Source organism: Microcebus murinus, unplaced genomic scaffold (genome assembly GCF_040939455.1).
Source record: "Microcebus murinus isolate Inina unplaced genomic scaffold, M.murinus_Inina_mat1.0 scaf025_hap2_Mmur4.0, whole genome shotgun sequence".
NCBI classification, from domain to species: domain Eukaryota; kingdom Metazoa; phylum Chordata; class Mammalia; order Primates; family Cheirogaleidae; genus Microcebus; species Microcebus murinus.
In genome coordinates this window covers 145199-205558 of record NW_027438971.1, presented here as the reverse complement: position 1 = coordinate 205558, position 60360 = coordinate 145199, and the positions used below count along the sequence as shown (strand labels likewise).

Below are 60360 nucleotides of genomic sequence, written 5' to 3'. Positions count from 1 at the left end.
GAGAGATGCAACCTCCCAGCTCTGGGTCCCTGCAGGAAGTGTTGGCAAGCACAGGGCCAGTCCTCCAAAGGCCCAGGTGCAGGGAGCCCAGGCCAAGCAGCCTGTGGAAGAAGCCACATGCTGTGCCACCCCGGGGAACACGACTGCAGGCCACGGCCCTTCCCACCTCCTCCTCCTCCTCCTCCTCCTCCTCCTCCTCCTCCCACCCCGCCCCCGCCCCCGCCCCCACATGGCACAGGGCCCAGAGACACCTCAGACACTTGCTACCCAAAGTGCAAAGGGCATCAGTTGCTCCTCCAAAGCCCCCGCCCAGCAGACCGCGTTGTCCAGCCAGCCCCCGGGCCTCCCTGGGGTGCCCAGCACAAAAGTGCAGACACCCACCGGACCCTCAATCTCAGTTTTCGGATGTTTTTGCCACTCTAAGGACCCGCAGGCCAGCTGGGCCTTCTGGCAGGACAGAGAGCCCCGGAATCCGACGTGGAGAGCTGAGTGTACGTCCCCATGAGGAGGCGGTCCCCACCTCCGCGGCTATCCCCTTGCGGGGAGCGGCAGCCGCGGGGCCTCAGAGAAGACACCAGGCTGGGCCCCCACGGCACAGCGGGAGCACGTCCCCCGCAGGCCACTTAGCGACGGCGGCCAGCCGGCGGACGGTTGGGTTGCGCGAGACGCTGCGGCCGCCCTGCTACCGGGTTCCTGGGAGGGCGTCCTGGAACCAGCGTCCACACCAAGCCCTTGGAAGGCCCAGGCGACAGAGGAGCCCCGTCAGGCAGGGGCCGAGGACGGTGACGGCCCGGGCGGGGAGGAGCGTGTCAGGCAGGGGCAGAGGACGGTGACAGGTGACAGGCCGGGCGGGAAGGAGTCAGTCAGGCAGGGGCCGTGGAGGAGACGGGCTGGGTAAGGGTTAGGGTTAGAGTCAGGGCACAAGTCACAATCGCAAAGACCTGGAAGCCACCCGAGTGCCCATCGACCCACGAGTGGGTAAATAAAATGTGGCGCGTGGACACCACGGAGTGCTATTCGGCTATGAGGAGCAGCGGTGAGAGGGCACCTCTCCTGGTTCTCCTGGCCAGAGCTGGAACCCGTTCCAGTAAGCCAAGTATCCCAAGAATGGACACACGAGCACCACGTGCTCGCGCTCACCAGCAAATGGGTACGAACCGATGGACACCTAAGTGGACACAGAGGAATCACCTTCTTCGGGTGGGTGTCGGGCGGGTGGGGGGAGGGGATGGGCATACACATCCATTAGGAATGGGGTGGGTGCGCACCGACTGGGGGATGGGCGCACTTGAAGCTCTGACCCGAGGGGGGAGGCTGGGAGAGGGCAACGCACCGCACCCGACCTTAACATTGGTGCCCCCACAATATGCTGGAACAACATGAGAGGTAAATGAATAAGAACACGGGGGGGAGGGGGGCACGGGCAACACATGTCACCTTAATACTTGGACTCCCATCATCTGCTTGAAAAGAGAGAGAAAAGAAAATGCAATAATAGAGATAAGAGACACTTTTTAAAAATAATGAATCCGGCCGGGCGCTGTGGCTCACGCCTGTAATCCTAGCTCTTGGGAGGCCGAGGCGGGCGGATTGCTCAAGGTCAGGAGTTCAAAACCAGCCTGAGCAAGAGCGAGACCCCGTCTCTACTATAAATAGAAAGAAATTAATTGGCCAACTGATATATATATAAAAAATTAGCGGGGCATGGTGGCGCATGCCTGCAGTCCCAGCTACCCGGGAGGCTGAGGCAGAAGGATCACTCGAGCCCAGGAGTTTGAAGTTGCTGTGAGCTAGGCTGACGCCACGGCACTCACTCTAGCCTGGGCAACAAACCCAGACTCTGTCTCAAAAAAAAAAAAAAAAATGAATCCGAAGAGAAAAGTAAAAGGAGGCCTGTGGAGCAGGTCTGGGTGTGACTCCGGATCCCCCAACATCAGGTGCCACCACCAAAGATCCCTACGTGTAGCCCATAGAACCCCAAAAGCAACGGGACGAGTTCTGGTCACATACTCCCTCAAAATGACATCCTGGCCTTCTTCTGGAACTCCCTCCCCTCTCAGACTCTCAAGGTTTCCTCCGGCGTGTCCGTTCCCACAGAGCAGACCTTTGGTCTGAGACCTGACAGTCCAGAAGCCACGCATGCTGCCGCGTGGCGGCGGTGTCACGGCTCGGGACAAGAGGAGGCCCCACGGTGCGGGCTGGGGCGCCAGGCACCGCGGCGGGCGCTGAGGGTGGGGGTCACCCCCACCCCGGGCCGCCCCCGCGCTCCCAGAAACGCGACAGAACCAGAGGCAAAAAAAAAAAAAAAAAAAAGAAGAAGCCTACGGCACCCGGTATTCCCGGGCGGTCTCCCATCCAAGTTCTAACCAGGCCCGACCCTGCTTAGCTTCCGAGACCAGACGGGATCGGGCGCGTTCGGGGTGGTGTGGCCGTGGACGGTGGAGGGCGCCCCTGCCCCGCTCAAGAAGCCGAGCCTCTCTGCGCTTCCCCGCCGCCTCCTCCCGCCCCAGGCCCCGCGCCGGGCCGGGCCTGTTGAGTTCGCCGGCCGGGTCCGGCGGGCTCCGAGGGACGGGGGTGACAGGCGGGGCGGGCAGGGAGCGGCGGGCCGAGGTTGGGGGCTGTCTCTCTATACACACACACTCACACTCACTCACTCACTCACACTCACACAAGATGCGCCTCCACGGCTGGACCCACCAAGGTGGAGACCTTCCAGCCCCCCTCCTCTCCTCGCCTGGCCTCCTTCACCTCCCCGCCCCCACCCCCAGCGCGCCGCGGCCGCTGACTGCGCACGGGGTGGGCGGGGCGCTCGCCCTTTGACCCCAGCCAGGGGCCGCCCTCCCCCACAACCCCTTTCAGCTGCGCCGCCCACCCTGTGGCCCTGCGGCCGCCTATTCCCCCGGGCCAGGGCTGGGGCACAGCACACGGGGGAGGGGAGCCAGTGTATGGGGCGTCTCTCTCTCTCTCTCTCTCTCTCTCTCTCTCTCTCTCTCTCTCTCTCTCTCTCTCCCCCCCCCGGATGTGTCCCATGGGTGGGGTGGGGTGGCGTGGTTTGTGGGGCGCTGAAGAAATCAGTCCCCTCCATCTCCTCCCTCTGGAAAACACCCAAGCCCTTGGAGAACTGCCCGCACCGCTACCGTGGGGGCCGGGACCCTCCTCTGTGTCCTCCTGTGGCCCAGTCCAAGGGGCCTGGGCCTGGCCGGGGCTGCATTGGACCCCAACCACCCTGGCGTGTGGACTCGCTAAAAATCGGCGATTAGATATTGGATTCCAGCGTCATTGAGGTCATTTCACTAATGAGTGCACCGCAAAGAGTTTCCTAATCCATCTGTGAGGGTGGCAACCGAAAGAGAATTTGAAAGCTGACAGAATAGGCGAGGAAAGGCATAGGAGATTTCCACACCCAGTAAGGAAGCCTTTCCCGAAGTGGAAGAAAGAAACGAGCAAACAGAGACACCGGTAGCCCGCCCGGATGAGAGTCTGCCCCTGAGAGAAAGTACCCTGACCAGGTTCACCCGCGGGTGGGTGGGTGGCGAGCTAGCGGCATTCAGAAGAGCGAGGCCCGCAGTCTGTGCAGAAGACACCTGCACTCGGGTGTGTGTGGCGGCACAATTCACAAGCAGCTCCAGATGTTAATCCAAGGAGAAGCCAGGGAGTTCCCAACGCCCCAGGTGTCCTCAGCCCACGACTGGCTGCTGTGGGAATGCGAAGCCCGGCTCCTTGTCTCAGAGCGGGGCAACCAGGAGGTGTGATGTCCACCCAGGGGTTCCCAGGAGGATCAGGCTGAAGCTGGGACTTGGCCTGAAAGTGTCCCCTCGCATGGCCACCCCCTTCCCCTTCCTGCTCCTCTACTCCTGGTGCCCCTCTATCCAGGGGCCAGACCTTAAAGAGTCACCCGCAAGAGAATCCTGGTCCCAAAGGAGCCTTCTGGGGGACCCGTGCTGAGAGAGGTTGTGGGCATGGCCCGCTGGGGCTCTGCCCGACCCAGGGCTGAGAGATGCAACCTCCCAGCTCTGGGTCCCTGCAGGAAGTGTTGGCAAGCACAGGGCCAGTCCTCCAAAGGCCCAGGTGCAGGGAGCCCAGGCCAAGCAGCCTGTGGAAGAAGCCACATGCTGTGCCACCCCGGGGAACACGACTGCAGGCCACGGCCCTTCCCACCTCCTCCTCCTCCTCCTCCTCCTCCTCCTCCTCCTCCCACCCCGCCCCCGCCCCCGCCCCCACATGGCACAGGGCCCAGAGACACCTCAGACACTTGCTACCCAAAGTGCAAAGGGCATCAGTTGCTCCTCCAAAGCCCCCGCCCAGCAGACCGCGTTGTCCAGCCAGCCCCCGGGCCTCCCTGGGGTGCCCAGCACAAAAGTGCAGACACCCACCGGACCCTCAATCTCAGTTTTCGGATGTTTTTGCCACTCTAAGGACCCGCAGGCCAGCTGGGCCTTCTGGCAGGACAGAGAGCCCCGGAATCCGACGTGGAGAGCTGAGTGTACGTCCCCATGAGGAGGCGGTCCCCACCTCCGCGGCTATCCCCTTGCGGGGAGCGGCAGCCGCGGGGCCTCAGAGAAGACACCAGGCTGGGCCCCCACGGCACAGCGGGAGCACGTCCCCCGCAGGCCACTTAGCGACGGCGGCCAGCCGGCGGACGGTTGGGTTGCGCGAGACGCTGCGGCCGCCCTGCTACCGGGTTCCTGGGAGGGCGTCCTGGAACCAGCGTCCACACCAAGCCCTTGGAAGGCCCAGGCGACAGAGGAGCCCCGTCAGGCAGGGGCCGAGGACGGTGACGGCCCGGGCGGGGAGGAGCGTGTCAGGCAGGGGCAGAGGACGGTGACAGGTGACAGGCCGGGCGGGAAGGAGTCAGTCAGGCAGGGGCCGTGGAGGAGACGGGCTGGGTAAGGGTTAGGGTTAGAGTCAGGGCACAAGTCACAATCGCAAAGACCTGGAAGCCACCCGAGTGCCCATCGACCCACGAGTGGGTAAATAAAATGTGGCGCGTGGACACCACGGAGTGCTATTCGGCTATGAGGAGCAGCGGTGAGAGGGCACCTCTCCTGGTTCTCCTGGCCAGAGCTGGAACCCGTTCCAGTAAGCCAAGTATCCCAAGAATGGACACACGAGCACCACGTGCTCGCGCTCACCAGCAAATGGGTACGAACCGATGGACACCTAAGTGGACACAGAGGAATCACCTTCTTCGGGTGGGTGTCGGGCGGGTGGGGGGAGGGGATGGGCATACACATCCATTAGGAATGGGGTGGGTGCGCACCGACTGGGGGATGGGCGCACTTGAAGCTCTGACCCGAGGGGGGAGGCTGGGAGAGGGCAACGCACCGCACCCGACCTTAACATTGGTGCCCCCACAATATGCTGGAACAACATGAGAGGTAAATGAATAAGAACACGGGGCGGAGGGGGGCACGGGCAACACATGTCACCTTAATACTTGGACTCCCATCATCTGCTTGAAAAGAGAGAGAAAAGAAAATGCAATAATAGAGATAAGAGACACTTTTTAAAAATAATGAATCCGGCCGGGCGCTGTGGCTCACGCCTGTAATCCTAGCTCTTGGGAGGCCGAGGCGGGCGGATTGCTCAAGGTCAGGAGTTCAAAACCAGCCTGAGCAAGAGCGAGACCCCGTCTCTACTATAAATAGAAAGAAATTAATTGGCCAACTGATATATATATAAAAAATTAGCGGGGCATGGTGGCGCATGCCTGCAGTCCCAGCTACCCGGGAGGCTGAGGCAGAAGGATCACTCGAGCCCAGGAGTTTGAAGTTGCTGTGAGCTAGGCTGACGCCACGGCACTCACTCTAGCCTGGGCAACAAACCCAGACTCTGTCTCAAAAAAAAAAAAAAAAAAATGAATCCGAAGAGAAAAGTAAAAGGAGGCCTGTGGAGCAGGTCTGGGTGTGACTCCGGATCCCCCAACATCAGGTGCCACCACCAAAGATCCCTACGTGTAGCCCATAGAACCCCAAAAGCAACGGGACGAGTTCTGGTCACATACTCCCTCAAAATGACATCCTGGCCTTCTTCTGGAACTCCCTCCCCTCTCAGACTCTCAAGGTTTCCTCCGGCGTGTCCGTTCCCACAGAGCAGACCTTTGGTCTGAGACCTGACAGTCCAGAAGCCACGCATGCTGCCGCGTGGCGGCGGTGTCACGGCTCGGGACAAGAGGAGGCCCCACGGTGCGGGCTGGGGCGCCAGGCACCGCGGCGGGCGCTGAGGGTGGGGGTCACCCCCACCCCGGGCCGCCCCCGCGCTCCCAGAAACGCGACAGAACCAGAGGCAAAAAAAAAAAAAAAAAAAAGAAGAAGCCTACGGCACCCGGTATTCCCGGGCGGTCTCCCATCCAAGTTCTAACCAGGCCCGACCCTGCTTAGCTTCCGAGACCAGACGGGATCGGGCGCGTTCGGGGTGGTGTGGCCGTGGACGGTGGAGGGCGCCCCTGCCCCGCTCAAGAAGCCGAGCCTCTCTGCGCTTCCCCGCCGCCTCCTCCCGCCCCAGGCCCCGCGCCGGGCCGGGCCTGTTGAGTTCGCCGGCCGGGTCCGGCGGGCTCCGAGGGACGGGGGTGACAGGCGGGGCGGGCAGGGAGCGGCGGGCCGAGGTTGGGGGCTGTCTCTCTATACACACACACTCACACTCACTCACTCACTCACACTCACACAAGATGCGCCTCCACGGCTGGACCCACCAAGGTGGAGACCTTCCAGCCCCCCTCCTCTCCTCGCCTGGCCTCTTTCACCTCCCCGCCCCCACCCCCAGCGCGCCGCGGCCGCTGACTGCGCACGGGGTGGGCGGGGCGCTCGCCCTTTGACCCCAGCCAGGGGCCGCCCTCCCCCACAACCCCTTTCAGCTGCTCCGCCCACCCTGTGGCCCTGCGGCCGCCTATTCCTCCGGGCCAGGGCTGGGGCACAGCGCACGGGGGAGGGGAGCCAGTGTATGGGGCGTCTCTCTCTCTCTCTCTCTCTCTCTCTCTCTCTCTCTCTCTCCCCCCCCCCCCGGATGTGTCCCATGGGTGGGGTGGGGTGGCGTGGTTTGTGGGGCGCTGAAGAAATCAGTCCCCTCCATCTCCTCCCTCTGGAAAACACCCAAGCCCTTGGAGAACTGCCCGCACCGCTACCGTGGGGGCCGGGACCCTCCTCTGTGTCCTCCTGTGGCCCAGTCCAAGGGGCCTGGGCCTGGCCGGGGCTGCATTGGACCCCAACCACCCTGGCGTGTGGACTCGCTAAAAATCGGCGATTAGATATTGGATTCCAGCGTCATTGAGGTCATTTCACTAATGAGTGCACCGCAAAGAGTTTCCTAATCCATCTGTGAGGGTGGCAACCGAAAGAGAATTTGAAAGCTGACAGAATAGGCGAGGAAAGGCATAGGAGATTTCCACACCCAGTAAGGAAGCCTTTCCCGAAGTGGAAGAAAGAAACGAGCAAACAGAGACACCGGTAGCCCGCCCGGATGAGAGTCTGCCCCTGAGAGAAAGTACCCTGACCAGGTTCACCCGCGGGTGGGTGGGTGGCGAGCTAGCGGCATTCAGAAGAGCGAGGCCCGCAGTCTGTGCAGAAGACACCTGCACTCGGGTGTGTGTGGCGGCACAATTCACAAGCAGCTCCAGATGTTAATCCAAGGAGAAGCCAGGGAGTTCCCAACGCCCCAGGTGTCCTCAGCCCACGACTGGCTGCTGTGGGAATGCGAAGCCCGGCTCCTTGTCTCAGAGCGGGGCAACCAGGAGGTGTGATGTCCACCCAGGGGTTCCCAGGAGGATCAGGCTGAAGCTGGGACTTGGCCTGAAAGTGTCCCCTCGCATGGCCACCCCCTTCCCCTTCCTGCTCCTCTACTCCTGGTGCCCCTCCATCCAGGGGCCAGACCTTAAAGAGTCACCCGCAAGAGAATCCTGGTCCCAAAGGAGCCTTCTGGGGGACCCGTGCTGAGAGAGGTTGTGGGCATGGCCCGCTGGGGCTCTGCCCGACCCAGGGCTGAGAGATGCAACCTCCCAGCTCTGGGTCCCTGCAGGAAGTGTTGGCAAGCACAGGGCCAGTCCTCCAAAGGCCCAGGTGCAGGGAGCCCAGGCCAAGCAGCCTGTGGAAGAAGCCACATGCTGTGCCACCCCGGGGAACACGACTGCAGGCCACGGCCCTTCCCACCTCCTCCTCCTCCTCCTCCTCCTCCTCCCACCCCGCCCCCGCCCCCGCCCCCACATGGCACAGGGCCCAGAGACACCTCAGACACTTGCTACCCAAAGTGCAAAGGGCATCAGTTGCTCCTCCAAAGCCCCCGCCCAGCAGACCGCGTTGTCCAGCCAGCCCCCGGGCCTCCCTGGGGTGCCCAGCACAAAAGTGCAGACACCCACCGGACCCTCAATCTCAGTTTTCGGATGTTTTTGCCACTCTAAGGACCCGCAGGCCAGCTGGGCCTTCTGGCAGGACAGAGAGCCCCGGAATCCGACGTGGAGAGCTGGGTGTACGTCCCCATGAGGAGGCGGTCCCCACCTCCGCGGCTATCCCCTTGCGGGGAGCGGCAGCCGCGGGGCCTCAGAGAAGACACCAGGCTGGGCCCCCACGGCACAGCGGGAGCACGTCCCCCGCAGGCCACTTAGCGACGGCGGCCAGCCGGCGGACGGTTGGGTTGCGCGAGACGCTGCGGCCGCCCTGCTACCGGGTTCCTGGGAGGGCGTCCTGGAACCAGCGTCCACACCAAGCCCTTGGAAGGCCCAGGCGACGGAGGAGCCCCGTCAGGCAGGGGCCGAGGACGGTGACGGCCCGGGCGGGGAGGAGCGTGTCAGGCAGGGGCAGAGGACGGTGACAGGTGACAGGCCGGGCGGGAAGAAGTCAGTCAGGCAGGGGCCGTGGAGGAGACGGGCTGGGTAAGGGTTAGGGTAAGAGTCAGGACACAAGTCACAATCGCAAAGACCTGGAAGCCACCCGAGTGCCCATCGACCCACGAGTGGGTAAATAAAATGTGGCGCGTGGACACCACGGAGTGCTATTCGGCTATGAGGAGCAGCGGTGAGAGGGCACCTCTCCTGGTTCTCCTGGCCAGAGCTGGAACCCGTTCCAGTAAGCCAAGTATCCCAAGAATGGACACACGAGCACCACGTGCTCGCGCTCACCAGCAAATGGGTACGAACCGATGGACACCTAAGTGGACACAGAGGAATCACCTTCTTCGGGTGGGTGTCGGGCGGGTGGGGGGAGGGGATGGGCATACACATCCATTAGGAATGGGGTGGGTGCGCACCGACTGGGGGATGGGCGCACTTGAAGCTCTGACCCGAGGGGGGAGGCTGGGAGAGGGCAACGCACCGCACCCGACCTTAACATTGGTGCCCCCACAATATGCTGGAACAACATGAGAGGTAAATGAATAAGAACACGGGGGGGAGGGGGGCACGGGCAACACATGTCACCTTAATACTTGGACTCCCATCATCTGCTTGAAAAGAGAGAGAAAAGAAAATGCAATAATAGAGATAAGAGACACTTTTTAAAAATAATGAATCCGGCCGGGCGCTGTGGCTCACGCCTGTAATCCTAGCTCTTGGGAGGCCGAGGCGGGCGGATTGCTCAAGGTCAGGAGTTCAAAACCAGCCTGAGCAAGAGCGAGACCCCGTCTCTACTATAAATAGAAAGAAATTAATTGGCCAACTGATATATATATAAAAAATTAGCGGGGCATGGTGGCGCATGCCTGCAGTCCCAGCTACCCGGGAGGCTGAGGCAGAAGGATCACTCGAGCCCAGGAGTTTGAAGTTGCTGTGAGCTAGGCTGACGCCACGGCACTCACTCTAGCCTGGGCAACAAACCCAGACTCTGTCTCAAAAAAAAAAAAAAATGAATCCGAAGAGAAAAGTAAAAGGAGGCCTGTGGAGCAGGTCTGGGTGTGACTCCGGATCCCCCAACATCAGGTGCCACCACCAAAGATCCCTACGTGTAGCCCATAGAACCCCAAAAGCAACGGGACGAGTTCTGGTCACATACTCCCTCAAAATGACATCCTGGCCTTCTTCTGGAACTCCCTCCCCTCTCAGACTCTCAAGGTTTCCTCCGGCGTGTCCGTTCCCACAGAGCAGACCTTTGGTCTGAGACCTGACAGTCCAGAAGCCACGCATGCTGCCGCGTGGCGGCGGTGTCACGGCTCGGGACAAGAGGAGGCCCCACGGTGCGGGCTGGGGCGCCAGGCACCGCGGCGGGCGCTGAGGGTGGGGGTCACCCCCACCCCGGGCCGCCCCCGCGCTCCCAGAAACGCGACAGAACCAGAGGCAAAAAAAAAAAAAAAAAAAAGAAGAAGCCTACGGCACCCGGTATTCCCGGGCGGTCTCCCATCCAAGTTCTAACCAGGCCCGACCCTGCTTAGCTTCCGAGACCAGACGGGATCGGGCGCGTTCGGGGTGGTGTGGCCGTGGACGGTGGAGGGCGCCCCTGCCCCGCTCAAGAAGCCGAGCCTCTCTGCGCTTCCCCGCCGCCTCCTCCCGCCCCAGGCCCCGCGCCGGGCCGGGCCTGTTGAGTTCGCCGGCCGGGTCCGGCGGGCTCCGAGGGACGGGGGTGACAGGCGGGGCGGGCAGGGAGCGGCGGGCCGAGGTTGGGGGCTGTCTCTCTATACACACACACTCACACTCACTCACTCACTCACACTCACACAAGATGCGCCTCCACGGCTGGACCCACCAAGGTGGAGACCTTCCAGCCCCCCTCCTCTCCTCGCCTGGCCTCCTTCACCTCCCCGCCCCCACCCCCAGCGCGCCGCGGCCGCTGACTGCGCACGGGGTGGGCGGGGCGCTCGCCCTTTGACCCCAGCCAGGGGCCGCCCTCCCCCACAACCCCTTTCAGCTGCGCCGCCCACCCTGTGGCCCTGCGGCCGCCTATTCCCCCGGGCCAGGGCTGGGGCACAGCGCACGGGGGAGGGGAGCCAGTGTATGGGGCGTCTCTCTCTCTCTCTCTCTCTCTCTCTCTCTCTCTCTCTCTCTCTCTCTCCCCCCCCCCGGATGTGTCCCATGGGTGGGGTGGGGTGGCGTGGTTTGTGGGGCGCTGAAGAAATCAGTCCCCTCCATCTCCTCCCTCTGGAAAACACCCAAGCCCTTGGAGAACTGCCCGCACCGCTACCGTGGGGGCCGGGACCCTCCTCTGTGTCCTCCTGTGGCCCAGTCCAAGGGGCCTGGGCCTGGCCGGGGCTGCATTGGACCCCAACCACCCTGGCGTGTGGACTCGCTAAAAATCGGCGATTAGATATTGGATTCCAGCGTCATTGAGGTCATTTCACTAATGAGTGCACCGCAAAGAGTTTCCTAATCCATCTGTGAGGGTGGCAACCGAAAGAGAATTTGAAAGCTGACAGAATAGGCGAGGAAAGGCATAGGAGATTTCCACACCCAGTAAGGAAGCCTTTCCCGAAGTGGAAGAAAGAAACGAGCAAACAGAGACACCGGTAGCCCGCCCGGATGAGAGTCTGCCCCTGAGAGAAAGTACCCTGACCAGGTTCACCCGCGGGTGGGTGGGTGGCGAGCTAGCGGCATTCAGAAGAGCGAGGCCCGCAGTCTGTGCAGAAGACACCTGCACTCGGGTGTGTGTGGCGGCACAATTCACAAGCAGCTCCAGATGTTAATCCAAGGAGAAGCCAGGGAGTTCCCAACGCCCCAGGTGTCCTCAGCCCACGACTGGCTGCTGTGGGAATGCGAAGCCCGGCTCCTTGTCTCAGAGCGGGGCAACCAGGAGGTGTGATGTCCACCCAGGGGTTCCCAGGAGGATCAGGCTGAAGCTGGGACTTGGCCTGAAAGTGTCCCCTCGCATGGCCACCCCCTTCCCCTTCCTGCTCCTCTACTCCTGGTGCCCCTCCATCCAGGGGCCAGACCTTAAAGAGTCACCCGCAAGAGAATCCTGGTCCCAAAGGAGCCTTCTGGGGGACCCGTGCTGAGAGAGGTTGTGGGCATGGCCCGCTGGGGCTCTGCCCGACCCAGGGCTGAGAGATGCAACCTCCCAGCTCTGGGTCCCTGCAGGAAGTGTTGGCAAGCACAGGGCCAGTCCTCCAAAGGCCCAGGTGCAGGGAGCCCAGGCCAAGCAGCCTGTGGAAGAAGCCACATGCTGTGCCACCCCGGGGAACACGACTGCAGGCCACGGCCCTTCCCACCTCCTCCTCCTCCTCCTCCTCCTCCTCCTCCTCCCACCCCGCCCCCGCCCCCGCCCCCACATGGCACAGGGCCCAGAGACACCTCAGACACTTGCTACCCAAAGTGCAAAGGGCATCAGTTGCTCCTCCAAAGCCCCCGCCCAGCAGACCGCGTTGTCCAGCCAGCCCCCGGGCCTCCCTGGGGTGCCCAGCACAAAAGTGCAGACACCCACCGGACCCTCAATCTCAGTTTTCGGATGTTTTTGCCACTCTAAGGACCCGCAGGCCAGCTGGGCCTTCTGGCAGGACAGAGAGCCCCGGAATCCGACGTGGAGAGCTGAGTGTACGTCCCCATGAGGAGGCGGTCCCCACCTCCGCGGCTATCCCCTTGCGGGGAGCGGCAGCCGCGGGGCCTCAGAGAAGACACCAGGCTGGGCCCCCACGGCACAGCGGGAGCACGTCCCCCGCAGGCCACTTAGCGACGGCGGCCAGCCGGCGGACGGTTGGGTTGCGCGAGACGCTGCGGCCGCCCTGCTACCGGGTTCCTGGGAGGGCGTCCTGGAACCAGCGTCCACACCAAGCCCTTGGAAGGCCCAGGCGACAGAGGAGCCCCGTCAGGCAGGGGCCGAGGACGGTGACGGCCCGGGCGGGGAGGAGCGTGTCAGGCAGGGGCAGAGGACGGTGACAGGTGACAGGCCGGGCGGGAAGGAGTCAGTCAGGCAGGGGCCGTGGAGGAGACGGGCTGGGTAAGGGTTAGGGTTAGAGTCAGGGCACAAGTCACAATCGCAAAGACCTGGAAGCCACCCGAGTGCCCATCGACCCACGAGTGGGTAAATAAAATGTGGCGCGTGGACACCACGGAGTGCTATTCGGCTATGAGGAGCAGCGGTGAGAGGGCACCTCTCCTGGTTCTCCTGGCCAGAGCTGGAACCCGTTCCAGTAAGCCAAGTATCCCAAGAATGGACACACGAGCACCACGTGCTCGCCAGCAAATGGGTACGAACCGATGGACACCTAAGTGGACACAGAGGAATCACCTTCTTCGGGTGGGTGTCGGGCGGGTGGGGGGAGGGGATGGGCATACACATCCATTAGGAATGGGGTGGGTGCGCACCGACTGGGGGATGGGCGCACTTGAAGCTCTGACCCGAGGGGGGAGGCTGGGAGAGGGCAACGCACCGCACCCGACCTTAACATTGGTGCCCCCACAATATGCTGGAACAACATGAGAGGTAAATGAATAAGAACACGGGGGGGAGGGGGGCACGGGCAACACATGTCACCTTAATACTTGGACTCCCATCATCTGCTTGAAAAGAGAGAGAAAAGAAAATGCAATAATAGAGATAAGAGACACTTTTTAAAAATAATGAATCCGGCCGGGCGCTGTGGCTCACGCCTGTAATCCTAGCTCTTGGGAGGCCGAGGCGGGCGGATTGCTCAAGGTCAGGAGTTCAAAACCAGCCTGAGCAAGAGCGAGACCCCGTCCCTACTATAAATAGAAAGAAATTAATTGGCCAACTGATATATATATAAAAAATTAGCGGGGCATGGTGGCGCATGCCTGCAGTCCCAGCTACCCGGGAGGCTGAGGCAGAAGGATCACTCGAGCCCAGGAGTTTGAAGTTGCTGTGAGCTAGGCTGACGCCACGGCACTCACTCTAGCCTGGGCAACAAACCCAGACTCTGTCTCAAAAAAAAAAAAAAAAATGAATCCGAAGAGAAAAGTAAAAGGAGGCCTGTGGAGCAGGTCTGGGTGTGACTCCGGATCCCCCAACATCAGGTGCCACCACCAAAGATCCCTACGTGTAGCCCATAGAACCCCAAAAGCAACGGGACGAGTTCTGGTCACATACTCCCTCAAAATGACATCCTGGCCTTCTTCTGGAACTCCCTCCCCTCTCAGACTCTCAAGGTTTCCTCCGGCGTGTCCGTTCCCACAGAGCAGACCTTTGGTCTGAGACCTGACAGTCCAGAAGCCACGCATGCTGCCGCGTGGCGGCGGTGTCACGGCTCGGGACAAGAGGAGGCCCCACGGTGCGGGCTGGGGCGCCAGGCACCGCGGCGGGCGCTGAGGGTGGGGGTCACCCCCACCCCGGGCCGCCCCCGCGCTCCCAGAAACGCGACAGAACCAGAGGCAAAAAAAAAAAAAAAAAAAAGAAGAAGCCTACGGCACCCGGTATTCCCGGGCGGTCTCCCATCCAAGTTCTAACCAGGCCCGACCCTGCTTAGCTTCCGAGACCAGACGGGATCGGGCGCGTTCGGGGTGGTGTGGCCGTGGACGGCGGAGGGCGCCCCTGCCCCGCTCAAGAAGCCGAGCCTCTCTGCGCTTCCCCGCCGCCTCCTCCCGCCCCAGGCCCCGCGCCGGGCCGGGCCTGTTGAGTTCGCCGGCCGGGTCCGGCGGGCTCCGAGGGACGGGGGTGACAGGCGGGGCGGGCAGGGAGCGGCGGGCCGAGGTTGGGGGCTGTCTCTCTATACACACACACTCACACTCACTCACTCACTCACACTCACACAAGATGCGCCTCCACGGCTGGACCCACCAAGGTGGAGACCTTCCAGCCCCCCTCCTCTCCTCGCCTGGCCTCCTTCACCTCCCCGCCCCCACCCCCAGCGCGCCGCGGCCGCTGACTGCGCACGGGGTGGGCGGGGCGCTCGCCCTTTGACCCCAGCCAGGGGCCGCCCTCCCCCACAACCCCTTTCAGCTGCGCCGCCCACCCTGTGGCCCTGCGGCCGCCTATTCCCCCGGGCCAGGGCTGGGGCACAGCGCACGGGGGAGGGGAGCCAGTGTATGGGGCGTCTCTCTCTCTCTCTCTCTCTCTCTCTCTCTCTCTCTCTCTCTTTCTCGGGATGTGTCCCATGGGTGGGGTGGGGTGGCGTGGTTTGTGGGGCGCTGAAGAAATCAGTCCCCTCCATCTCCTCCCTCTGGAAAACACCCAAGCCCTTGGAGAACTGCCCGCACCGCTACCGTGGGGGCCGGGACCCTCCTCTGTGTCCTCCTGTGGCCCAGTCCAAGGGGCCTGGGCCTGGCCGGGGCTGCATTGGACCCCAACCACCCTGGCGTGTGGACTCGCTAAAAATCGGCGATTAGATATTGGATTCCAGCGTCATTGAGGTCATTTCACTAATGAGTGCACCGCAAAGAGTTTCCTAATCCATCTGTGAGGGTGGCAACCGAAAGAGAATTTGAAAGCTGACAGAATAGGCGAGGAAAGGCATAGGAGATTTCCACACCCAGTAAGGAAGCCTTTCCCGAAGTGGAAGAAAGAAACGAGCAAACAGAGACACCGGTAGCCCGCCCGGATGAGAGTCTGCCCCTGAGAGAAAGTACCCTGACCAGGTTCACCCGCGGGTGGGTGGGTGGCGAGCTAGCGGCATTCAGAAGAGCGAGGCCCGCAGTCTGTGCAGAAGACACCTGCACTCGGGTGTGTGTGGCGGCACAATTCACAAGCAGCTCCAGATGTTAATCCAAGGAGAAGCCAGGGAGTTCCCAACGCCCCAGGTGTCCTCAGCCCACGACTGGCTGCTGTGGGAATGCGAAGCCCGGCTCCTTGTCTCAGAGCGGGGCAACCAGGAGGTGTGATGTCCACCCAGGGGTTCCCAGGAGGATCAGGCTGAAGCTGGGACTTGGCCTGAAAGTGTCCCCTCGCATGGCCACCCCCTTCCCCTTCCTGCTCCTCTACTCCTGGTGCCCCTCCATCCAGGGGCCAGACCTTAAAGAGTCACCCGCAAGAGAATCCTGGTCCCAAAGGAGCCTTCTGGGGGACCCGTGCTGAGAGAGGTTGTGGGCATGGCCCGCTGGGGCTCTGCCCGACCCAGGGCTGAGAGATGCAACCTCCCAGCTCTGGGTCCCTGCAGGAAGTGTTGGCAAGCACAGGGCCAGTCCTCCAAAGGCCCAGGTGCAGGGAGCCCAGGCCAAGCAGCCTGTGGAAGAAGCCACATGCTGTGCCACCCCGGGGAACACGACTGCAGGCCACGGCCCTTCCCACCTCCTCCTCCTCCTCCTCCTCCTCCTCCTCCTCCTCCCACCCCGCCCCCGCCCCCGCCCCCACATGGCACAGGGCCCAGAGACACCTCAGACACTTGCTACCCAAAGTGCAAAGGGCATCAGTTGCTCCTCCAAAGCCCCCGCCCAGCAGACCGCGTTGTCCAGCCAGCCCCCGGGCCTCCCTGGGGTGCCCAGCACAAAAGTGCAGACACCCACCGGACCCTCAATCTCAGTTTTCGGATGTTTTTGCCACTCTAAGGACCCGCAGGCCAGCTGGGCCTTCTGGCAGGACAGAGAGCCCCGGAATCCGACGTGGAGAGCTGAGTGTACGTCCCCATGAGGAGGCGGTCCCCACCTCCGCGGCTATCCCCTTGCGGGGAGCGGCAGCCGCGGGGCCTCAGAGAAGACACCAGGCTGGGCCCCCACGGCACAGCGGGAGCACGTCCCCCGCAGGCCACTTAGCGACGGCGGCCAGCCGGCGGACGGTTGGGTTGCGCGAGACGCTGCGGCCGCCCTGCTACCGGGTTCCTGGGAGGGCGTCCTGGAACCAGCGTCCACACCAAGCCCTTGGAAGGCCCAGGCGACAGAGGAGCCCCGTCAGGCAGGGGCCGAGGACGGTGACGGCCCGGGCGGGGAGGAGCGTGTCAGGCAGGGGCAGAGGACGGTGACAGGTGACAGGCCGGGCGGGAAGGAGTCAGTCAGGCAGGGGCCGTGGAGGAGACGGGCTGGGTAAGGGTTAGGGTTAGAGTCAGGGCACAAGTCACAATCGCAAAGACCTGGAAGCCACCCGAGTGCCCATCGACCCACGAGTGGGTAAATAAAATGTGGCGCGTGGACACCACGGAGTGCTATTCGGCTATGAGGAGCAGCGGTGAGAGGGCACCTCTCCTGGTTCTCCTGGCCAGAGCTGGAACCCGTTCCAGTAAGCCAAGTATCCCAAGAATGGACACACGAGCACCACGTGCTCGCGCTCACCAGCAAATGGGTACGAACCGATGGACACCTAAGTGGACACAGAGGAATCACCTTCTTCGGGTGGGTGTCGGGCGGGTGGGGGGGAGGGGATGGGCATACACATCCATTAGGAATGGGGTGGGTGCGCACCGACTGGGGGATGGGCGCACTTGAAGCTCTGACCCGAGGGGGGAGGCTGGGAGAGGGCAACGCACCGCACCCGACCTTAACATTGGTGCCCCCACAATATGCTGGAACAACATGAGAGGTAAATGAATAAGAACACGGGGGGGAGGGGGGCACGGGCAACACATGTCACCTTAATACTTGGACTCCCATCATCTGCTTGAAAAGAGAGAGAAAAGAAAATGCAATAATAGAGATAAGAGACACTTTTTAAAAATAATGAATCCGGCCGGGCGCTGTGGCTCACGCCTGTAATCCTAGCTCTTGGGAGGCCGAGGCGGGCGGATTGCTCAAGGTCAGGAGTTCAAAACCAGCCTGAGCAAGAGCGAGACCCCGTCTCTACTATAAATAGAAAGAAATTAATTGGCCAACTGATATATATATAAAAAATTAGCGGGGCATGGTGGCGCATGCCTGCAGTCCCAGCTACCCGGGAGGCTGAGGCAGAAGGATCACTCGAGCCCAGGAGTTTGAAGTTGCTGTGAGCTAGGCTGACGCCACGGCACTCACTCTAGCCTGGGCAACAAACCCAGACTCTGTCTCAAAAAAAAAAAAAAAAAATGAATCCGAAGAGAAAAGTAAAAGGAGGCCTGTGGAGCAGGTCTGGGTGTGACTCCGGATCCCCCAACATCAGGTGCCACCACCAAAGATCCCTACGTGTAGCCCATAGAACCCCAAAAGCAACGGGACGAGTTCTGGTCACATACTCCCTCAAAATGACATCCTGGCCTTCTTCTGGAACTCCCTCCCCTCTCAGACTCTCAAGGTTTCCTCCGGCGTGTCCGTTCCCACAGAGCAGACCTTTGGTCTGAGACCTGACAGTCCAGAAGCCACGCATGCTGCCGCGTGGCGGCGGTGTCACGGCTCGGGACAAGAGGAGGCCCCACGGTGCGGGCTGGGGCGCCAGGCACCGCGGCGGGCGCTGAGGGTGGGGGTCACCCCCACCCCGGGCCGCCCCCGCGCTCCCAGAAACGCGACAGAACCAGAGGCAAAAAAAAAAAAAAAAAAAAAGAAGAAGCCTACGGCACCCGGTATTCCCGGGCGGTCTCCCATCCAAGTTCTAACCAGGCCCGACCCTGCTTAGCTTCCGAGACCAGACGGGATCGGGCGCGTTCGGGGTGGTGTGGCCGTGGACGGTGGAGGGCGCCCCTGCCCCGCTCAAGAAGCCGAGCCTCTCTGCGCTTCCCCGCCGCCTCCTCCCGCCCCAGGCCCCGCGCCGGGCCGGGCCTGTTGAGTTCGCCGGCCGGGTCCGGCGGGCTCCGAGGGACGGGGGTGACAGGCGGGGCGGGCAGGGAGCGGCGGGCCGAGGTTGGGGGCTGTCTCTCTATACACACACACTCACACTCACTCACTCACTCACACTCACACAAGATGCGCCTCCACGGCTGGACCCACCAAGGTGGAGACCTTCCAGCCCCCCTCCTCTCCTCGCCTGGCCTCCTTCACCTCCCCGCCCCCACCCCCAGCGCGCCGCGGCCGCTGACTGCGCACGGGGTGGGCGGGGCGCTCGCCCTTTGACCCCAGCCAGGGGCCGCCCTCCCCCACAACCCCTTTCAGCTGCGCCGCCCACCCTGTGGCCCTGCGGCCGCCTATTCCCCCGGGCCAGGGCTGGGGCACAGCGCACGGGGGAGGGGAGCCAGTGTATGGGGCGTCTCTCTCTCTCTCTCTCTCTCTCTCTCTCTCTCTCTCTCTCCCCCCGGATGTGTCCCATGGGTGGGGTGGGGTGGCGTGGTTTGTGGGGCGCTGAAGAAATCAGTCCCCTCCATCTCCTCCCTCTGGAAAACACCCAAGCCCTTGGAGAACTGCCCGCACCGCTACCGTGGGGGCCGGGACCCTCCTCTGTGTCCTCCTGTGGCCCAGTCCAAGGGGCCTGGGCCTGGCCGGGGCTGCATTGGACCCCAACCACCCTGGCGTGTGGACTCGCTAAAAATCGGCGATTAGATATTGGATTCCAGCGTCATTGAGGTCATTTCACTAATGAGTGCACCGCAAAGAGTTTCCTAATCCATCTGTGAGGGTGGCAACCGAAAGAGAATTTGAAAGCTGACAGAATAGGCGAGGAAAGGCATAGGAGATTTCCACACCCAGTAAGGAAGCCTTTCCCGAAGTGGAAGAAAGAAACGAGCAAACAGAGACACCGGTAGCCCGCCCGGATGAGAGTCTGCCCCTGAGAGAAAGTACCCTGACCAGGTTCACCCGCGGGTGGGTGGGTGGCGAGCTAGCGGCATTCAGAAGAGCGAGGCCCGCAGTCTGTGCAGAAGACACCTGCACTCGGGTGTGTGTGGCGGCACAATTCACAAGCAGCTCCAGATGTTAATCCAAGGAGAAGCCAGGGAGTTCCCAACGCCCCAGGTGTCCTCAGCCCACGACTGGCTGCTGTGGGAATGCGAAGCCCGGCTCCTTGTCTCAGAGCGGGGCAACCAGGAGGTGTGATGTCCACCCAGGGGTTCCCAGGAGGATCAGGCTGAAGCTGGGACTTGGCCTGAAAGTGTCCCCTCGCATGGCCACCCCCTTCCCCTTCCTGCTCCTCTACTCCTGGTGCCCCTCCATCCAGGGGCCAGACCTTAAAGAGTCACCCGCAAGAGAATCCTGGTCCCAAAGGAGCCTTCTGGGGGACCCGTGCTGAGAGAGGTTGTGGGCATGGCCCGCTGGGGCTCTGCCCGACCCAGGGCTGAGAGATGCAACCTCCCAGCTCTGGGTCCCTGCAGGAAGTGTTGGCAAGCACAGGGCCAGTCCTCCAAAGGCCCAGGTGCAGGGAGCCCAGGCCAAGCAGCCTGTGGAAGAAGCCACATGCTGTGCCACCCCGGGGAACACGACTGCAGGCCACGGCCCTTCCCACCTCCTCCTCCTCCTCCTCCTCCTCCTCCCACCCCGCCCCCGCCCCCACCCCCACATGGCACAGGGCCCAGAGACACCTCAGACACTTGCTACCCAAAGTGCAAAGGGCATCAGTTGCTCCTCCAAAGCCCCCGCCCAGCAGACCGCGTTGTCCAGCCAGCCCCCGGGCCTCCCTGGGGTGCCCAGCACAAAAGTGCAGACACCCACCGGACCCTCAATCTCAGTTTTCGGATGTTTTTGCCACTCTAAGGACCCGCAGGCCAGCTGGGCCTTCTGGCAGGACAGAGAGCCCCGGAATCCGACGTGGAGAGCTGAGTGTACGTCCCCATGAGGAGGCGGTCCCCACCTCCGCGGCTATCCCCTTGCGGGGAGCGGCAGCCGCGGGGCCTCAGAGAAGACACCAGGCTGGGCCCCCACGGCACAGCGGGAGCACGTCCCCCGCAGGCCACTTAGCGACGGCGGCCAGCCGGCGGACGGTTGGGTTGCGCGAGACGCTGCGGCCGCCCTGCTACCGGGTTCCTGGGAGGGCGTCCTGGAACCAGCGTCCACACCAAGCCCTTGGAAGGCCCAGGCGACAGAGGAGCCCCGTCAGGCAGGGGCCGAGGACGGTGACGGCCCGGGCGGGGAGGAGCGTGTCAGGCAGGGGCAGAGGACGGTGACAGGTGACAGGCCGGGCGGGAAGGAGTCAGTCAGGCAGGGGCCGTGGAGGAGACGGGCTGGGTAAGGGTTAGGGTTAGAGTCAGGGCACAAGTCACAATCGCAAAGACCTGGAAGCCACCCGAGTGCCCATCGACCCACGAGTGGGTAAATAAAATGTGGCGCGTGGACACCACGGAGTGCTATTCGGCTATGAGGAGCAGCGGTGAGAGGGCACCTCTCCTGGTTCTCCTGGCCAGAGCTGGAACCCGTTCCAGTAAGCCAAGTATCCCAAGAATGGACACACGAGCACCACGTGCTCGCGCTCACCAGCAAATGGGTACGAACCGATGGACACCTAAGTGGACACAGAGGAATCACCTTCTTCGGGTGGGTGTCGGGCGGGTGGGGGGAGGGGATGGGCATACACATCCATTAGGAATGGGGTGGGTGCGCACCGACTGGGGGATGGGCGCACTTGAAGCTCTGACCCGAGGGGGGAGGCTGGGAGAGGGCAACGCACCGCACCCGACCTTAACATTGGTGCCCCCACAATATGCTGGAACAACATGAGAGGTAAATGAATAAGAACACGGGGGGGAGGGGGGCACGGGCAACACATGTCACCTTAATACTTGGACTCCCATCATCTGCTTGAAAAGAGAGAGAAAAGAAAATGCAATAATAGAGATAAGAGACACTTTTTAAAAATAATGAATCCGGCCGGGCGCTGTGGCTCACGCCTGTAATCCTAGCTCTTGGGAGGCCGAGGCGGGCGGATTGCTCAAGGTCAGGAGTTCAAAACCAGCCTGAGCAAGAGCGAGACCCCGTCTCTACTATAAATAGAAAGAAATTAATTGGCCAACTGATATATATATAAAAAATTAGCGGGGCATGGTGGCGCATGCCTGCAGTCCCAGCTACCCGGGAGGCTGAGGCAGAAGGATCACTCGAGCCCAGGAGTTTGAAGTTGCTGTGAGCTAGGCTGACGCCACGGCACTCACTCTAGCCTGGGCAACAAACCCAGACTCTGTCTCAAAAAAAAAAAAAAAAATGAATCCGAAGAGAAAAGTAAAAGGAGGCCTGTGGAGCAGGTCTGGGTGTGACTCCGGATCCCCCAACATCAGGTGCCACCACCAAAGATCCCTACGTGTAGCCCATAGAACCCCAAAAGCAACGGGACGAGTTCTGGTCACATACTCCCTCAAAATGACATCCTGGCCTTCTTCTGGAACTCCCTCCCCTCTCAGACTCTCAAGGTTTCCTCCGGCGTGTTCGTTCCCACAGAGCAGACCTTTGGTCTGAGACCTGACAGTCCAGAAGCCACGCATGCTGCCGCGTGGCGGCGGTGTCACGGCTCGGGACAAGAGGAGGCCCCACGGTGCGGGCTGGGGCGCCAGGCACCGCGGCGGGCGCTGAGGGTGGGGGTCACCCCCACCCCGGGCCGCCCCCGCGCTCCCAGAAACGCGACAGAACCAGAGGCAAAAAAAAAAAAAAAAAAAAGAAGAAGCCTACGGCACCCGGTATTCCCGGGCGGTCTCCCATCCAAGTTCTAACCAGGCCCGACCCTGCTTAGCTTCCGAGACCAGACGGGATCGGGCGCGTTCGGGGTGGTGTGGCCGTGGACGGTGGAGGGCGCCCCTGCCCCGCTCAAGAAGCCGAGCCTCTCTGCGCTTCCCCGCCGCCTCCTCCCGCCCCAGGCCCCGCGCCGGGCCGGGCCTGTTGAGTTCGCCGGCCGGGTCCGGCGGGCTCCGAGGGACGGGGGTGACAGGCGGGGCGGGCAGGGAGCGGCGGGCCGAGGTTGGGGGCTGTCTCTCTATACACACACACTCACACTCACTCACTCACTCACACTCACACAAGATGCGCCTCCACGGCTGGACCCACCAAGGTGGAGACCTTCCAGCCCCCCTCCTCTCCTCGCCTGGCCTCCTTCACCTCCCCGCCCCCACCCCCAGCGCGCCGCGGCCGCTGACTGCGCACGGGGTGGGCGGGGCGCTCGCCCTTTGACCCCAGCCAGGGGCCGCCCTCCCCCACAACCCCTTTCAGCTGCGCCGCCCACCCTGTGGCCCTGCGGCCGCCTATTCCCCCGGGCCAGGGCTGGGGCACAGCACACGGGGGAGGGGAGCCAGTGTATGGGGCGTCTCTCTCTCTCTCTCTCTCTCTCTCTCTCTCTCTCTCTCTCCCCCCGGATGTGTCCCATGGGTGGGGTGGGGTGGCGTGGTTTGTGGGGCGCTGAAGAAATCAGTCCCCTCCATCTCCTCCCTCTGGAAAACACCCAAGCCCTTGGAGAACTGCCCGCACCGCTACCGTGGGGGCCGGGACCCTCCTCTGTGTCCTCCTGTGGCCCAGTCCAAGGGGCCTGGGCCTGGCCGGGGCTGCATTGGACCCCAACCACCCTGGCGTGTGGACTCGCTAAAAATCGGCGATTAGATATTGGATTCCAGCGTCATTGAGGTCATTTCACTAATGAGTGCACCGCAAAGAGTTTCCTAATCCATCTGTGAGGGTGGCAACCGAAAGAGAATTTGAAAGCTGACAGAATAGGCGAGGAAAGGCATAGGAGATTTCCACACCCAGTAAGGAAGCCTTTCCCGAAGTGGAAGAAAGAAACGAGCAAACAGAGACACCGGTAGCCCGCCCGGATGAGAGTCTGCCCCTGAGAGAAAGTACCCTGACCAGGTTCACCCGCGGGTGGGTGGGTGGCGAGCTAGCGGCATTCAGAAGAGCGAGGCCCGCAGTCTGTGCAGAAGACACCTGCACTCGGGTGTGTGTGGCGGCACAATTCACAAGCAGCTCCAGATGTTAATCCAAGGAGAAGCCAGGGAGTTCCCAACGCCCCAGGTGTCCTCAGCCCACGACTGGCTGCTGTGGGAATGCGAAGCCCGGCTCCTTGTCTCAGAGCGGGGCAACCAGGAGGTGTGATGTCCACCCAGGGGTTCCCAGGAGGATCAGGCTGAAGCTGGGACTTGGCCTGAAAGTGTCCCCTCGCATGGCCACCCCCTTCCCCTTCCTGCTCCTCTACTCCTGGTGCCCCTCCATCCAGGGGCCAGACCTTAAAGAGTCACCCGCAAGAGAATCCTGGTCCCAAAGGAGCCTTCTGGGGGACCCGTGCTGAGAGAGGTTGTGGGCATGGCCCGCTGGGGCTCTGCCCGACCCAGGGCTGAGAGATGCAACCTCCCAGCTCTGGGTCCCTGCAGGAAGTGTTGGCAAGCACAGGGCCAGTCCTCCAAAGGCCCAGGTGCAGGGAGCCCAGGCCAAGCAGCCTGTGGAAGAAGCCACATGCTGTGCCACCCCGGGGAACACGACTGCAGGCCACGGCCCTTCCCACCTCCTCCTCCTCCTCCTCCTCCTCCTCCTCCTCCCACCCCGCCCCCGCCCCCGCCCCCACATGGCACAGGGCCCAGAGACACCTCAGACACTTGCTACCCAAAGTGCAAAGGGCATCAGTTGCTCCTCCAAAGCCCCCGCCCAGCAGACCGCGTTGTCCAGCCAGCCCCCGGGCCTCCCTGGGGTGCCCAGCACAAAAGTGCAGACACCCACCGGACCCTCAATCTCAGTTTTCGGATGTTTTTGCCACTCTAAGGACCCGCAGGCCAGCTGGGCCTTCTGGCAGGACAGAGAGCCCCGGAATCCGACGTGGAGAGCTGAGTGTACGTCCCCATGAGGAGGCGGTCCCCACCTCCGCGGCTATCCCCTTGCGGGGAGCGGCAGCCGCGGGGCCTCAGAGAAGACACCAGGCTGGGCCCCCACGGCACAGCGGGAGCACGTCCCCCGCAGGCCACTTAGCGACGGCGGCCAGCCGGCGGACGGTTGGGTTGCGCGAGACGCTGCGGCCGCCCTGCTACCGGGTTCCTGGGAGGGCGTCCTGGAACCAGCGTCCACACCAAGCCCTTGGAAGGCCCAGGCGACAGAGGAGCCCCGTCAGGCAGGGGCCGAGGACGGTGACGGCCCGGGCGGGGAGGAGCGTGTCAGGCAGGGGCAGAGGACGGTGACAGGTGACAGGCCGGGCGGGAAGGAGTCAGTCAGGCAGGGGCCGTGGAGGAGACGGGCTGGGTAAGGGTTAGGGTTAGAGTCAGGGCACAAGTCACAATCGCAAAGACCTGGAAGCCACCCGAGTGCCCATCGACCCACGAGTGGGTAAATAAAATGTGGCGCGTGGACACCACGGAGTGCTATTCGGCTATGAGGAGCAGCGGTGAGAGGGCACCTCTCCTGGTTCTCCTGGCCAGAGCTGGAACCCGTTCCAGTAAGCCAAGTATCCCAAGAATGGACACACGAGCACCACGTGCTCGCGCTCACCAGCAAATGGGTACGAACCGATGGACACCTAAGTGGACACAGAGGAATCACCTTCTTCGGGTGGGTGTCGGGCGGGTGGGGGGAGGGGATGGGCATACACATCCATTAGGAATGGGGTGGGTGCGCACCGACTGGGGGATGGGCGCACTTGAAGCTCTGACCCGAGGGGGGAGGCTGGGAGAGGGCAACGCACCGCACCCGACCTTAACATTGGTGCCCCCACAATATGCTGGAACAACATGAGAGGTAAATGAATAAGAACACGGGGGGGAGGGGGGCACGGGCAACACATGTCACCTTAATACTTGGACTCCCATCATCTGCTTGAAAAGAGAGAGAAAAGAAAATGCAATAATAGAGATAAGAGACACTTTTTAAAAATAATGAATCCGGCCGGGCGCTGTGGCTCACGCCTGTAATCCTAGCTCTTGGGAGGCCGAGGCGGGCGGATTGCTCAAGGTCAGGAGTTCAAAACCAGCCTGAGCAAGAGCGAGACCCCGTCCCTACTATAAATAGAAAGAAATTAATTGGCCAACTGATATATATATAAAAAATTAGCGGGGCATGGTGGCGCATGCCTGCAGTCCCAGCTACCCGGGAGGCTGAGGCAGAAGGATCACTCGAGCCCAGGAGTTTGAAGTTGCTGTGAGCTAGGCTGACGCCACGGCACTCACTCTAGCCTGGGCAACAAACCCAGACTCTGTCTCAAAAAAAAAAAAAAAATGAATCCGAAGAGAAAAGTAAAAGGAGGCCTGTGGAGCAGGTCTGGGTGTGACTCCGGATCCCCCAACATCAGGTGCCACCACCAAAGATCCCTACGTGTAGCCCATAGAACCCCAAAAGCAACGGGACGAGTTCTGGTCACATACTCCCTCAAAATGACATCCTGGCCTTCTTCTGGAACTCCCTCCCCTCTCAGACTCTCAAGGTTTCCTCCGGCGTGTCCGTTCCCACAGAGCAGACCTTTGGTCTGAGACCTGACAGTCCAGAAGCCACGCATGCTGCCGCGTGGCGGCGGTGTCACGGCTCGGGACAAGAGGAGGCCCCACGGTGCGGGCTGGGGCGCCAGGCACCGCGGCGGGCGCTGAGGGTGGGGGTCACCCCCACCCCGGGCCGCCCCCGCGCTCCCAGAAACGCGACAGAACCAGAGGCAAAAAAAAAAAAAAAAAAAAGAAGAAGCCTACGGCACCCGGTATTCCCGGGCGGTCTCCCATCCAAGTTCTAACCAGGCCCGACCCTGCTTAGCTTCCGAGACCAGACGGGATCGGGCGCGTTCGGGGTGGTGTGGCCGTGGACGGCGGAGGGCGCCCCTGCCCCGCTCAAGAAGCCGAGCCTCTCTGCGCTTCCCCGCCGCCTCCTCCCGCCCCAGGCCCCGCGCCGGGCCGGGCCTGTTGAGTTCGCCGGCCGGGTCCGGCGGGCTCCGAGGGACGGGGGTGACAGGCGGGGCGGGCAGGGAGCGGCGGGCCGAGGTTGGGGGCTGTCTCTCTATACACACACACTCACACTCACTCACTCACTCACACTCACACAAGATGCGCCTCCACGGCTGGACCCACCAAGGTGGAGACCTTCCAGCCCCCCTCCTCTCCTCGCCTGGCCTCCTTCACCTCCCCGCCCCCACCCCCAGCGCGCCGCGGCCGCTGACTGCGCACGGGGTGGGCGGGGCGCTCGCCCTTTGACCCCAGCCAGGGGCCGCCCTCCCCCACAACCCCTTTCAGCTGCGCCGCCCACCCTGTGGCCCTGCGGCCGCCTATTCCCCCGGGCCAGGGCTGGGGCACAGCGCACGGGGGAGGGGAGCCAGTGTATGGGGCGTCTCTCTCTCTCTCTCTCTCTCTCTCTCTCTCTCTCTCTCTCTTTCTCGGGATGTGTCCCATGGGTGGGGTGGGGTGGCGTGGTTTGTGGGGCGCTGAAGAAATCAGTCCCCTCCATCTCCTCCCTCTGGAAAACACCCAAGCCCTTGGAGAACTGCCCGCACCGCTACCGTGGGGGCCGGGACCCTCCTCTGTGTCCTCCTGTGGCCCAGTCCAAGGGGCCTGGGCCTGGCCGGGGCTGCATTGGACCCCAACCACCCTGGCGTGTGGACTCGCTAAAAATCGGCGATTAGATATTGGATTCCAGCGTCATTGAGGTCATTTCACTAATGAGTGCACCGCAAAGAGTTTCCTAATCCATCTGTGAGGGTGGCAACCGAAAGAGAATTTGAAAGCTGACAGAATAGGCGAGGAAAGGCATAGGAGATTTCCACACCCAGTAAGGAAGCCTTTCCCGAAGTGGAAGAAAGAAACGAGCAAACAGAGACACCGGTAGCCCGCCCGGATGAGAGTCTGCCCCTGAGAGAAAGTACCCTGACCAGGTTCACCCGCGGGTGGGTGGGTGGCGAGCTAGCGGCATTCAGAAGAGCGAGGCCCGCAGTCTGTGCAGAAGACACCTGCACTCGGGTGTGTGTGGCGGCACAATTCACAAGCAGCTCCAGATGTTAATCCAAGGAGAAGCCAGGGAGTTCCCAACGCCCCAGGTGTCCTCAGCCCACGACTGGCTGCTGTGGGAATGCGAAGCCCGGCTCCTTGTCTCAGAGCGGGGCAACCAGGAGGTGTGATGTCCACCCAGGGGTTCCCAGGAGGATCAGGCTGAAGCTGGGACTTGGCCTGAAAGTGTCCCCTCGCATGGCCACCCCCTTCCCCTTCCTGCTCCTCTACTCCTGGTGCCCCTCCATCCAGGGGCCAGACCTTAAAGAGTCACCCGCAAGAGAATCCTGGTCCCAAAGGAGCCTTCTGGGGGACCCGTGCTGAGAGAGGTTGTGGGCATGGCCCGCTGGGGCTCTGCCCGACCCAGGGCTGAGAGATGCAACCTCCCAGCTCTGGGTCCCTGCAGGAAGTGTTGGCAAGCACAGGGCCAGTCCTCCAAAGGCCCAGGTGCAGGGAGCCCAGGCCAAGCAGCCTGTGGAAGAAGCCACATGCTGTGCCACCCCGGGGAACACGACTGCAGGCCACGGCCCTTCCCACCTCCTCCTCCTCCTCCTCCTCCTCCTCCTCCTCCTCCCACCCCGCCCCCGCCCCCGCCCCCACATGGCACAGGGCCCAGAGACACCTCAGACACTTGCTACCCAAAGTGCAAAGGGCATCAGTTGCTCCTCCAAAGCCCCCGCCCAGCAGACCGCGTTGTCCAGCCAGCCCCCGGGCCTCCCTGGGGTGCCCAGCACAAAAGTGCAGACACCCACCGGACCCTCAATCTCAGTTTTCGGATGTTTTTGCCACTCTAAGGACCCGCAGGCCAGCTGGGCCTTCTGGCAGGACAGAGAGCCCCGGAATCCGACGTGGAGAGCTGAGTGTACGTCCCCATGAGGAGGCGGTCCCCACCTCCGCGGCTATCCCCTTGCGGGGAGCGGCAGCCGCGGGGCCTCAGAGAAGACACCAGGCTGGGCCCCCACGGCACAGCGGGAGCACGTCCCCCGCAGGCCACTTAGCGACGGCGGCCAGCCGGCGGACGGTTGGGTTGCGCGAGACGCTGCGGCCGCCCTGCTACCGGGTTCCTGGGAGGGCGTCCTGGAACCAGCGTCCACACCAAGCCCTTGGAAGGCCCAGGCGACAGAGGAGCCCCGTCAGGCAGGGGCCGAGGACGGTGACGGCCCGGGCGGGGAGGAGCGTGTCAGGCAGGGGCAGAGGACGGTGACAGGTGACAGGCCGGGCGGGAAGGAGTCAGTCAGGCAGGGGCCGTGGAGGAGACGGGCTGGGTAAGGGTTAGGGTTAGAGTCAGGGCACAAGTCACAATCGCAAAGACCTGGAAGCCACCCGAGTGCCCATCGACCCACGAGTGGGTAAATAAAATGTGGCGCGTGGACACCACGGAGTGCTATTCGGCTATGAGGAGCAGCGGTGAGAGGGCACCTCTCCTGGTTCTCCTGGCCAGAGCTGGAACCCGTTCCAGTAAGCCAAGTATCCCAAGAATGGACACACGAGCACCACGTGCTCGCGCTCACCAGCAAATGGGTACGAACCGATGGACACCTAAGTGGACACAGAGGAATCACCTTCTTCGGGTGGGTGTCGGGCGGGTGGGGGGGAGGGGATGGGCATACACATCCATTAGGAATGGGGTGGGTGCGCACCGACTGGGGGATGGGCGCACTTGAAGCTCTGACCCGAGGGGGGAGGCTGGGAGAGGGCAACGCACCGCACCCGACCTTAACATTGGTGCCCCCACAATATGCTGGAACAACATGAGAGGTAAATGAATAAGAACACGGGGGGGAGGGGGGCACGGGCAACACATGTCACCTTAATACTTGGACTCCCATCATCTGCTTGAAAAGAGAGAGAAAAGAAAATGCAATAATAGAGATAAGAGACACTTTTTAAAAATAATGAATCCGGCCGGGCGCTGTGGCTCACGCCTGTAATCCTAGCTCTTGGGAGGCCGAGGCGGGCGGATTGCTCAAGGTCAGGAGTTCAAAACCAGCCTGAGCAAGAGCGAGACCCCGTCTCTACTATAAATAGAAAGAAATTAATTGGCCAACTGATATATATATAAAAAATTAGCGGGGCATGGTGGCGCATGCCTGCAGTCCCAGCTACCCGGGAGGCTGAGGCAGAAGGATCACTCGAGCCCAGGAGTTTGAAGTTGCTGTGAGCTAGGCTGACGCCACGGCACTCACTCTAGCCTGGGCAACAAACCCAGACTCTGTCTCAAAAAAAAAAAAAAAAATGAATCCGAAGAGAAAAGTAAAAGGAGGCCTGTGGAGCAGGTCTGGGTGTGACTCCGGATCCCCCAACATCAGGTGCCACCACCAAAGATCCCTACGTGTAGCCCATAGAACCCCAAAAGCAACGGGACGAGTTCTGGTCACATACTCCCTCAAAATGACATCCTGGCCTTCTTCTGGAACTCCCTCCCCTCTCAGACTCTCAAGGTTTCCTCCGGCGTGTCCGTTCCCACAGAGCAGACCTTTGGTCTGAGACCTGACAGTCCAGAAGCCACGCATGCTGCCGCGTGGCGGCGGTGTCACGGCTCGGGACAAGAGGAGGCCCCACGGTGCGGGCTGGGGCGCCAGGCACCGCGGCGGGCGCTGAGGGTGGGGGTCACCCCCACCCCGGGCCGCCCCCGCGCTCCCAGAAACGCGACAGAACCAGAGGCAAAAAAAAAAAAAAAAAAAAAAGAAGAAGCCTACGGCACCCGGTATTCCCGGGCGGTCTCCCATCCAAGTTCTAACCAGGCCCGACCCTGCTTAGCTTCCGAGACCAGACGGGATCGGGCGCGTTCGGGGTGGTGTGGCCGTGGACGGTGGAGGGCGCCCCTGCCCCGCTCAAGAAGCCGAGCCTCTCTGCGCTTCCCCGCCGCCTCCTCCCGCCCCAGGCCCCGCGCCGGGCCGGGCCTGTTGAGTTCGCCGGCCGGGTCCGGCGGGCTCCGAGGGACGGGGGTGACAGGCGGGGCGGGCAGGGAGCGGCGGGCCGAGGTTGGGGGCTGTCTCTCTATACACACACACTCACACTCACTCACTCACTCACACTCACACAAGATGCGCCTCCACGGCTGGACCCACCAAGGTGGAGACCTTCCAGCCCCCCTCCTCTCCTCGCCTGGCCTCCTTCACCTCCCCGCCCCCACCCCCAGCGCGCCGCGGCCGCTGACTGCGCACGGGGTGGGCGGGGCGCTCGCCCTTTGACCCCAGCCAGGGGCCGCCCTCCCCCACAACCCCTTTCAGCTGCTCCGCCCACCCTGTGGCCCTGCGGCCGCCTATTCCCCCGGGCCAGGGCTGGGGCACAGCGCACGGGGGAGGGGAGCCAGTGTATGGGGCGTCTCTCTCTCTCTCTCTCTCTCTCTCTCTCTCTCTCTCTCTCCCCCCGGATGTGTCCCATGGGTGGGGTGGGGTGGCGTGGTTTGTGGGGCGCTGAAGAAATCAGTCCCCTCCATCTCCTCCCTCTGGAAAACACCCAAGCCCTTGGAGAACTGCCCGCACCGCTACCGTGGGGGCCGGGACCCTCCTCTGTGTCCTCCTGTGGCCCAGTCCAAGGGGCCTGGGCCTGGCCGGGGCTGCATTGGACCCCAACCACCCTGGCGTGTGGACTCGCTAAAAATCGGCGATTAGATATTGGATTCCAGCGTCATTGAGGTCATTTCACTAATGAGTGCACCGCAAAGAGTTTCCTAATCCATCTGTGAGGGTGGCAACCGAAAGAGAATTTGAAAGCTGACAGAATAGGCGAGGAAAGGCATAGGAGATTTCCACACCCAGTAAGGAAGCCTTTCCCGAAGTGGAAGAAAGAAACGAGCAAACAGAGACACCGGTAGCCCGCCCGGATGAGAGTCTGCCCCTGAGAGAAAGTACCCTGACCAGGTTCACCCGCGGGTGGGTGGGTGGCGAGCTAGCGGCATTCAGAAGAGCGAGGCCCGCAGTCTGTGCAGAAGACACCTGCACTCGGGTGTGTGTGGCGGCACAATTCACAAGCAGCTCCAGATGTTAATCCAAGGAGAAGCCAGGGAGTTCCCAACGCCCCAGGTGTCCTCAGCCCACGACTGGCTGCTGTGGGAATGCGAAGCCCGGCTCCTTGTCTCAGAGCGGGGCAACCAGGAGGTGTGATGTCCACCCAGGGGTTCCCAGGAGGATCAGGCTGAAGCTGGGACTTGGCCTGAAAGTGTCCCCTCGCATGGCCACCCCCTTCCCCTTCCTGCTCCTCTACTCCTGGTGCCCCTCCATCCAGGGGCCAGACCTTAAAGAGTCACCCGCAAGAGAATCCTGGTCCCAAAGGAGCCTTCTGGGGGACCCGTGCTGAGAGAGGTTGTGGGCATGGCCCGCTGGGGCTCTGCCCGACCCAGGGCTGAGAGATGCAACCTCCCAGCTCTGGGTCCCTGCAGGAAGTGTTGGCAAGCACAGGGCCAGTCCTCCAAAGGCCCAGGTGCAGGGAGCCCAGGCCAAGCAGCCTGTGGAAGAAGCCACATGCTGTGCCACCCCGGGGAACACGACTGCAGGCCACGGCCCTTCCCACCTCCTCCTCCTCCTCCTCCTCCTCCTCCCACCCCGCCCCCGCCCCCACCCCCACATGGCACAGGGCCCAGAGACACCTCAGACACTTGCTACCCAAAGTGCAAAGGGCATCAGTTGCTCCTCCAAAGCCCCCGCCCAGCAGACCGCGTTGTCCAGCCAGCCCCCGGGCCTCCCTGGGGTGCCCAGCACAAAAGTGCAGACACCCACCGGACCCTCAATCTCAGTTTTCGGATGTTTTTGCCACTCTAAGGACCCGCAGGCCAGCTGGGCCTTCTGGCAGGACAGAGAGCCCCGGAATCCGACGTGGAGAGCTGAGTGTACGTCCCCATGAGGAGGCGGTCCCCACCTCCGCGGCTATCCCCTTGCGGGGAGCGGCAGCCGCGGGGCCTCAGAGAAGACACCAGGCTGGGCCCCCACGGCACAGCGGGAGCACGTCCCCCGCAGGCCACTTAGCGACGGCGGCCAGCCGGCGGACGGTTGGGTTGCGCGAGACGCTGCGGCCGCCCTGCTACCGGGTTCCTGGGAGGGCGTCCTGGAACCAGCGTCCACACCAAGCCCTTGGAAGGCCCAGGCGACAGAGGAGCCCCGTCAGGCAGGGGCCGAGGACGGTGACGGCCCGGGCGGGGAGGAGCGTGTCAGGCAGGGGCAGAGGACGGTGACAGGTGACAGGCCGGGCGGGAAGGAGTCAGTCAGGCAGGGGCCGTGGAGGAGACGGGCTGGGTAAGGGTTAGGGTTAGAGTCAGGGCACAAGTCACAATCGCAAAGACCTGGAAGCCACCCGAGTGCCCATCGACCCACGAGTGGGTAAATAAAATGTGGCGCGTGGACACCACGGAGTGCTATTCGGCTATGAGGAGCAGCGGTGAGAGGGCACCTCTCCTGGTTCTCCTGGCCAGAGCTGGAACCCGTTCCAGTAAGCCAAGTATCCCAAGAATGGACACACGAGCACCACGTGCTCGCGCTCACCAGCAAATGGGTACGAACCGATGGACACCTAAGTGGACACAGAGGAATCACCTTCTTCGGGTGGGTGTCGGGCGGGTGGGGGGAGGGGATGGGCATACACATCCATTAGGAATGGGGTGGGTGCGCACCGACTGGGGGATGGGCGCACTTGAAGCTCTGACCCGAGGGGGGAGGCTGGGAGAGGGCAACGCACCGCACCCGACCTTAACATTGGTGCCCCCACAATATGCTGGAACAACATGAGAGGTAAATGAATAAGAACACGGGGGGGAGGGGGGCACGGGCAACACATGTCACCTTAATACTTGGACTCCCATCATCTGCTTGAAAAGAGAGAGAAAAGAAAATGCAATAATAGAGATAAGAGACACTTTTTAAAAATAATGAATCCGGCCGGGCGCTGTGGCTCACGCCTGTAATCCTAGCTCTTGGGAGGCCGAGGCGGGCGGATTGCTCAAGGTCAGGAGTTCAAAACCAGCCTGAGCAAGAGCGAGACCCCGTCTCTACTATAAATAGAAAGAAATTAATTGGCCAACTGATATATATATAAAAAATTAGCGGGGCATGGTGGCGCATGCCTGCAGTCCCAGCTACCCGGGAGGCTGAGGCAGAAGGATCACTCGAGCCCAGGAGTTTGAAGTTGCTGTGAGCTAGGCTGACGCCACGGCACTCACTCTAGCCTGGGCAACAAACCCAGACTGTCTCAAAAAAAAAAAAAAAAAATGAATCCGAAGAGAAAAGTAAAAGGAGGCCTGTGGAGCAGGTCTGGGTGTGACTCCGGATCCCCCAACATCAGGTGCCACCACCAAAGATCCCTACGTGTAGCCCATAGAACCCCAAAAGCAACGGGACGAGTTCTGGTCACATACTCCCTCAAAATGACATCCTGGCCTTCTTCTGGAACTCCCTCCCCTCTCAGACTCTCAAGGTTTCCTCCGGCGTGTCCGTTCCCACAGAGCAGACCTTTGGTCTGAGACCTGACAGTCCAGAAGCCACGCATGCTGCCGCGTGGCGGCGGTGTCACGGCTCGGGACAAGAGGAGGCCCCACGGTGCGGGCTGGGGCGCCAGGCACCGCGGCGGGCGCTGAGGGTGGGGGTCACCCCCACCCCGGGCCGCCCCCGCGCTCCCAGAAACGCGACAGAACCAGAGGCAAAAAAAAAAAAAAAAAAAAGAAGAAGCCTACGGCACCCGGTATTCCCGGGCGGTCTCCCATCCAAGTTCTAACCAGGCCCGACCCTGCTTAGCTTCCGAGACCAGACGGGATCGGGCGCGTTCGGGGTGGTGTGGCCGTGGACGGTGGAGGGCGCCCCTGCCCCGCTCAAGAAGCCGAGCCTCTCTGCGCTTCCCCGCCGCCTCCTCCCGCCCCAGGCCCCGCGCCGGGCCGGGCCTGTTGAGTTCGCCGGCCGGGTCCGGCGGGCTCCGAGGGACGGGGGTGACAGGCGGGGCGGGCAGGGAGCGGCGGGCCGAGGTTGGGGGCTGTCTCTCTATACACACACACTCACACTCACTCACTCACTCACACTCACACAAGATGCGCCTCCACGGCTGGACCCACCAAGGTGGAGACCTTCCAGCCCCCCTCCTCTCCTCGCCTGGCCTCCTTCACCTCCCCGCCCCCACCCCCAGCGCGCCGCGGCCGCTGACTGCGCACGGGGTGGGCGGGGCGCTCGCCCTTTGACCCCAGCCAGGGGCCGCCCTCCCCCACAACCCCTTTCAGCTGCGCCGCCCACCCTGTGGCCCTGCGGCCGCCTATTCCCCCGGGCCAGGGCTGGGGCACAGCGCACGGGGGAGGGGAGCCAGTGTATGGGGCGTCTCTCTCTCTCTCTCTCTCTCTCTCTCTCTCTCTCTCTCTCTCTTTCTCGGGATGTGTCCCATGGGTGGGGTGGGGTGGCGTGGTTTGTGGGGCGCTGAAGAAATCAGTCCCCTCCATCTCCTCCCTCTGGAAAACACCCAAGCCCTTGGAGAACTGCCCGCACCGCTACCGTGGGGGCCGGGACCCTCCTCTGTGTCCTCCTGTGGCCCAGTCCAAGGGGCCTGGGCCTGGCCGGGGCTGCATTGGACCCCAACCACCCTGGCGTGTGGACTCGCTAAAAATCGGCGATTAGATATTGGATTCCAGCGTCATTGAGGTCATTTCACTAATGAGTGCACCGCAAAGAGTTTCCTAATCCATCTGTGAGGGTGGCAACCGAAAGAGAATTTGAAAGCTGACAGAATAGGCGAGGAAAGGCATAGGAGATTTCCACACCCAGTAAGGAAGCCTTTCCCGAAGTGGAAGAAAGAAACGAGCAAACAGAGACACCGGTAGCCCGCCCGGATGAGAGTCTGCCCCTGAGAGAAAGTACCCTGACCAGGTTCACCCGCGGGTGGGTGGGTGGCGAGCTAGCGGCATTCAGAAGAGCGAGGCCCGCAGTCTGTGCAGAAGACACCTGCACTCGGGTGTGTGTGGCGGCACAATTCACAAGCAGCTCCAGATGTTAATCCAAGGAGAAGCCAGGGAGTTCCCAACGCCCCAGGTGTCCTCAGCCCACGACTGGCTGCTGTGGGAATGCGAAGCCCGGCTCCTTGTCTCAGAGCGGGGCAACCAGGAGGTGTGATGTCCACCCAGGGGTTCCCAGGAGGATCAGGCTGAAGCTGGGACTTGGCCTGAAAGTGTCCCCTCGCATGGCCACCCCCTTCCCCTTCCTGCTCCTCTACTCCTGGTGCCCCTCCATCCAGGGGCCAGACCTTAAAGAGTCACCCGCAAGAGAATCCTGGTCCCAAAGGAGCCTTCTGGGGGACCCGTGCTGAGAGAGGTTGTGGGCATGGCCCGCTGGGGCTCTGCCCGACCCAGGGCTGAGAGATGCAACCTCCCAGCTCTGGGTCCCTGCAGGAAGTGTTGGCAAGCACAGGGCCAGTCCTCCAAAGGCCCAGGTGCAGGGAGCCCAGGCCAAGCAGCCTGTGGAAGAAGCCACATGCTGTGCCACCCCGGGGAACACGACTGCAGGCCACGGCCCTTCCCACCTCCTCCTCCTCCTCCTCCTCCTCCTCCTCCTCCTCCCACCCCGCCCCCGCCCCCGCCCCCACATGGCACAGGGCCCAGAGACACCTCAGACACTTGCTACCCAAAGTGCAAAGGGCATCAGTTGCTCCTCCAAAGCCCCCGCCCAGCAGACCGCGTTGTCCAGCCAGCCCCCGGGCCTCCCTGGGGTGCCCAGCACAAAAGTGCAGACACCCACCGGACCCTCAATCTCAGTTTTCGGATGTTTTTGCCACTCTAAGGACCCGCAGGCCAGCTGGGCCTTCTGGCAGGACAGAGAGCCCCGGAATCCGACGTGGAGAGCTGAGTGTACGTCCCCATGAGGAGGCGGTCCCCACCTCCGCGGCTATCCCCTTGCGGGGAGCGGCAGCCGCGGGGCCTCAGAGAAGACACCAGGCTGGGCCCCCACGGCACAGCGGGAGCACGTCCCCCGCAGGCCACTTAGCGACGGCGGCCAGCCGGCGGACGGTTGGGTTGCGCGAGACGCTGCGGCCGCCCTGCTACCGGGTTCCTGGGAGGGCGTCCTGGAACCAGCGTCCACACCAAGCCCTTGGAAGGCCCAGGCGACAGAGGAGCCCCGTCAGGCAGGGGCCGAGGACGGTGACGGCCCGGGCGGGGAGGAGCGTGTCAGGCAGGGGCAGAGGACGGTGACAGGTGACAGGCCGGGCGGGAAGGAGTCAGTCAGGCAGGGGCCGTGGAGGAGACGGGCTGGGTAAGGGTTAGGGTTAGAGTCAGGGCACAAGTCACAATCGCAAAGACCTGGAAGCCACCCGAGTGCCCATCGACCCACGAGTGGGTAAATAAAATGTGGCGCGTGGACACCACGGAGTGCTATTCGGCTATGAGGAGCAGCGGTGAGAGGGCACCTCTCCTGGTTCTCCTGGCCAGAGCTGGAACCCGTTCCAGTAAGCCAAGTATCCCAAGAATGGACACACGAGCACCACGTGCTCGCGCTCACCAGCAAATGGGTACGAACCGATGGACACCTAAGTGGACACAGAGGAATCACCTTCTTCGGGTGGGTGTCGGGCGGGTGGGGGGGAGGGGATGGGCATACACATCCATTAGGAATGGGGTGGGTGCGCACCGACTGGGGGATGGGCGCACTTGAAGCTCTGACCCGAGGGGGGAGGCTGGGAGAGGGCAACGCACCGCACCCGACCTTAACATTGGTGCCCCCACAATATGCTGGAACAACATGAGAGGTAAATGAATAAGAACACGGGGGGGAGGGGGGCACGGGCAACACATGTCACCTTAATACTTGGACTCCCATCATCTGCTTGAAAAGAGAGAGAAAAGAAAATGCAATAATAGAGATAAGAGACACTTTTTAAAAATAATGAATCCGGCCGGGCGCTGTGGCTCACGCCTGTAATCCTAGCTCTTGGGAGGCCGAGGCGGGCGGATTGCTCAAGGTCAGGAGTTCAAAACCAGCCTGAGCAAGAGCGAGACCCCGTCTCTACTATAAATAGAAAGAAATTAATTGGCCAACTGATATATATATAAAAAATTAGCGGGGCATGGTGGCGCATGCCTGCAGTCCCAGCTACCCGGGAGGCTGAGGCAGAAGGATCACTCGAGCCCAGGAGTTTGAAGTTGCTGTGAGCTAGGCTGACGCCACGGCACTCACTCTAGCCTGGGCAACAAACCCAGACTCTGTCTCAAAAAAAAAAAAAAAAAATGAATCCGAAGAGAAAAGTAAAAGGAGGCCTGTGGAGCAGGTCTGGGTGTGACTCCGGATCCCCCAACATCAGGTGCCACCACCAAAGATCCCTACGTGTAGCCCATAGAACCCCAAAAGCAACGGGACGAGTTCTGGTCACATACTCCCTCAAAATGACATCCTGGCCTTCTTCTGGAACTCCCTCCCCTCTCAGACTCTCAAGGTTTCCTCCGGCGTGTCCGTTCCCACAGAGCAGACCTTTGGTCTGAGACCTGACAGTCCAGAAGCCACGCATGCTGCCGCGTGGCGGCGGTGTCACGGCTCGGGACAAGAGGAGGCCCCACGGTGCGGGCTGGGGCGCCAGGCACCGCGGCGGGCGCTGAGGGTGGGGGTCACCCCCACCCCGGGCCGCCCCCGCGCTCCCAGAAACGCGACAGAACCAGAGGCAAAAAAAAAAAAAAAAAAAAAAGAAGAAGCCTACGGCACCCGGTATTCCCGGGCGGTCTCCCATCCAAGTTCTAACCAGGCCCGACCCTGCTTAGCTTCCGAGACCAGACGGGATCGGGCGCGTTCGGGGTGGTGTGGCCGTGGACGGTGGAGGGCGCCCCTGCCCCGCTCAAGAAGCCGAGCCTCTCTGCGCTTCCCCGCCGCCTCCTCCCGCCCCAGGCCCCGCGCCGGGCCGGGCCTGTTGAGTTCGCCGGCCGGGTCCGGCGGGCTCCGAGGGACGGGGGTGACAGGCGGGGCGGGCAGGGAGCGGCGGGCCGAGGTTGGGGGCTGTCTCTCTATACACACACACTCACACTCACTCACTCACTCACACTCACACAAGATGCGCCTCCACGGCTGGACCCACCAAGGTGGAGACCTTCCAGCCCCCCTCCTCTCCTCGCCTGGCCTCCTTCACCTCCCCGCCCCCACCCCCAGCGCGCCGCGGCCGCTGACTGCGCACGGGGTGGGCGGGGCGCTCGCCCTTTGACCCCAGCCAGGGGCCGCCCTCCCCCACAACCCCTTTCAGCTGCTCCGCCCACCCTGTGGCCCTGCGGCCGCCTATTCCCCCGGGCCAGGGCTGGGGCACAGCGCACGGGGGAGGGGAGCCAGTGTATGGGGCGTCTCTCTCTCTCTCTCTCTCTCTCTCTCTCTCTCTCTCTCTCCCCCCGGATGTGTCCCATGGGTGGGGTGGGGTGGCGTGGTTTGTGGGGCGCTGAAGAAATCAGTCCCCTCCATCTCCTCCCTCTGGAAAACACCCAAGCCCTTGGAGAACTGCCCGCACCGCTACCGTGGGGGCCGGGACCCTCCTCTGTGTCCTCCTGTGGCCCAGTCCAAGGGGCCTGGGCCTGGCCGGGGCTGCATTGGACCCCAACCACCCTGGCGTGTGGACTCGCTAAAAATCGGCGATTAGATATTGGATTCCAGCGTCATTGAGGTCATTTCACTAATGAGTGCACCGCAAAGAGTTTCCTAATCCATCTGTGAGGGTGGCAACCGAAAGAGAATTTGAAAGCTGACAGAATAGGCGAGGAAAGGCATAGGAGATTTCCACACCCAGTAAGGAAGCCTTTCCCGAAGTGGAAGAAAGAAACGAGCAAACAGAGACACCGGTAGCCCGCCCGGATGAGAGTCTGCCCCTGAGAGAAAGTACCCTGACCAGGTTCACCCGCGGGTGGGTGGGTGGCGAGCTAGCGGCATTCAGAAGAGCGAGGCCCGCAGTCTGTGCAGAAGACACCTGCACTCGGGTGTGTGTGGCGGCACAATTCACAAGCAGCTCCAGATGTTAATCCAAGGAGAAGCCAGGGAGTTCCCAACGCCCCAGGTGTCCTCAGCCCACGACTGGCTGCTGTGGGAATGCGAAGCCCGGCTCCTTGTCTCAGAGCGGGGCAACCAGGAGGTGTGATGTCCACCCAGGGGTTCCCAGGAGGATCAGGCTGAAGCTGGGACTTGGCCTGAAAGTGTCCCCTCGCATGGCCACCCCCTTCCCCTTCCTGCTCCTCTACTCCTGGTGCCCCTCCATCCAGGGGCCAGACCTTAAAGAGTCACCCGCAAGAGAATCCTGGTCCCAAAGGAGCCTTCTGGGGGACCCGTGCTGAGAGAGGTTGTGGGCATGGCCCGCTGGGGCTCTGCCCGACCCAGGGCTGAGAGATGCAACCTCCCAGCTCTGGGTCCCTGCAGGAAGTGTTGGCAAGCACAGGGCCAGTCCTCCAAAGGCCCAGGTGCAGGGAGCCCAGGCCAAGCAGCCTGTGGAAGAAGCCACATGCTGTGCCACCCCGGGGAACACGACTGCAGGCCACGGCCCTTCCCACCTCCTCCTCCTCCTCCTCCTCCTCCTCCCACCCCGCCCCCGCCCCCACCCCCACATGGCACAGGGCCCAGAGACACCTCAGACACTTGCTACCCAAAGTGCAAAGGGCATCAGTTGCTCCTCCAAAGCCCCCGCCCAGCAGACCGCGTTGTCCAGCCAGCCCCCGGGCCTCCCTGGGGTGCCCAGCACAAAAGTGCAGACACCCACCGGACCCTCAATCTCAGTTTTCGGATGTTTTTGCCACTCTAAGGACCCGCAGGCCAGCTGGGCCTTCTGGCAGGACAGAGAGCCCCGGAATCCGACGTGGAGAGCTGAGTGTACGTCCCCATGAGGAGGCGGTCCCCACCTCCGCGGCTATCCCCTTGCGGGGAGCGGCAGCCGCGGGGCCTCAGAGAAGACACCAGGCTGGGCCCCCACGGCACAGCGGGAGCACGTCCCCCGCAGGCCACGTAGCGACGGCGGCCAGCCGGCGGACGGTTGGGTTGCGCGAGACGCTGCGGCCGCCCTGCTACCGGGTTCCTGGGAGGGCGTCCTGGAACCAGCGTCCACACCAAGCCCTTGGAAGGCCCAGGCGACAGAGGAGCCCCGTCAGGCAGGGGCCGAGGACGGTGACGGCCCGGGCGGGGAGGAGCGTGTCAGGCAGGGGCAGAGGACGGTGACAGGTGACAGGCCGGGCGGGAAGGAGTCAGTCAGGCAGGGGCCGTGGAGGAGACGGGCTGGGTAAGGGTTAGGGTTAGAGTCAGGGCACAAGTCACAATCGCAAAGACCTGGAAGCCACCCGAGTGCCCATCGACCCACGAGTGGGTAAATAAAATGTGGCGCGTGGACACCACGGAGTGCTATTCGGCTATGAGGAGCAGCGGTGAGAGGGCACCTCTCCTGGTTCTCCTGGCCAGAGCTGGAACCCGTTCCAGTAAGCCAAGTATCCCAAGAATGGACACACGAGCACCACGTGCTCGCGCTCACCAGCAAATGGGTACGAACCGATGGACACCTAAGTGGACACAGAGGAATCACCTTCTTCGGGTGGGTGTCGGGCGGGTGGGGGGAGGGGATGGGCATACACATCCATTAGGAATGGGGTGGGTGCGCACCGACTGGGGGATGGGCGCACTTGAAGCTCTGACCCGAGGGGGGAGGCTGGGAGAGGGCAACGCACCGCACCCGACCTTAACATTGGTGCCCCCACAATATGCTGGAACAACATGAGAGGTAAATGAATAAGAACACGGGGGGGAGGGGGGCACGGGCAACACATGTCACCTTAATACTTGGACTCCCATCATCTGCTTGAAAAGAGAGAGAAAAGAAAATGCAATAATAGAGATAAGAGACACTTTTTAAAAATAATGAATCCGGCCGGGCGCTGTGGCTCACGCCTGTAATCCTAGCTCTTGGGAGGCCGAGGCGGGCGGATTGCTCAAGGTCAGGAGTTCAAAACCAGCCTGAGCAAGAGCGAGACCCCGTCTCTACTATAAATAGAAAGAAATTAATTGGCCAACTGATATATATATAAAAAATTAGCGGGGCATGGTGGCGCATGCCTGCAGTCCCAGCTACCCGGGAGGCTGAGGCAGAAGGATCACTCGAGCCCAGGAGTTTGAAGTTGCTGTGAGCTAGGCTGACGCCACGGCACTCACTCTAGCCTGGGCAACAAACCCAGACTCTGTCTCAAAAAAAAAAAAAAAAATGAATCCGAAGAGAAAAGTAAAAGGAGGCCTGTGGAGCAGGTCTGGGTGTGACTCCGGATCCCCCAACATCAGGTGCCACCACCAAAGATCCCTACGTGTAGCCCATAGAACCCCAAAAGCAACGGGACGAGTTCTGGTCACATACTCCCTCAAAATGACATCCTGGCCTTCTTCTGGAACTCCCTCCCCTCTCAGACTCTCAAGGTTTCCTCCGGCGTGTCCGTTCCCACAGAGCAGACCTTTGGTCTGAGACCTGACAGTCCAGAAGCCACGCATGCTGCCGCGTGGCGGCGGTGTCACGGCTCGGGACAAGAGGAGGCCCCACGGTGCGGGCTGGGGCGCCAGGCACCGCGGCGGGCGCTGAGGGTGGGGGTCACCCCCACCCCGGGCCGCCCCCGCGCTCCCAGAAACGCGACAGAACCAGAGGCAAAAAAAAAAAAAAAAAAAAGAAGAAGCCTACGGCACCCGGTATTCCCGGGCGGTCTCCCATCCAAGTTCTAACCAGGCCCGACCCTGCTTAGCTTCCGAGACCAGACGGGATCGGGCGCGTTCGGGGTGGTGTGGCCGTGGACGGTGGAGGGCGCCCCTGCCCCGCTCAAGAAGCCGAGCCTCTCTGCGCTTCCCCGCCGCCTCCTCCCGCCCCAGGCCCCGCGCCGGGCCGGGCCTGTTGAGTTCGCCGGCCGGGTCCGGCGGGCTCCGAGGGACGGGGGTGACAGGCGGGGCGGGCAGGGAGCGGCGGGCCGAGGTTGGGGGCTGTCTCTCTATACACACACACTCACACTCACTCACTCACTCACACTCACACAAGATGCGCCTCCACGGCTGGACCCACCAAGGTGGAGACCTTCCAGCCCCCCTCCTCTCCTCGCCTGGCCTCCTTCACCTCCCCGCCCCCACCCCCAGCGCGCCGCGGCCGCTGACTTCGCACGGGGTGGGCGGGGCGCTCGCCCTTTGACCCCAGCCAGGGGCCGCCCTCCCCCACAACCCCTTTCAGCTGCGCCGCCCACCCTGTGGCCCTGCGGCCGCCTATTCCCCCGGGCCAGGGCTGGGGCACAGCACACGGGGGAGGGGAGCCAGTGTATGGGGCGTCTCTCTCTCTCTCTCTCTCTCTCTCTCTCTCTCTCTCTCTCTCTCTCTCTCTCTCTCCCCCCGGATGTGTCCCATGGGTGGGGTGGGGTGGCGTGGTTTGTGGGGCGCTGAAGAAATCAGTCCCCTCCATCTCCTCCCTCTGGAAAACACCCAAGCCCTTGGAGAACTGCCCGCACCGCTACCGTGGGGGCCGGGACCCTCCTCTGTGTCCTCCTGTGGCCCAGTCCAAGGGGCCTGGGCCTGGCCGGGGCTGCATTGGACCCCAACCACCCTGGCGTGTGGACTCGCTAAAAATCGGCGATTAGATATTGGATTCCAGCGTCATTGAGGTCATTTCACTAATGAGTGCACCGCAAAGAGTTTCCTAATCCATCTGTGAGGGTGGCAACCGAAAGAGAATTTGAAAGCTGACAGAATAGGCGAGGAAAGGCATAGGAGATTTCCACACCCAGTAAGGAAGCCTTTCCCGAAGTGGAAGAAAGAAACGAGCAAACAGAGACACCGGTAGCCCGCCCGGATGAGAGTCTGCCCCTGAGAGAAAGTACCCTGACCAGGTTCACCCGCGGGTGGGTGGGTGGCGAGCTAGCGGCATTCAGAAGAGCGAGGCCCGCAGTCTGTGCAGAAGACACCTGCACTCGGGTGTGTGTGGCGGCACAATTCACAAGCAGCTCCAGATGTTAATCCAAGGAGAAGCCAGGGAGTTCCCAACGCCCCAGGTGTCCTCAGCCCACGACTGGCTGCTGTGGGAATGCGAAGCCCGGCTCCTTGTCTCAGAGCGGGGCAACCAGGAGGTGTGATGTCCACCCAGGGGTTCCCAGGAGGATCAGGCTGAAGCTGGGACTTGGCCTGAAAGTGTCCCCTCGCATGGCCACCCCCTTCCCCTTCCTGCTCCTCTACTCCTGGTGCCCCTCCATCCAGGGGCCAGACCTTAAAGAGTCACCCGCAAGAGAATCCTGGTCCCAAAGGAGCCTTCTGGGGGACCCGTGCTGAGAGAGGTTGTGGGCATGGCCCGCTGGGGCTCTGCCCGACCCAGGGCTGAGAGATGCAACCTCCCAGCTCTGGGTCCCTGCAGGAAGTGTTGGCAAGCACAGGGCCAGTCCTCCAAAGGCCCAGGTGCAGGGAGCCCAGGCCAAGCAGCCTGTGGAAGAAGCCACATGCTGTGCCACCCCGGGGAACACGACTGCAGGCCACGGCCCTTCCCACCTCCTCCTCCTCCTCCTCCTCCTCCTCCTCCTCCTCCCACCCCGCCCCCGCCCCCGCCCCCACATGGCACAGGGCCCAGAGACACCTCAGACACTTGCTACCCAAAGTGCAAAGGGCATCAGTTGCTCCTCCAAAGCCCCCGCCCAGCAGACCGCGTTGTCCAGCCAGCCCCCGGGCCTCCCTGGGGTGCCCAGCACAAAAGTGCAGACACCCACCGGACCCTCAATCTCAGTTTTCGGATGTTTTTGCCACTCTAAGGACCCGCAGGCCAGCTGGGCCTTCTGGCAGGACAGAGAGCCCCGGAATCCGACGTGGAGAGCTGAGTGTACGTCCCCATGAGGAGGCGGTCCCCACCTCCGCGGCTATCCCCTTGTGGGGAGCGGCAGCCGCGGGGCCTCAGAGAAGACACCAGGCTGGGCCCCCACGGCACAGCGGGAGCACGTCCCCCGCAGGCCACTTAGCGACGGCGGCCAGCCGGCGGACGGTTGGGTTGCGCGAGACGCTGCGGCCGCCCTGCTACCGGGTTCCTGGGAGGGCGTCCTGGAACCAGCGTCCACACCAAGCCCTTGGAAGGCCCAGGCGACAGAGGAGCCCCGTCAGGCAGGGGCCGAGGACGGTGACGGCCCGGGCGGGGAGGAGCGTGTCAGGCAGGGGCAGAGGACGGTGACAGGTGACAGGCCGGGCGGGAAGGAGTCAGTCAGGCAGGGGCCGTGGAGGAGACGGGCTGGGTAAGGGTTAGGGTTAGAGTCAGGGCACAAGTCACAATCGCAAAGACCTGGAAGCCACCCGAGTGCCCATCGACCCACGAGTGGGTAAATAAAATGTGGCGCGTGGACACCACGGAGTGCTATTCGGCTATGAGGAGCAGCGGTGAGAGGGCACCTCTCCTGGTTCTCCTGGCCAGAGCTGGAACCCGTTCCAGTAAGCCAAGTATCCCAAGAATGGACACACGAGCACCACGTGCTCGCGCTCACCAGCAAATGGGTACGAACCGATGGACACCTAAGTGGACACAGAGGAATCACCTTCTTCGGGTGGGTGTCGGGCGGGTGGGGGGGAGGGGATGGGCATACACATCCATTAGGAATGGGGTGGGTGCGCACCGACTGGGGGATGGGCGCACTTGAAGCTCTGACCCGAGGGGGGAGGCTGGGAGAGGGCAACGCACCGCACCCGACCTTAACATTGGTGCCCCCACAATATGCTGGAACAACATGAGAGGTAAATGAATAAGAACACGGGGGGGAGGGGGGCACGGGCAACACATGTCACCTTAATACTTGGACTCCCATCATCTGCTTGAAAAGAGAGAGAAAAGAAAATGCAATAATAGAGATAAGAGACACTTTTTAAAAATAATGAATCCGGCCGGGCGCTGTGGCTCACGCCTGTAATCCTAGCTCTTGGGAGGCCGAGGCGGGCGGATTGCTCAAGGTCAGGAGTTCAAAACCAGCCTGAGCAAGAGCGAGACCCCGTCTCTACTATAAATAGAAAGAAATTAATTGGCCAACTGATATATATATAAAAAATTAGCGGGGCATGGTGGCGCATGCCTGCAGTCCCAGCTACCCGGGAGGCTGAGGCAGAAGGATCACTCGAGCCCAGGAGTTTGAAGTTGCTGTGAGCTAGGCTGACGCCACGGCACTCACTCTAGCCTGGGCAACAAACCCAGACTCTGTCTCAAAAAAAAAAAAAAAAAATGAATCCGAAGAGAAAAGTAAAAGGAGGCCTGTGGAGCAGGTCTGGGTGTGACTCCGGATCCCCCAACATCAGGTGCCACCACCAAAGATCCCTACGTGTAGCCCATAGAACCCCAAAAGCAACGGGACGAGTTCTGGTCACATACTCCCTCAAAATGACATCCTGGCCTTCTTCTGGAACTCCCTCCCCTCTCAGACTCTCAAGGTTTCCTCCGGCGTGTCCGTTCCCACAGAGCAGACCTTTGGTCTGAGACCTGACAGTCCAGAAGCCACGCATGCTGCCGCGTGGCGGCGGTGTCACGGCTCGGGACAAGAGGAGGCCCCACGGTGCGGGCTGGGGCGCCAGGCACCGCGGCGGGCGCTGAGGGTGGGGGTCACCCCCACCCCGGGCCGCCCCCGCGCTCCCAGAAACGCGACAGAACCAGAGGCAAAAAAAAAAAAAAAAAAAAAAGAAGAAGCCTACGGCACCCGGTATTCCCGGGCGGTCTCCCATCCAAGTTCTAACCAGGCCCGACCCTGCTTAGCTTCCGAGACCAGACGGGATCGGGCGCGTTCGGGGTGGTGTGGCCGTGGACGGTGGAGGGCGCCCCTGCCCCGCTCAAGAAGCCGAGCCTCTCTGCGCTTCCCCGCCGCCTCCTCCCGCCCCAGGCCCCGCGCCGGGCCGGGCCTGTTGAGTTCGCCGGCCGGGTCCGGCGGGCTCCGAGGGACGGGGGTGACAGGCGGGGCGGGCAGGGAGCGGCGGGCCGAGGTTGGGGGCTGTCTCTCTATACACACACACTCACACTCACTCACTCACTCACACTCACACAAGATGCGCCTCCACGGCTGGACCCACCAAGGTGGAGACCTTCCAGCCCCCCTCCTCTCCTCGCCTGGCCTCCTTCACCTCCCCGCCCCCACCCCCAGCGCGCCGCGGCCGCTGACTGCGCACGGGGTGGGCGGGGCGCTCGCCCTTTGACCCCAGCCAGGGGCCGCCCTCCCCCACAACCCCTTTCAGCTGCTCCGCCCACCCTGTGGCCCTGCGGCCGCCTATTCCCCCGGGCCAGGGCTGGGGCACAGCGCACGGGGGAGGGGAGCCAGTGTATGGGGCGTCTCTCTCTCTCTCTCTCTCTCTCTCTCTCTCTCTCTCTCTCCCCCCGGATGTGTCCCATGGGTGGGGTGGGGTGGCGTGGTTTGTGGGGCGCTGAAGAAATCAGTCCCCTCCATCTCCTCCCTCTGGAAAACACCCAAGCCCTTGGAGAACTGCCCGCACCGCTACCGTTGGGGCCGGGACCCTCCTCTGTGTCCTCCTGTGGCCCAGTCCAAGGGGCCTGGGCCTGGCCGGGGCTGCATTGGACCCCAACCACCCTGGCGTGTGGACTCGCTAAAAATCGGCGATTAGATATTGGATTCCAGCGTCATTGAGGTCATTTCACTAATGAGTGCACCGCAAAGAGTTTCCTAATCCATCTGTGAGGGTGGCAACCGAAAGAGAATTTGAAAGCTGACAGAATAGGCGAGGAAAGGCATAGGAGATTTCCACACCCAGTAAGGAAGCCTTTCCCGAAGTGGAAGAAAGAAACGAGCAAACAGAGACACCGGTAGCCCGCCCGGATGAGAGTCTGCCCCTGAGAGAAAGTACCCTGACCAGGTTCACCCGCGGGTGGGTGGGTGGCGAGCTAGCGGCATTCAGAAGAGCGAGGCCCGCAGTCTGTGCAGAAGACACCTGCACTCGGGTGTGTGTGGCGGCACAATTCACAAGCAGCTCCAGATGTTAATCCAAGGAGAAGCCAGGGAGTTCCCAACGCCCCAGGTGTCCTCAGCCCACGACTGGCTGCTGTGGGAATGCGAAGCCCGGCTCCTTGTCTCAGAGCGGGGCAACCAGGAGGTGTGATGTCCACCCAGGGGTTCCCAGGAGGATCAGGCTGAAGCTGGGACTTGGCCTGAAAGTGTCCCCTCGCATGGCCACCCCCTTCCCCTTCCTGCTCCTCTACTCCTGGTGCCCCTCCATCCAGGGGCCAGACCTTAAAGAGTCACCCGCAAGAGAATCCTGGTCCCAAAGGAGCCTTCTGGGGGACCCGTGCTGAGAGAGGTTGTGGGCATGGCCCGCTGGGGCTCTGCCCGACCCAGGGCTGAGAGATGCAACCTCCCAGCTCTGGGTCCCTGCAGGAAGTGTTGGCAAGCACAGGGCCAGTCCTCCAAAGGCCCAGGTGCAGGGAGCCCAGGCCAAGCAGCCTGTGGAAGAAGCCACATGCTGTGCCACCCCGGGGAACACGACTGCAGGCCACGGCCCTTCCCACCTCCTCCTCCTCCTCCTCCTCCTCCTCCCACCCCGCCCCCGCCCCCACCCCCACATGGCACAGGGCCCAGAGACACCTCAGACACTTGCTACCCAAAGTGCAAAGGGCATCAGTTGCTCCTCCAAAGCCCCCGCCCAGCAGACCGCGTTGTCCAGCCAGCCCCCGGGCCTCCCTGGGGTGCCCAGCACAAAAGTGCAGACACCCACCGGACCCTCAATCTCAGTTTTCGGATGTTTTTGCCACTCTAAGGACCCGCAGGCCAGCTGGGCCTTCTGGCAGGACAGAGAGCCCCGGAATCCGACGTGGAGAGCTGAGTGTACGTCCCCATGAGGAGGCGGTCCCCACCTCCGCGGCTATCCCCTTGCGGGGAGCGGCAGCCGCGGGGCCTCAGAGAAGACACCAGGCTGGGCCCCCACGGCACAGCGGGAGCACGTCCCCCGCAGGCCACGTAGCGACGGCGGCCAGCCGGCGGACGGTTGGGTTGCGCGAGACGCTGCGGCCGCCCTGCTACCGGGTTCCTGGGAGGGCGTCCTGGAACCAGCGTCCACACCAAGCCCTTGGAAGGCCCAGGCGACAGAGGAGCCCCGTCAGGCAGGGGCCGAGGACGGTGACGGCCCGGGCGGGGAGGAGCGTGTCAGGCAGGGGCAGAGGACGGTGACAGGTGACAGGCCGGGCGGGAAGGAGTCAGTCAGGCAGGGGCCGTGGAGGAGACGGGCTGGGTAAGGGTTAGGGTTAGAGTCAGGGCACAAGTCACAATCGCAAAGACCTGGAAGCCACCCGAGTGCCCATCGACCCACGAGTGGGTAAATAAAATGTGGCGCGTGGACACCACGGAGTGCTATTCGGCTATGAGGAGCAGCGGTGAGAGGGCACCTCTCCTGGTTCTCCTGGCCAGAGCTGGAACCCGTTCCAGTAAGCCAAGTATCCCAAGAATGGACACACGAGCACCACGTGCTCGCGCTCACCAGCAAATGGGTACGAACCGATGGACACCTAAGTGGACACAGAGGAATCACCTTCTTCGGGTGGGTGTCGGGCGGGTGGGGGGGAGGGGATGGGCATACACATCCATTAGGAATGGGGTGGGTGCGCACCGACTGGGGGATGGGCGCACTTGAAGCTCTGACCCGAGGGGGGAGGCTGGGAGAGGGCAACGCACCGCACCCGACCTTAACATTGGTGCCCCCACAATATGCTGGAACAACATGAGAGGTAAATGAATAAGAACACGGGGGGGAGGGGGGCACGGGCAACACATGTCACCTTAATACTTGGACTCCCATCATCTGCTTGAAAAGAGAGAGAAAAGAAAATGCAATAATAGAGATAAGAGACACTTTTTAAAAATAATGAATCCGGCCGGGCGCTGTGGCTCACGCCTGTAATCCTAGCTCTTGGGAGGCCGAGGCGGGCGGATTGCTCAAGGTCAGGAGTTCAAAACCAGCCTGAGCAAGAGCGAGACCCCGTCTCTACTATAAATAGAAAGAAATTAATTGGCCAACTGATATATATATAAAAAATTAGCGGGGCATGGTGGCGCATGCCTGCAGTCCCAGCTACCCGGGAGGCTGAGGCAGAAGGATCACTCGAGCCCAGGAGTTTGAAGTTGCTGTGAGCTAGGCTGACGCCACGGCACTCACTCTAGCCTGGGCAACAAACCCAGACTCTGTCTCAAAAAAAAAAAAAAAAAATGAATCCGAAGAGAAAAGTAAAAGGAGGCCTGTGGAGCAGGTCTGGGTGTGACTCCGGATCCCCCAACATCAGGTGCCACCACCAAAGATCCCTACGTGTAGCCCATAGAACCCCAAAAGCAACGGGACGAGTTCTGGTCACATACTCCCTCAAAATGACATCCTGGCCTTCTTCTGGAACTCCCTCCCCTCTCAGACTCTCAAGGTTTCCTCCGGCGTGTCCGTTCCCACAGAGCAGACCTTTGGTCTGAGACCTGACAGTCCAGAAGCCACGCATGCTGCCGCGTGGCGGCGGTGTCACGGCTCGGGACAAGAGGAGGCCCCACGGTGCGGGCTGGGGCGCCAGGCACCGCGGCGGGCGCTGAGGGTGGGGGTCACCCCCACCCCGGGCCGCCCCCGCGCTCCCAGAAACGCGACAGAACCAGAGGCAAAAAAAAAAAAAAAAAAAAGAAGAAGCCTACGGCACCCGGTATTCCCGGGCGGTCTCCCATCCAAGTTCTAACCAGGCCCGACCCTGCTTAGCTTCCGAGACCAGACGGGATCGGGCGCGTTCGGGGTGGTGTGGCCGTGGACGGTGGAGGGCGCCCCTGCCCCGCTCAAGAAGCCGAGCCTCTCTGCGCTTCCCCGCCGCCTCCTCCCGCCCCAGGCCCCGCGCCGGGCCGGGCCTGTTGAGTTCGCCGGCCGGGTCCGGCGGGCTCCGAGGGACGGGGGTGACAGGCGGGGCGGGCAGGGAGCGGCGGGCCGAGGTTGGGGGCTGTCTCTCTATACACACACACTCACACTCACTCACTCACTCACACTCACACAAGATGCGCCTCCACGGCTGGACCCACCAAGGTGGAGACCTTCCAGCCCCCCTCCTCTCCTCGCCTGGCCTCCTTCACCTCCCCGCCCCCACCCCCAGCGCGCCGCGGCCGCTGACTGCGCACGGGGTGGGCGGGGCGCTCGCCCTTTGACCCCAGCCAGGGGCCGCCCTCCCCCACAACCCCTTTCAGCTGCGCCGCCCACCCTGTGGCCCTGCGGCCGCCTATTCCCCCGGGCCAGGGCTGGGGCACAGCACACGGGGGAGGGGAGCCAGTGTATGGGGCGTCTCTCTCTCTCTCTCTCTCTCTCTCTCTCTCTCTCTCTCTCTCTCTCTCTCTCTCCCCGGATGTGTCCCATGGGTGGGGTGGGGTGGCGTGGTTTGTGGGGCGCTGAAGAAATCAGTCCCCTCCATCTCCTCCCTCTGGAAAACACCCAAGCCCTTGGAGAACTGCCCGCACCGCTACCGTGGGGGCCGGGACCCTCCTCTGTGTCCTCCTGTGGCCCAGTCCAAGGGGCCTGGGCCTGGCCGGGGCTGCATTGGACCCCAACCACCCTGGCGTGTGGACTCGCTAAAAATCGGCGATTAGATATTGGATTCCAGCGTCATTGAGGTCATTTCACTAATGAGTGCACCGCAAAGAGTTTCCTAATCCATCTGTGAGGGTGGCAACCGAAAGAGAATTTGAAAGCTGACAGAATAGGCGAGGAAAGGCATAGGAGATTTCCACACCCAGTAAGGAAGCCTTTCCCGAAGTGGAAGAAAGAAACGAGCAAACAGAGACACCGGTAGCCCGCCCGGATGAGAGTCTGCCCCTGAGAGAAAGTACCCTGACCAGGTTCACCCGCGGGTGGGTGGGTGGCGAGCTAGCGGCATTCAGAAGAGCGAGGCCCGCAGTCTGTGCAGAAGACACCTGCACTCGGGTGTGTGTGGCGGCACAATTCACAAGCAGCTCCAGATGTTAATCCAAGGAGAAGCCAGGGAGTTCCCAACGCCCCAGGTGTCCTCAGCCCACGACTGGCTGCTGTGGGAATGCGAAGCCCGGCTCCTTGTCTCAGAGCGGGGCAACCAGGAGGTGTGATGTCCACCCAGGGGTTCCCAGGAGGATCAGGCTGAAGCTGGGACTTGGCCTGAAAGTGTCCCCTCGCATGGCCACCCCCTTCCCCTTCCTGCTCCTCTACTCCTGGTGCCCCTCCATCCAGGGGCCAGACCTTAAAGAGTCACCCGCAAGAGAATCCTGGTCCCAAAGGAGCCTTCTGGGGGACCCGTGCTGAGAGAGGTTGTGGGCATGGCCCGCTGGGGCTCTGCCCGACCCAGGGCTGAGAGATGCAACCTCCCAGCTCTGGGTCCCTGCAGGAAGTGTTGGCAAGCACAGGGCCAGTCCTCCAAAGGCCCAGGTGCAGGGAGCCCAGGCCAAGCAGCCTGTGGAAGAAGCCACATGCTGTGCCACCCCGGGGAACACGACTGCAGGCCACGGCCCTTCCCACCTCCTCCTCCTCCTCCTCCTCCTCCTCCTCCTCCTCCCACCCCGCCCCCGCCCCCGCCCCCACATGGCACAGGGCCCAGAGACACCTCAGACACTTGCTACCCAAAGTGCAAAGGGCATCAGTTGCTCCTCCAAAGCCCCCGCCCAGCAGACCGCGTTGTCCAGCCAGCCCCCGGGCCTCCCTGGGGTGCCCAGCACAAAAGTGCAGACACCCACCGGACCCTCAATCTCAGTTTTCGGATGTTTTTGCCACTCTAAGGACCCGCAGGCCAGCTGGGCCTTCTGGCAGGACAGAGAGCCCCGGAATCCGACGTGGAGAGCTGAGTGTACGTCCCCATGAGGAGGCGGTCCCCACCTCCGCGGCTATCCCCTTGCGGGGAGCGGCAGCCGCGGGGCCTCAGAGAAGACACCAGGCTGGGCCCCCACGGCACAGCGGGAGCACGTCCCCCGCAGGCCACTTAGCGACGGCGGCCAGCCGGCGGACGGTTGGGTTGCGCGAGACGCTGCGGCCGCCCTGCTACCGGGTTCCTGGGAGGGCGTCCTGGAACCAGCGTCCACACCAAGCCCTTGGAAGGCCCAGGCGACGGAGGAGCCCCGTCAGGCAGGGGCCGAGGACGGTGACGGCCCGGGCGGGGAGGAGCGTGTCAGGCAGGGGCAGAGGACGGTGACAGGTGACAGGCCGGGCGGGAAGGAGTCAGTCAGGCAGGGGCCGTGGAGGAGACGGGCTGGGTAAGGGTTAGGGTTAGAGTCAGGGCACAAGTCACAATCGCAAAGACCTGGAAGCCACCCGAGTGCCCATCGACCCACGAGTGGGTAAATAAAATGTGGCGCGTGGACACCACGGAGTGCTATTCGGCTATGAGGAGCAGCGGTGAGAGGGCACCTCTCCTGGTTCTCCTGGCCAGAGCTGGAACCCGTTCCAGTAAGCCAAGTATCCCAAGAATGGACACACGAGCACCACGTGCTCGCGCTCACCAGCAAATGGGTACGAACCGATGGACACCTAAGTGGACACAGAGGAATCACCTTCTTCGGGTGGGTGTCGGGCGGGTGGGGGGAGGGGATGGGCATACACATCCATTAGGAATGGGGTGGGTGCGCACCGACTGGGGGATGGGCGCACTTGAAGCTCTGACCCGAGGGGGGAGGCTGGGAGAGGGCAACGCACCGCACCCGACCTTAACATTGGTGCCCCCACAATATGCTGGAACAACATGAGAGGTAAATGAATAAGAACACGGGGCGGAGGGGGGCACGGGCAACACATGTCACCTTAATACTTGGACTCCCATCATCTGCTTGAAAAGAGAGAGAAAAGAAAATGCAATAATAGAGATAAGAGACACTTTTTAAAAATAATGAATCCGGCCGGGCGCTGTGGCTCACGCCTGTAATCCTAGCTCTTGGGAGGCCGAGGCGGGCGGATTGCTCAAGGTCAGGAGTTCAAAACCAGCCTGAGCAAGAGCGAGACCCCGTCCCTACTATAAATAGAAAGAAATTAATTGGCCAACTGATATATATATAAAAAATTAGCGGGGCATGGTGGCGCATGCCTGCAGTCCCAGCTACCCGGGAGGCTGAGGCAGAAGGATCACTCGAGCCCAGGAGTTTGAAGTTGCTGTGAGCTAGGCTGACGCCACGGCACTCACTCTAGCCTGGGCAACAAACCCAGACTCTGTCTCAAAAAAAAAAAAAAAAAATGAATCCGAAGAGAAAAGTAAAAGGAGGCCTGTGGAGCAGGTCTGGGTGTGACTCCGGATCCCCCAACATCAGGTGCCACCACCAAAGATCCCTACGTGTAGCCCATAGAACCCCAAAAGCAACGGGACGAGTTCTGGTCACATACTCCCTCAAAATGACATCCTGGCCTTCTTCTGGAACTCCCTCCCCTCTCAGACTCTCAAGGTTTCCTCCGGCGTGTCCGTTCCCACAGAGCAGACCTTTGGTCTGAGACCTGACAGTCCAGAAGCCACGCATGCTGCCGCGTGGCGGCGGTGTCACGGCTCGGGACAAGAGGAGGCCCCACGGTGCGGGCTGGGGCGCCAGGCACCGCGGCGGGCGCTGAGGGTGGGGGTCACCCCCACCCCGGGCCGCCCCCGCGCTCCCAGAAACGCGACAGAACCAGAGGCAAAAAAAAAAAAAAAAAAAAGAAGAAGCCTACGGCACCCGGTATTCCCGGGCGGTCTCCCATCCAAGTTCTAACCAGGCCCGACCCTGCTTAGCTTCCGAGACCAGACGGGATCGGGCGCGTTCGGGGTGGTGTGGCCGTGGACGGTGGAGGGCGCCCCTGCCCCGCTCAAGAAGCCGAGCCTCTCTGCGCTTCCCCGCCGCCTCCTCCCGCCCCAGGCCCCGCGCCGGGCCGGGCCTGTTGAGTTCGCCGGCCGGGTCCGGCGGGCTCCGAGGGACGGGGGTGACAGGCGGGGCGGGCAGGGAGCGGCGGGCCGAGGTTGGGGGCTGTCTCTCTATACACACACACTCACACTCACTCACTCACTCACACTCACACAAGATGCGCCTCCACGGCTGGACCCACCAAGGTGGAGACCTTCCAGCCCCCCTCCTCTCCTCGCCTGGCCTCCTTCACCTCCCCGCCCCCACCCCCAGCGCGCCGCGGCCGCTGACTGCGCACGGGGTGGGCGGGGCGCTCGCCCTTTGACCCCAGCCAGGGGCCGCCCTCCCCCACAACCCCTTTCAGCTGCTCCGCCCACCCTGTGGCCCTGCGGCCGCCTATTCCCCCGGGCCAGGGCTGGGGCACAGCGCACGGGGGAGGGGAGCCAGTGTATGGGGCGTCTCTCTCTCTCTCTCTCTCTCTCTCTCTCTCTCTCTCTCTCTCCCCCCGGATGTGTCCCATGGGTGGGGTGGGGTGGCGTGGTTTGTGGGGCGCTGAAGAAATCAGTCCCCTCCATCTCCTCCCTCTGGAAAACACCCAAGCCCTTGGAGAACTGCCCGCACTGCTACCGTGGGGGCCGGGACCCTCCTCTGTGTCCTCCTGTGGCCCAGTCCAAGGGGCCTGGGCCTGGCCGGGGCTGCATTGGACCCCAACCACCCTGGCGTGTGGACTCGCTAAAAATCGGCGATTAGATATTGGATTCCAGCGTCATTGAGGTCATTTCACTAATGAGTGCACCGCAAAGAGTTTCCTAATCCATCTGTGAGGGTGGCAACCGAAAGAGAATTTGAAAGCTGACAGAATAGGCGAGGAAAGGCATAGGAGATTTCCACACCCAGTAAGGAAGCCTTTCCCGAAGTGGAAGAAAGAAACGAGCAAACAGAGACACCGGTAGCCCGCCCGGATGAGAGTCTGCCCCTGAGAGAAAGTACCCTGACCAGGTTCACCCGCGGGTGGGTGGGTGGCGAGCTAGCGGCATTCAGAAGAGCGAGGCCCGCAGTCTGTGCAGAAGACACCTGCACTCGGGTGTGTGTGGCGGCACAATTCACAAGCAGCTCCAGATGTTAATCCAAGGAGAAGCCAGGGAGTTCCCAACGCCCCAGGTGTCCTCAGCCCACGACTGGCTGCTGTGGGAATGCGAAGCCCGGCTCCTTGTCTCAGAGCGGGGCAACCAGGAGGTGTGATGTCCACCCAGGGGTTCCCAGGAGGATCAGGCTGAAGCTGGGACTTGGCCTGAAAGTGTCCCCTCGCATGGCCACCCCCTTCCCCTTCCTGCTCCTCTACTCCTGGTGCCCCTCCATCCAGGGGCCAGACCTTAAAGAGTCACCCGCAAGAGAATCCTGGTCCCAAAGGAGCCTTCTGGGGGACCCGTGCTGAGAGAGGTTGTGGGCATGGCCCGCTGGGGCTCTGCCCGACCCAGGGCTGAGAGATGCAACCTCCCAGCTCTGGGTCCCTGCAGGAAGTGTTGGCAAGCACAGGGCCAGTCCTCCAAAGGCCCAGGTGCAGGGAGCCCAGGCCAAGCAGCCTGTGGAAGAAGCCACATGCTGTGCCACCCCGGGGAACACGACTGCAGGCCACGGCCCTTCCCACCTCCTCCTCCTCCTCCTCCTCCTCCTCCTCCTCCTCCCACCCCGCCCCCGCCCCCGCCCACACATGGCACAGGGCCCAGAGACACCTCAGACACTTGCTACCCAAAGTGCAAAGGGCATCAGTTGCTCCTCCAAAGCCCCCGCCCAGCAGACCGCGTTGTCCAGCCAGCCCCCGGGCCTCCCTGGGGTGCCCAGCACAAAAGTGCAGACACCCACCGGACCCTCAATCTCAGTTTTCGGATGTTTTTGCCACTCTAAGGACCCGCAGGCCAGCTGGGCCTTCTGGCAGGACAGAGAGCCCCGGAATCCGACGTGGAGAGCTGAGTGTACGTCCCCATGAGGAGGCGGTCCCCACCTCCGCGGCTATCCCCTTGCGGGGAGCGGCAGCCGCGGGGCCTCAGAGAAGACACCAGGCTGGGCCCCCACGGCACAGCGGGAGCACGTCCCCCGCAGGCCACTTAGCGACGGCGGCCAGCCGGCGGACGGTTGGGTTGCGCGAGACGCTGCGGCCGCCCTGCTACCGGGTTCCTGGGAGGGCGTCCTGGAACCAGCGTCCACACCAAGCCCTTGGAAGGCCCAGGCGACGGAGGAGCCCCGTCAGGCAGGGGCCGAGGACGGTGACGGCCCGGGCGGGGAGGAGCGTGTCAGGCAGGGGCAGAGGACGGTGACAGGTGACAGGCCGGGCGGGAAGGAGTCAGTCAGGCAGGGGCCGTGGAGGAGACGGGCTGGGTAAGGGTTAGGGTTAGAGTCAGGGCACAAGTCACAATCGCAAAGACCTGGAAGCCACCCGAGTGCCCATCGACCCACGAGTGGGTAAATAAAATGTGGCGCGTGGACACCACGGAGTGCTATTCGGCTATGAGGAGCAGCGGTGAGAGGGCACCTCTCCTGGTTCTCCTGGCCAGAGCTGGAACCCGTTCCAGTAAGCCAAGTATCCCAAGAATGGACACACGAGCACCACGTGCTCGCGCTCACCAGCAAATGGGTACGAACCGATGGACACCTAAGTGGACACAGAGGAATCACCTTCTTCGGGTGGGTGTCGGGCGGGTGGGGGGGAGGGGATGGGCATACACATCCATTAGGAATGGGGTGGGTGCGCACCGACTGGGGGATGGGCGCACTTGAAGCTCTGACCCGAGGGGGGAGGCTGGGAGAGGGCAACGCACCGCACCCGACCTTAACATTGGTGCCCCCACAATATGCTGGAACAACATGAGAGGTAAATGAATAAGAACACGGGGGGGAGGGGGGCACGGGCAACACATGTCACCTTAATACTTGGACTCCCATCATCTGCTTGAAAAGAGAGAGAAAAGAAAATGCAATAATAGAGATAAGAGACACTTTTTAAAAATAATGAATCCGGCCGGGCGCTGTGGCTCACGCCTGTAATCCTAGCTCTTGGGAGGCCGAGGCGGGCGGATTGCTCAAGGTCAGGAGTTCAAAACCAGCCTGAGCAAGAGCGAGACCCCGTCCCTACTATAAATAGAAAGAAATTAATTGGCCAACTGATATATATATAAAAAATTAGCGGGGCATGGTGGCGCATGCCTGCAGTCCCAGCTACCCGGGAGGCTGAGGCAGAAGGATCACTCGAGCCCAGGAGTTTGAAGTTGCTGTGAGCTAGGCTGACGCCACGGCACTCACTCTAGCCTGGGCAACAAACCCAGACTCTGTCTCAAAAAAAAAAAAAAAAAATGAATCCGAAGAGAAAAGTAAAAGGAGGCCTGTGGAGCAGGTCTGGGTGTGACTCCGGATCCCCCAACATCAGGTGCCACCACCAAAGATCCCTACGTGTAGCCCATAGAACCCCAAAAGCAACGGGACGAGTTCTGGTCACATACTCCCTCAAAATGACATCCTGGCCTTCTTCTGGAACTCCCTCCCCTCTCAGACTCTCAAGGTTTCCTCCGGCGTGTCCGTTCCCACAGAGCAGACCTTTGGTCTGAGACCTGACAGTCCAGAAGCCACGCATGCTGCCGCGTGGCGGCGGTGTCACGGCTCGGGACAAGAGGAGGCCCCACGGTGCGGGCTGGGGCGCCAGGCACCGCGGCGGGCGCTGAGGGTGGGGGTCACCCCCACCCCGGGCCGCCCCCGCGCTCCCAGAAACGCGACAGAACCAGAGGCAAAAAAAAAAAAAAAAAAAAGAAGAAGCCTACGGCACCCGGTATTCCCGGGCGGTCTCCCATCCAAGTTCTAACCAGGCCCGACCCTGCTTAGCTTCCGAGACCAGACGGGATCGGGCGCGTTCGGGGTGGTGTGGCCGTGGACGGCGGAGGGCGCCCCTGCCCCGCTCAAGAAGCCGAGCCTCTCTGCGCTTCCCCGCCGCCTCCTCCCGCCCCAGGCCCCGCGCCGGGCCGGGCCTGTTGAGTTCGCCGGCCGGGTCCGGCGGGCTCCGAGGGACGGGGGTGACAGGCGGGGCGGGCAGGGAGCGGCGGGCCGAGGTTGGGGGCTGTCTCTCTATACACACACACTCACACTCACTCACTCACTCACACTCACACAAGATGCGCCTCCACGGCTGGACCCACCAAGGTGGAGACCTTCCAGCCCCCCTCCTCTCCTCGCCTGGCCTCCTTCACCTCCCCGCCCCCACCCCCAGCGCGCCGCGGCCGCTGACTGCGCACGGGGTGGGCGGGGCGCTCGCCCTTTGACCCCAGCCAGGGGCCGCCCTCCCCCACAACCCCTTTCAGCTGCGCCGCCCACCCTGTGGCCCTGCGGCCGCCTATTCCCCCGGGCCAGGGCTGGGGCACAGCGCACGGGGGAGGGGAGCCAGTGTATGGGGCGTCTCTCTCTCTCTCTCTCTCTCTCTCTCTCTCTCTCTCTCTCTCTCCCCCCCCCCCCCCGATGTGTCCCATGGGTGGGGTGGGGTGGCGTGGTTTGTGGGGCGCTGAAGAAATCAGTCCCCTCCATCTCCTCCCTCTGGAAAACACCCAAGCCCTTGGAGAACTGCCCGCACCGCTACCGTGGGGGCCGGGACCCTCCTCTGTGTCCTCCTGTGGCCCAGTCCAAGGGGCCTGGGCCTGGCCGGGGCTGCATTGGACCCCAACCACCCTGGCGTGTGGACTCGCTAAAAATCGGCGATTAGATATTGGATTCCAGCGTCATTGAGGTCATTTCACTAATGAGTGCACCGCAAAGAGTTTCCTAATCCATCTGTGAGGGTGGCAACCGAAAGAGAATTTGAAAGCTGACAGAATAGGCGAGGAAAGGCATAGGAGATTTCCACACCCAGTAAGGAAGCCTTTCCCGAAGTGGAAGAAAGAAACGAGCAAACAGAGACACCGGTAGCCCGCCCGGATGAGAGTCTGCCCCTGAGAGAAAGTACCCTGACCAGGTTCACCCGCGGGTGGGTGGGTGGCGAGCTAGCGGCATTCAGAAGAGCGAGGCCCGCAGTCTGTGCAGAAGACACCTGCACTCGGGTGTGTGTGGCGGCACAATTCACAAGCAGCTCCAGATGTTAATCCAAGGAGAAGCCAGGGAGTTCCCAACGCCCCAGGTGTCCTCAGCCCACGACTGGCTGCTGTGGGAATGCGAAGCCCGGCTCCTTGTCTCAGAGCGGGGCAACCAGGAGGTGTGATGTCCACCCAGGGGTTCCCAGGAGGATCAGGCTGAAGCTGGGACTTGGCCTGAAAGTGTCCCCTCGCATGGCCACCCCCTTCCCCTTCCTGCTCCTCTACTCCTGGTGCCCCTCCATCCAGGGGCCAGACCTTAAAGAGTCACCCGCAAGAGAATCCTGGTCCCAAAGGAGCCTTCTGGGGGACCCGTGCTGAGAGAGGTTGTGGGCATGGCCCGCTGGGGCTCTGCCCGACCCAGGGCTGAGAGATGCAACCTCCCAGCTCTGGGTCCCTGCAGGAAGTGTTGGCAAGCACAGGGCCAGTCCTCCAAAGGCCCAGGTGCAGGGAGCCCAGGCCAAGCAGCCTGTGGAAGAAGCCACATGCTGTGCCACCCCGGGGAACACGACTGCAGGCCACGGCCCTTCCCACCTCCTCCTCCTCCTCCTCCTCCTCCTCCTCCTCCTCCCACCCCGCCCCCGCCCCCGCCCCCACATGGCACAGGGCCCAGAGACACCTCAGACACTTGCTACCCAAAGTGCAAAGGGCATCAGTTGCTCCTCCAAAGCCCCCGCCCAGCAGACCGCGTTGTCCAGCCAGCCCCCGGGCCTCCCTGGGGTGCCCAGCACAAAAGTGCAGACACCCACCGGACCCTCAATCTCAGTTTTCGGATGTTTTTGCCACTCTAAGGACCCGCAGGCCAGCTGGGCCTTCTGGCAGGACAGAGAGCCCCGGAATCCGACGTGGAGAGCTGAGTGTACGTCCCCATGAGGAGGCGGTCCCCACCTCCGCGGCTATCCCCTTGCGGGGAGCGGCAGCCGCGGGGCCTCAGAGAAGACACCAGGCTGGGCCCCCACGGCACAGCGGGAGCACGTCCCCCGCAGGCCACTTAGCGACGGCGGCCAGCCGGCGGACGGTTGGGTTGCGCGAGACGCTGCGGCCGCCCTGCTACCGGGT

At 62.5% G+C, this 60360-nt stretch overlaps 15 pseudogenes; all 15 read right to left on the bottom strand.

Annotated features, from left to right (window-relative positions):
• Positions 1 to 2318: 2318 nt before the first annotated feature.
• LOC142868006 (uncharacterized) lies at positions 2319 to 2437 on the bottom strand (annotated as a pseudogene).
• A 3875-nt stretch (positions 2438 to 6312) lies between these two features.
• On the bottom strand, positions 6313 to 6431 carry LOC142868081 (uncharacterized; annotated as a pseudogene).
• Positions 6432 to 10282: 3851 nt separating this feature from the next.
• On the bottom strand, positions 10283 to 10401 carry LOC142868080 (uncharacterized; annotated as a pseudogene).
• Positions 10402 to 14260: 3859 nt separating this feature from the next.
• On the bottom strand, positions 14261 to 14379 carry LOC142868079 (uncharacterized; annotated as a pseudogene).
• Positions 14380 to 18240: 3861 nt separating this feature from the next.
• LOC142868078 (uncharacterized) lies at positions 18241 to 18359 on the bottom strand (annotated as a pseudogene).
• Positions 18360 to 22206: 3847 nt separating this feature from the next.
• On the bottom strand, positions 22207 to 22325 carry LOC142868077 (uncharacterized; annotated as a pseudogene).
• Positions 22326 to 26177: 3852 nt separating this feature from the next.
• LOC142868075 (uncharacterized) lies at positions 26178 to 26296 on the bottom strand (annotated as a pseudogene).
• A 3861-nt stretch (positions 26297 to 30157) lies between these two features.
• Positions 30158 to 30276, bottom strand: LOC142868074 (uncharacterized; annotated as a pseudogene).
• Positions 30277 to 34122: 3846 nt separating this feature from the next.
• LOC142868073 (uncharacterized) lies at positions 34123 to 34241 on the bottom strand (annotated as a pseudogene).
• A 3864-nt stretch (positions 34242 to 38105) lies between these two features.
• Positions 38106 to 38224, bottom strand: LOC142868072 (uncharacterized; annotated as a pseudogene).
• Positions 38225 to 42071: 3847 nt separating this feature from the next.
• On the bottom strand, positions 42072 to 42190 carry LOC142868071 (uncharacterized; annotated as a pseudogene).
• A 3876-nt stretch (positions 42191 to 46066) lies between these two features.
• On the bottom strand, positions 46067 to 46185 carry LOC142868070 (uncharacterized; annotated as a pseudogene).
• A 3849-nt stretch (positions 46186 to 50034) lies between these two features.
• Positions 50035 to 50153, bottom strand: LOC142868069 (uncharacterized; annotated as a pseudogene).
• Positions 50154 to 54022: 3869 nt separating this feature from the next.
• LOC142868068 (uncharacterized) lies at positions 54023 to 54141 on the bottom strand (annotated as a pseudogene).
• Positions 54142 to 58001: 3860 nt separating this feature from the next.
• On the bottom strand, positions 58002 to 58120 carry LOC142868067 (uncharacterized; annotated as a pseudogene).
• Positions 58121 to 60360: the final 2240 nt, after the last annotated feature.